Source organism: Malaya genurostris, chromosome 1, assembly GCF_030247185.1.
Source record: "Malaya genurostris strain Urasoe2022 chromosome 1, Malgen_1.1, whole genome shotgun sequence".
In the NCBI taxonomy this organism is placed as follows: Eukaryota; Metazoa; Arthropoda; class Insecta; order Diptera; family Culicidae; genus Malaya; species Malaya genurostris.
The window spans coordinates 156,403,932-156,457,318 of record NC_080570.1 but is presented as its reverse complement, the minus strand read 5'-3'; the positions used below and the strand labels follow the sequence as shown (position 1 = coordinate 156,457,318).

General features: G+C 37.8%; 5 protein-coding genes across 13 annotated transcripts; 1 reads left to right on the top strand and 4 right to left on the bottom strand.

The window, feature by feature from the left end:
• Positions 1-13,015: 13,015 nt before the first annotated feature.
• On the bottom strand, positions 13,016-14,737 carry LOC131426365 (zinc finger protein 600-like). Of its 2 annotated transcripts, none has more exons than XM_058589043.1 (2): positions 14,542-14,737; positions 13,016-14,472 (listed from the first exon to the last, which is right to left on the bottom strand). In XM_058589043.1, the coding sequence occupies exons 1-2, from the start codon at positions 14,619-14,621 to the stop codon at positions 13,026-13,028; spliced, it is 1,527 nt and encodes a 508-aa protein (XP_058445026.1). In that variant the 5' UTR covers positions 14,622-14,737; the 3' UTR covers positions 13,016-13,025. The 2 variants fall into 2 exon arrangements, with proteins under 2 accessions (XP_058445026.1, XP_058445027.1); XM_058589044.1 differs by having other exon boundaries at positions 13,016-14,389; positions 14,542-14,642.
• Positions 14,738-14,871: 134 nt separating this feature from the next.
• Positions 14,872-16,968, bottom strand: LOC131426363 (zinc finger protein 160-like). Its single transcript, XM_058589037.1, has 2 exons — positions 16,810-16,968; positions 14,872-16,679 (listed from the first exon to the last, which is right to left on the bottom strand). The coding sequence occupies exons 1-2, from the start codon at positions 16,893-16,895 to the stop codon at positions 15,053-15,055; spliced, it is 1,713 nt and encodes a 570-aa protein (XP_058445020.1). The 5' UTR covers positions 16,896-16,968; the 3' UTR covers positions 14,872-15,052.
• Positions 16,969-19,659: 2,691 nt separating this feature from the next.
• On the bottom strand, positions 19,660-22,291 carry LOC131426364 (zinc finger protein 665-like). 5 transcript variants are annotated; one of them, XM_058589042.1, is made up of 3 exons: positions 22,155-22,291; positions 22,060-22,087; positions 19,660-22,003 (listed from the first exon to the last, which is right to left on the bottom strand). In XM_058589042.1, exon 3 carries the CDS (start codon positions 21,988-21,990, stop codon positions 20,413-20,415), a length of 1,578 nt encoding a protein of 525 aa, XP_058445025.1. In that variant the 5' UTR covers positions 21,991-22,003; positions 22,060-22,087; positions 22,155-22,291; the 3' UTR covers positions 19,660-20,412. The 5 variants fall into 5 exon arrangements, with proteins under 5 accessions (XP_058445025.1, XP_058445024.1, XP_058445023.1 ...); XM_058589041.1 differs by having other exon boundaries at positions 19,660-21,994; XM_058589040.1 differs by having other exon boundaries at positions 19,660-21,991.
• Positions 22,292-27,995: 5,704 nt separating this feature from the next.
• Positions 27,996-36,474, bottom strand: LOC131426367 (zinc finger protein 239-like). Of its 2 annotated transcripts, none has more exons than XM_058589048.1 (4): positions 36,260-36,474; positions 34,034-36,203; positions 28,260-28,310; positions 27,996-28,026 (listed from the first exon to the last, which is right to left on the bottom strand). In XM_058589048.1, exon 2 carries the CDS (start codon positions 35,892-35,894, stop codon positions 34,956-34,958), a length of 939 nt encoding a protein of 312 aa, XP_058445031.1. In that variant the 5' UTR covers positions 35,895-36,203; positions 36,260-36,474; the 3' UTR covers positions 27,996-28,026; positions 28,260-28,310; positions 34,034-34,955. The 2 variants fall into 2 exon arrangements, with proteins under 2 accessions (XP_058445031.1, XP_058445032.1); XM_058589049.1 differs by having other exon boundaries at positions 36,264-36,474.
• Positions 36,475-41,401: 4,927 nt separating this feature from the next.
• LOC131426366 (gastrula zinc finger protein XlCGF57.1-like) lies at positions 41,402-49,458 on the top strand. Of its 3 annotated transcripts, none has more exons than XM_058589046.1 (4): positions 41,405-41,571; positions 41,650-41,864; positions 47,522-47,763; positions 47,841-49,458. In XM_058589046.1, the coding sequence occupies exons 3-4, from the start codon at positions 47,663-47,665 to the stop codon at positions 49,135-49,137; spliced, it is 1,398 nt and encodes a 465-aa protein (XP_058445029.1). In that variant the 5' UTR covers positions 41,405-41,571; positions 41,650-41,864; positions 47,522-47,662; the 3' UTR covers positions 49,138-49,458. The 3 variants fall into 3 exon arrangements, with proteins under 3 accessions (XP_058445030.1, XP_058445029.1, XP_058445028.1); XM_058589045.1 differs by lacking the exons at positions 41,405-41,571; positions 41,650-41,864 and adding exons at positions 43,437-44,868; positions 44,924-45,202; XM_058589047.1 differs by lacking the exons at positions 47,522-47,763; positions 47,841-49,458 and having other exon boundaries at positions 41,402-41,571; positions 41,650-43,434.
• Positions 49,459-53,387: the final 3,929 nt, after the last annotated feature.

Genomic DNA, 53,387 nt, shown 5'->3' with positions numbered 1-53,387 from the left:
TTGTCATTTTTTTTCTCCGTCCGGCCGGTGTATTCAAAATAATCATCTGTACCGTTTCGCTCTTCAAGCGAGTAATTTACTATTGTCTCTGTTTTAATGCAGAGTGTTTCGTACACGCTTAACACAAACCCCTTATGAACCTTAAGTTACTAACTTAACTGTAACACAACATTGCCGTTACAGAAAAATTTCTCATGAATCGGCGAAAGCTCGAATCATGAGAAATTTATGAGCCAACACCACAAAGAAGTCCCCCGGAGACTATACATCGCATTCTGAACGTGATGCTTAAGACAATCAACGCTCGTAACATGTTCCTGTACGGAACAAGCTTCACAAAACTAAATGACACAAATCCACAAATCTATACAATAACGCCAGCGAATTCTGGCTAATTCGCGATTACCGCCAACTAACTTATGGCTATTAGTCTCCGGGTAAGTCCTTATACAACAAACACGAAAGTCCTGTTGTAACGGCAGAACATTCAATAAACTCTTAACCTATTTTAGTGCTAAATAGGTTTGAATTAACAATGAAGATATAACTAAACAATGTATTTGTGATAGCTTATTGATTTGTAACAAATGGTTCACTGTCGTAGAGGAAAAGGGGTATTTAGTCCCTCGATCGTTATGAGCCCAATGCAAGGGTTTTACCGCGCCCAGAATCGCGTTACTTTTGTACGGATTGTCATAACGACCCCTATTACAACTGTCTACCCGATCCGATTTACGAATTCTGACTGCTCTGGATCTTGCATGACGTCGACACCAATCCAGGAATGGGTAGTTTCTTCCGGTCTCGTGTTTTCGTGAAACTTTGTAGCTGGTGTAACTCATAGCTGTTTAAACGACTGTCAGTTTCTCCCGATCTGACCAAACGGCAGGCCTGTGTAGGCTTTAATACTCTCACGATATCCTTGTGTGCGGTTGTATTTACTCCTTATGAACCAAAATTCGCAGCTTGCTAGAAACATGTGCGCTTTGCTTCGTCCTTTTGCAATTATCGTGGTTCCCGATGTTTGCTCCCATGCAATTCCACCTTGCGCCTGTTAGCTGTGTTGTTGCCATTGTCCTGGTTTGCTCGGACTGCTACTTGGTTATTCCTTTCTCATGATTCGTAACCGATGTGTCTTTCCACAAAACTGCATCCCTCGATACGCGTTTTCTCGTTCCGCCAACGGGTTGCCTGCAAAAGGCTCGTCTCGTGGTACTTGGTTGCGTTTTCTCTCGTTTCGCTAACGGACTGCCTGAAGAAGGCTAGTTTCGTGCTACTTGGTTGCGTTTTCTCTCGTTTCGCTAACGGACTGCCTGCAAAGGCTATTTTCGTCGTACTTGGGTGATTTTTGTGTACGTGGGTTGTCGACATAAATCAAGCTGTTGTTTAGCTTGAATCCGTTTTCTCGCTTAACGGTAACGTGTGGACATCCTCAGTCTTTTCTGGGAGGAAGTCCGATCCCGTCCCTGACGTCTCGACAGCAACTTGCTGCGACTGTCAGTTGTCTTGGGCCTTCCCCGACCAATCTATCCACCCTATGACTCGCTTTCCTCAATCCTATGACTTGAATTGACCAGACTCCTGAGTCTATGTTTCGACCATCCGTTTTCTCCCGTTACGGTAACGGACGGCCTGCTGAAGGCTTTCTGGCTTCTCGAATCACTCTATGCGTTTTTCTCTCGGCTCGCTACCGGCATGCCTGCAAAGGCTCTGCTTCGCTGAATTGACGCAGGTTCCGATGTGCGTTTTTCTCACGGTCCGCTACCGGCGCGCCTGAAAAAAGGCTTTTTTGTTTCAATAATCGTACACTTGGATGCGTTTTCTCACGATACGCTAACGGTAAGCCTGGCGGGGCTTGCATTACTGCAAGTTGTCCTAACAAGGTGGGGAGGTAGTCTAACCGTTGTTGCTCGCCGCACCCTGATGAAGTGTGATTTATCCCGAACACTTGCGGTGTTTTTGGAGCTTCCAAACTCTTTGTTAACAGACTTGGCCTGCATACATAGCTGTATAAATTTCCACTAATCTGCCTTCATGTCCTTCGCGTGATACCTGCCCTTCTTTCCAGTTACTACGTCTTCTAGAATGTATAGGTTCACGCCGAGAATCTCCTTCACTATCGCCGGAACGAATTTTGGATCCAGCTTTCTGTTCACATGATCTGCCTTTGAGGAGAGTCCGAACGTTTTGCGCCACACCAAATCTCCGACTTTGAACGATATCATGCGTGTGCGGAGGTTATAACGTTGTTTTGTCCTTTCGTGGTTGTTCTTGATACGTTGCAGTACGAAGTCCTGCATGCGTTGTATGGTTGATAGTCGCAAATCCTGTGCTACTTTTGGATCGTCTGGAGTATTTAAGCTCTGCTGTGTGTATAGATCTGTGTGCAGTATCAAATCTCTTCCGAAATTGGCGAAGTGTGGACTGATTCCGGTTGCTTCATGCTTTGCACTATTTACCGCGGCCGTGATGGCTGGAAGCTGACTATCCCAATCGCGATGATCTCCTTCCAGTAAGGCTCGAATACAGGTGATTAGCACGCGGTTCACACGTTCTGCATTGTTGACCATGGGACAGTAATATGCTGTCTTCATGTGTGCGATCTTGTGCTTGACAAGAAGAGATTGGAACACCGACGATTCAAACTGTTTCCCATTGTCCGACAAAACTATCCTTGGTCGCGAATACTTTAGAAAGACCTCTTGTTCTAGAAATTGTGACATCTTTGCTGCGTCTGCGGCTTTCATCGGATGTGCGATAACGTACTTTGTAATCCAGTCAACTATGACTAGCATAACTGTGTTTCCTTGTTTTGAACGTGGGAACGGACCGACGAAGTCTATGGAAATTAGTTCCCATGATAGCTTTGCTGGTTTCAGGTTTCCCATTTGGGGCATCATCCTCCTGTTTGGCGCTTTACTTGCCTTGCACGTCTGACAGCTCCGTACGTAGTTGCTTACATCCTCTCGCATTTTCGGCCAGTGAAAATGGACTTGAATCTTCTGCAGCGTACTTCGAAATCCTAGATGCGCTGCGGTGGGGGTATCGTGATATCTTCGCATCAGTTCCTGTCGTTCCTCAACAGGCACCACCTTTTTCCATCGGTGAATTGCGTTGCCGCCTTCGTCTTTGCTCAAACAGTTTTCGTACAGCTCTCCGTTTACGAATCTGAAGTCCGGGAAGCGATTTCCTTTCTTCTGTACGCGTTCTATGAGCTGATTGAGCCAGTCGTCTTTGGATTTTGATCCGGTAAAGTTGACTGATGCGACGATCCGTGAAAGCGCGTCTGGTACAACGTTTATGCTTCCTTTTCTATACTTGATTTCGAAATCGAACGCATTTAACCTTAAGAGCCAACGACTCATGAGTGCCGTGGGGTTTTTCATTGAACGCAAATAGCTAAGTGCTGCGTGATCGCAGAAAACTGTAAATTTTATTCCTTCAACGTATCCTCGGAATTTCTCGATCGCCCGTATGACCGCTAAACATTCTCGCTCCGTGACCGAGTACTTTCGTTCCGATGACGAGAGCTTCTGCGAGAAATAGCAGATTGGATGTTCTTCTCCTTCGATCTCCTGCGTTAGCACTGCTCCGAGCTATTGCGAATGGCTTCGAATAATCCGGCATGGCCAGTACTGGAGCTGATACTAAAGCGGCTTTTAGCTTGAGAAAGGCCTCGTCTGCTTGCGCGTTCCATCGAAACTTGTTCTTCGTCTTTGTGAGTTCCGTTAATGGTACGGCTAGACGTGAAAAATCCGAAATGAAACGTCGGTACCAATTGCACAAACCTAGAAACCGTTGTACCTCTTTTCTGCTTGTTGGGATGGGAAACTTCACGACACTGCTTATTTTCTCTTCGTCGACCTTCCAACCGTTTTCGTTTAGTATGTAGCCTAGGTATGGTATCTCTCGACGACAGAATTTCGATTTCTCTGATGATATTGTCAAGTTTGCCTGACACAGTCGCTTCGCCACTTCTTCCAATAACTGAATGTGTTCCTCAAACGATCTTGAGCAAATAACAATGTCGTCTAAGTAATGGAATACGTACGGCTCCATGTCCGCGAATAAATGCGTCATCAACCGCGCTAACGCTTGACTTGCTGTGCAAAGTCCGAACGGCACAACCTTGAACTGGAAATGTCCTCGAGATGGAACCGTGAACGCTGTTACTGGCCTCGATTTCTCTTCTAAGGGTAACTGCCAGAATGCGTCTTTTAAATCGATCGATGAAATGTATGCACAGCCTCCTAGGTTGTTGATAATCGAGGATATTTGCGGAATCGGATAACCCTCGTTCACCATCACAGAATTCAGATGACGTGCGTCCAAACAAACTCGATATTTTCCCGTTTTCTTTTTCACGGCTACGAGTGGGTTGTTCCATGGGGAGAAGCGCGCTTCTTCGATGACGTCTAATGATAGCATCCTGTCAATCTCGCGGTTTACCTCCTCCAGCACATATGGTGACATTGGGTAATGGCGTTGCTTGCGTGGTGGTGCGTCTCCTACTTCAATACGGTGTTCATACAGTGTTGTTCTTCCCAGTTTTCCTTCCTCTGCCAACGGAAACTTCGCAATTGTTGTTTGAAGACGTCTTTGTTGGTCTCTGCTGAGAGTTTTCCTGGACTCATTCTCTTTCGCTTTCGCTTCATTTGTCTCTGCTTCAATGGTGCAACACGTTGCCTTGATTCCGAATTTGTTCCAAAAGTTCATGCCCAAAATTACGCAATCCGGTATCGTCGGAACTAACAACAATTGGATGGTTTCATTGCGACCGTTGAAAACTATGGGAACACGAATGAAATGTGAGATTTTGTGTTGTGTTCCATCCGCCGTTTTGATGCCACCTTCTACTATTCCTTTGCGCAAATTCAGTTGTTCGGCGATTTCCACGTTTGCTCCTCCTAATAGTGAACAGTTTGCACCACTGTCCAAAAGCGCTGTCATTTCCTTGCCCAGGATATTAATAGTCGCATGTGGGCGGTTGTCTAATCCGGGAATGATTATTGTATTCAAAAGTCCAAAATTGGTGATGTCTGAGGGGTTCTCGACATAATGCGGAGACTCAACACCCTCTATTATAGATTCCCCGCTGTAGCGTTTCCCGCGTCAGTTCGACACGTTATACAGCTTCGCAAGGAGTATCCTTTCCGCCCGCACCTGTAGCAAAAGAGAATTGCTTGAGGTTTCGGACAATCCATGAACCGATGTCCATCTTCGTCGCAGTTCCAACAGATTAATCCATTCCGTTTCTGATCTGGAGCCACTTCTCCGCTTTCTGGTTGCACCTGTCGCTCTCGCCTAATCGACTCGTCTGAAGAGCTTTGTGTGTTTAGATGCTGGTACCTTACCGGCGGTTGATACTGACGATCTTGCTTTTGCAGCTTTTCCTGCGCAAGCCGTGGATGGATTACTGATTGCCTCGCAGCTGGTTGGTTGAGTGACGAACCTTCTGAACTCGATGATGACCTCCACGCCGGTTTCACGCTTCTGTTGAACATGTTCAACTTGATTGCGTTAACTTGCTCCATTAGTTGATCTATTTTCATCTGCCAGTATTCGTCTTCTCCCTCTGTTCCTTCCATTCTATCCTCCACTGATGAATCTTGTGCTCGAGAAGACATTCCTGTTGCGTTATGCTCCATCTCAATGGCATGAACTCTACCATAACGTGATTGAAACTGTGTTGGTGGCGCCGGTTTCGCTACAACCCCAGGTGTCGCGAAGCTTGGTTCTAATAGTGAACTGTGTGGAATTGGCATCCTACGTTGTCTATTGAGAAGCATCCTTGTTTCATCGAAGCTGGTGCAGATTTCTACCATTTCCTGCAACGTATGCGGCCTCGCGGCTGTTACGATCGCCGCATAATCGGCGTTCATATTCTTTTTCACGATGAAAAACTTCTCCTCTTCACTCATCGCCGGTGTCACAAAACGGAACAGTGCTGCGATATCACGATAATACTTGGCGAAAGACTCGTTTTGCCCTTGAAATCGGAAACAGGCTTCTAATCGGAGAATCTGTGCGTAACCGCTTGGTAAAAATTCCTTCCTGATCTCTTGCTTGAACGCCTCCCATGAAACTAATGATCGTTGTGCCATTGCTCGTGCATACCAATCCAATGCGTCTTCCTGCAGAAGATGTTTGATCGACGCCAGCAGTGTATTGTCGTTCATTCCTTCTGATCTGGCAAACGTCTCGACTCTATCCAGAAAAATGTTCAGTGATGTCGTATCTTTTTCACCCCGGAACTTGAATGGCCAGTTGTGTACTGCTTTCAGCATGCGCCTGTCCTCACTTCGTTCGTTGGATGGTCCCGCTTCTCGGCGTAGTAAATGATGCAACAAATCGTCCCGCAATTGGTTGTATTCTTCCCATACGTTACGTGTTCCGGTCGCCGCTCGATTGTTACCTACAGGTGCCGGATTGACATTATCATTCTGCAAGTTTGAATGAGAATTTTCTCCTCTCCTGCTTGTGTTGAAAGAGTCTGGAACCAATGATAGAAATTCCAATGGCGGTGGGGTGTAGTGTGATAGCAGTAAGTTGCTTCGCCTTCCGCTGCCTAATGTTGATTGCTGTCCATCAAATCCCGAGCTTAGTGATGTTTCCCCTCTGCTCTGCCTTGCTGGAGAACTGGTTGCCGGTAATGTAGAGAGTTGCCCACTGCCTCTGCTGTGCTCCTTCTCAACATCTCCTGACGTGGATCTAGCCTCCTGTCCGGGCTCCTTTCCGGTTCTTTCTGGTGCCGGTTGGCGCTTATCTATCGGCACTACACTTGCTACCTCATTCACTGGATCTGTCATTACCTTTTGCACATCATCGAACAACACTTTGACAAACGATACGAGCGATTTGTGCGCGTCCACGAGAAACATCGGTGGTTTTATTATTGCCAATCTGTTTCTGTAATGTAACAGTCGCGACCGTATTTGACAGAGGTTTTGTTTGTCGGAGCTGCGAATGGCTGGCTCAACGACTTTTTGAATTTCATAGATTGCCTCCTGGCAAGCTTCTATGTTGACCGTCGGACTCATTACATGATCCGAGCAGTCATGAATTATATTTTGTTTGCGGTCATCTGCTACCGCCGCCCGCAAACGTTGAACTTTTACTCTATGGGTCATTGCACCCAGATTGACCATGTGTCGTAATGCCATTTCATAGTTGATTTCCTCATCATTCAAATGAGTGAAATCCATTTTGCTTATATATATTAACTATCACGGATCAAAACCAAGGCAGTTAAAATGCTATCACAAATCTTACGTAATCGGTAAACTAACAAATTTTGGCTCAAATACACAAATCAAAAATTTACAAGTGGGATTTTTAGTTGGACGCCAGTGTTAGAAAAACATCTGGTCTGTGTTGAGATGACATTAGTCTCTCAGCCCAAAGCGATAATTACCCACCAATCAATAATCAACGGTTCATATACAAGAGGCAATAGTGAGAAAAAGCGGTGCACTCACCATTTATGTTGTCGTCAGGTTGCCAAAGCTCGCTGCCCTCCTGGCCGTCTTGAATTCCTCCGGGGCGACGCGCGAAACCAGACCGGCGGGGAATTGCACGTTGAACCGGTTGCTCAAACCGAAAACTGTCATATTGCCTGCTCCCCGTATGACAATTGGATTTGGCACCAACTGCACATGAGCCTCTTCCCCTTCCTCCGAAAGAGACTCCACCCGATGGCGAGCATACACACACGCACTCAAACAGTCTAAATGATACTTGACACTATCATTACACTAACAACTTTCAATTTCATTAAAGCTCGCTAAACATTCTTTGGCACTAGTAACGCAACTGTCCTGAGCACTCTGTTGAACCCAACCGAACACATTGCCATCAACTTGTTTGTGGCTTAGCTGACCCGATCTGTGTGAAGCATTTTGCCACAAAGTTGGTCCAGGGTTGGCGTTATTGTTTCTACACTTGACACTGTAATTAGGTGAAAGTACGTTGTCCCGTTCCTGAGAGTCCGATGAATCGTAGTTGCTGATCGGTGTTTCGTGCCTCCTAAATGCTTGCTATTGCGTTCCAAAATGCGACGAATCTCGGCGAACGTGTTGGCATCCCGGAGGCGCCAGTATTTTACGGGGATCAGTTCACCATTTAAACTCCAGCATTTGTTATTTTCGTGGGACTTACCACACAATCGCAGCTGGTTCCGGCGCAAGCATGGTTCCGGATATCTGTGCTGTGAACAGATCTCGGTCGTGGTCGGTTCCAGCGGATATGGAAGTGGGAAAGATGATCTCCGTCCGTTCGGAACTCGCTGTCAGTCGAGTAAGTCAATCCGCAACGCTGCCGGTCGAGTCTCTCCTCGAGGGATTGTTTTAGTTTCACCTTCGCAGTCTTGGTTGATATCCTTTCTCGTGGTCGTCCGGTGTGTGTCTTACAAAAGAACTGACTTGTCATTTTTTTTCTCCGTCCGGCCGGTGTATTCAAAATAATCATCTGTACCGTTTCGCTCTTCAAGCGAGTAATTTACTATTGTCTCTGTTTTAATGCAGAGTGTTTCGTACACGCTTAACACAAACCCCTTATGAACCTTAAGTTACTAACTTAACTGTAACACCCTTTGGTCGTGGGACTATCGAATTCTTATCAGAATTTAATCACGAGAATTATTTTTGTCATTTTTAATGACGACTAAGTAATAGCGGCCCTTACACGAGCATTAAAAATGTCATTTTAAATGATGACTAAGTAATAGCGGCCCTTACACGAGCATTAAAAATGTCATTTTAAATGATGACTAACTAATAGCGGCCCTTACACGAGTCATTAAAAATGTCATTAATAAAAAATAATATCATTTTAATGAACGTGTAATGGTGCACTAATAACGAAATTTCAAACAAATTTGAATTACATCATTAGTTAGTCATAATTTAAAATGACATTTTTAATGCTCGTGTAAGGGCCGCTAATGATGTAATTCAAATTTGTTAGAAATCTCATCATTAGTGTACCATTACACCGACGACACGACCTGCCACTCGTCTATCAAAACTGTATCGTAAATTTAACTACCCCTCAGTAACTGGAAATGTCAAATCGAATACGCTAGTGATTTTTTTTAAACTGGCAGCACAAGTTGATATATTTATTGATTTTGAATAACAGTCACCATAACCTTGGTTACTGCATATCGAAGGCAAGATGAATGTAAACAAAATAAATTTCAGATCGGTTATTATATTACGGAACATTTTAATGAATTTACCTGACTCGAACGGAATGTAAAAATTGAGGAGTATGAGTTATGTCTTTTATAAAGCCAAGTTCAAAATTCAGGTCTTGAATTGGAACCGTTGTGTGAGAAGGAATAAGGACATGGAAATGACCGACAACGAGCTGAGCGAAGCTAGTGCTCTGCGGTACCTGCATAACGTACGGTGAAATGATTTCTTCGTGGAATTCCACTAATAATCCTCGAATAGTGGCCAACAAAGTGAAATACTGTTTCCACTGCTGCGCAATCAACCGACACAAAACAATTTTGACACCGGCATATTACACCGAATCCTACTGCCCAGAAAAGCTAGCAGTTGAAGTGTACGGATGAATCGCTGGAAGCAGATCATTGTCCTCGTTCGTTGGTTTCATCCATAGTTTCGATTAAATTCCGAAAATCGAGTCCATTTAAATGCATTTCTGCTTAATTTGGACAAAGTTTAACACTAATAGAACTATTGCACCGCTTTCAAAACATGTTTATTTGTTTTGGGGTTCCTTGGTAACTAGTCCATAGCAACTTAAACAGTGTTGCTCGAAAAGATTATTTTTATCATTTACAAGGGGTCGCTAGATTTGTGGTAACTGGCGGTGAATCGTTAGCGAACAGTTTTAATGCTGATTTTTCTTCGGAGTGCCTGGTCGTGTCGTCGATTACACGTTCATTAAAATGATATTATTTTTTAGTAATGACATTATTAATAACTCGTGTGAGGGCCGCTTATCAGTATTAATCGAAAAACATTGGAATAAAGATTGACGAATATGGCATTGTTGGAAAACGCTAAAGCAGTTTTCTCCGCTACTGTTCCATGAAAATTCGAGAAAAAAGTAACAGTTTATATAGGAAAATGAACACACTTAGAAAATTTCGCGGAAATCGGTCATTTTGATAAACAGTTGAACCGACGACACGACCTGCCACTCGACTATCAAAACTGTATCGCAAATTTAACTACCCCTCAGTAACTGATAATGTCAAAACGAAATCGTCTGAAAAATATTGAAATTGGCAACACAAGTTGGTAAATTATTGATTTTGAAAAACAGTTACCAGTAGCCTTGGTTACTAAACTTGAGGAATGTAAACAAAAACAAGAGATTCTCATCTAAAACGGAAACACTGAGTACAGCTGGCAGGTATTAAATTTATCCTTTCAGAGAGTTTTGAGTCATTTTTGCTAAAAATTAATTGAAGTTGTATCTTTCTTTTCATAGAACTGAAACAATTTCATCGCAGTCACGGAGAGGAAGGCTAATCAATTCACATTCGTAGCTAACCGTAATCAAATCACATTCGTAACTAGAAAATTGTATTGTGGTACTGAAAGATGGGTACGCCTATAGGGCACTACTGTGTTTGGGGATGGTATATTCCGACGGATTTGGAGAACAATTAGTTCATGTGACTATCGATAAACAATGTTTTCTTGGAAGAAGTTTACTCTTAGGAAAAGAACGTACAAACAGAAATAAATATAAAATAATTTTGAAAACATCATATGTCTTACTATGATAATACCAGAATGAAAAAAATAAAATCAAAGCAAAAATTGTTAGAGTCTACAGGTAAAAAATATATTTTGTAAATAATTCAAGAATATCTCCAAATGTTGTAATAATACTAGCGTCTTCGTGAAACCGAAATCGCTTTTCATTTCAATTTATTCTCAAATTTGTGGATATGTCATTTTTCAATTGCTTCTGTATGTACATCAAATATATATTGAATATTTCAAATATGTTATACTGCTGTATTTGTTTTTGCATGTTCAACATCAGGGGCATTCTCGAAAGCAGCAGAAGAATGTTAACTGCAAATAATAGAAATCTGTTTGATGAATGAATGAAAAAATACTATTTTGAAACATAATAATGATATGTTTACATACAAATAACTTCCATTTTTTCATATCTTAGAAAACACAAAAATAAAATTTAAGCACTCATCACCTTTCTCATAGTTTGCATTGATGATGCACATTAGTTTTTTCTCTCCGGAATTCGGTAAATAAGAGAAAAGAGCACAAAATTTCAATTAGGTGGAATTATTCCACAACTATTTTAAACTGTTTGTTTATTTTTTCTGGGGCTCTTGGTAACTATAATTCATAGCAACTCAAACAGTGTTGCACGAATAGATAGTATTTGTTATTTTCAAGGGGTCGCTATATTTATGGTAACTGGCGGTAAATCGCTCACGAACACTTTTTATTCAGATTTTTCTTCGGAGTGTCTGGTCGTGTCGTCGGTTGAACGGTCGGTAATCAGTTCGGTAGTAAAAATTTTGTTGAACTGTCAAACAACTACCGAGCAGTTCTGTAAATCAAATAGAATCATCTAACGAATGGTTCGGTAATTATTTTCTTTTCATTTTTAATGCAATTCTGTATTTAAATAGATATTTAAGTATAAAAAAACAACACAAGTTACGTTTGTTTTTTCGGATTTGGGTATTTTACACAGAAACTAGTGAAGCAAATTAGATCCAGTGTCTACGGATTTACTGCGCTACAGATCACGAAAAAAGAAAAAAAAATATCAGTAGCAACCGGTAAAAATTGCAACTTAATGTCCCGTTTGATCAGAATTATGACCCAATCCGCACAATCCGTCGAATCTACCAGAAATTACCTTCGAACGATATATGTTGGCAGCAAGTGGACATAGCGATATGAAATTACTTTTCGCCTATTGGCAATTGTCGCAAAACTGAAATGTAGAGGCGCTGCTTGTTCAGAGATGATACTTTCAGCAAAAGCTGTCAAATCGGTAGGCAAATTTCTAATTACTCCACCTTTTCAACGATTTCTTTTGAAAACGGGAAAATTCATTTGAAAAATCATAGTAGAAGTGGAAGAAAAAGTTCTTACTCTGAGGTGGTCATGTTGATCTTAGTTCATTGTGCGAAATCTAACGTTTATTCAGAATAGAGCATTAAACTTGGTTTGTTTCCATTTTTCAAATGCCTGGAAATAACAAATAAAGTATCTAAAATAAATAGTACTCGATCGCTATACATTCTAGTACTCGAGGAATCAACATTACACTGGTTTCTGTTTAAGAAAATGTTGATCGGAAAAAAACCTAACCTTACCACCCGGTGAACGACCGCAACTAGGTTAAACCCGGGTATAAATAAACGATATAAAAAAAAACCTAACCTTACCCAATTTCACACATTTCTGGAGATTTTCCATGTTTAATCGTAGTTTACACTAAAAAAAAGTAGTAGTAATCACTTTGAAATCGATTTTCTTCTACTCCGAGTGTACTTTTATTGCTGATATCTATTTGTACTATTAAATAAACGATAACAATGTTGCAAATCACTACTGCCGATATGAAAATTTCCGTAGAGAATCCTCCTTTTCTTGGTTCCATTTTTCATTGGCAGGTGTCGCTACCGGTAAATCAGCTTTGCGACAATGTGCCAATAGTTTTGAGGAGTTCTGTTTTGAAAACATGTGCACCGGTACCTCAATCCGTTTGGTGAATAAAAACACACTTATTGAACATTTTATTAACTGCTTGACAGTCAGTTTTCACGACAATCAGTATTTACAGAAATTCGCTAATTGGAAGGAAAATTTTACCATACGGGTAGTATTTACTGTATAAGATTGTGAAGTGCTCCTTATAAATAGCACATTTAATTATAGAAATAAAAATAAGATAAATAAATGTGATATTTTATCATGAACTAAACTTTTTACATGAAATTGTATTTATTTTTTGTTCATGCACCAAAATTGCATGATTTGACAATGCTATCATCACAAGGTACGATCAATTGTAGTTCTATGGATGCATTTGTGCGTTTGCAATCTATTCTTCCTAGTATATACTTTGCCGCATATGTCACATTTATGCTGACTATCACCCATGTGTATTGACATGTGTTGATTCAGGTAGGAGCTAGTAGTCAATTTTTTCCCACATATGGTACATTTATACAACTCTCCCGTATGACTATGCATGTGTTTTTCCAAAGCTTCTTCGGTTTTAAAATCTTTGTCACATACAGTGCACCGAAACAGTCTCTCGCTCGAATGAATGCGTTCATGTCGCTTTAACTTTGAAAGTATCCAAAAGCCTTTGCCACACACATCACATTTATGGCGATAATCTCCCGTGTGAACAGTCATGTGTTGGACTAGGCTAGCGTTGGTTGAAAAATCTTTTTCGCATAGTGAACATTTATACGTCTCACCCCTATGAAGACGCTCGTGGTAATCGAGGGCTGCACGATTATGAAATCCTTTTCCACACACATTGCACGTAAGCCGGTAATCACCGGTGTGTACAGTCATATGCTTGGAAAGGGTGAATTTTGTGGCATAATGTTTTCCGCATACAATGCACTGATAAGGCCGTTCACCAGAATGCTTGCGTTCGTGCACTTTTAATTTTGATCGGGTCCTGAATTCTTTTCCGCATACATTGCACTTTTGACTGTCGCCTGTGTGAAAGTACATGTGCTCGTTAAGACTTGTTTCGCTTTGAAAATCTTTGTCACATACGATGCATTTGAATGGATTCAAACTTTCAAGGGTACTTTCTTGACTCTTCTGGATGGAAAGATCACTGGCATCAAAACTGTATGGATGATCTTCCGTGTGAAGAGACATATGTCCATTCAAACCATGTTTAGTTTTGAACTTTATCTCGCATATAGTACAGCCATACAATAGATTGTCATTATGAAGCCGCATGTGTACAATTAAAGAGTTTTTGCGAAAGTAGCGTTTGTTACACACTGTGCACTCATACGGAACCTCACCTGTATGGGTGTATTCGTGGTCCTTCAAGTGTGATCTGATCGTAAATCCTTTACCGCACTGATCACATTTGTACTTGTAACCATCGTGAATCTGCATGTGTTTCGGTAAATTAGAGTTACTGGCAAAGCCTTTCCCACACACAGTGCATTTGTAAGGTCGTTCTCCTGTGTGACAGTGCATGTGTCCAGTAAGAATTCTTCTGCTTCGAAAATCTTTGTCACATACGATGCATTTGAAGAGTTTGTCACTAGTCGGAATGGTATTTCGGCACATCAAATTTCTTCGATCTTTAAATTCTTTGGCACATACATCACGAGTGTACGATTCATCGTAGGTATGATATGGGAAATCGGTTGCTGCAATTGGAGATACAACGGAATTTCCTAATGGCTTCTCACTTTCCAATAAATCGTTTCGTGCATGAGACGAATCCATTTCACTGGAAATGTGAAAGTCGTCAGAAAGCAGAACCACGATACGTTACTTCCAACAACAAAAAACGACTTACCTAGGAGTAATCTCGTCACATGTACTAGATTCGTACGTATTTAGTTTTAAATCGAATTGTCGGCTGATATTTTCCTGCATGTTAACATTTGTTGATTTGTTTGTTGTTTTCTTGATAACGGTGACGGAAGAGTACCACACCGAAGAAAAAGTTCTTTTAGAATTTCATAGGTTGATGAGTTGATGGTCATGGTTATGTGAAAATTATTTATCAGTAAGTGCACTGATAAAAAATGTGGATTGAAATTTAAAAAATGTGGAAACCGATATTATACCATAACATACATTAAAATATATTGTGATATTTCGCAAGCCACCACGAAGCCACCGAAAAACGAAGAAATTTCAATTTTTTTCAATACATTTAATCTTTCATTTTTTTACTTATGCAGTTCAGTCGAATGGTACCTGCCAAAGAGTATTATTTCCGGTACTCATTTCGTTCATGTCCTTTATCACTCGCGTAAATATTAATCTGCTTACTCAACGAACAAAGATTCGCACATTGATCATTAACACGATGATTCTCCCCTATGAAGGCGCATGTGAGTTACGAGATATTCCTGTTGCTTGAAATCTTTGCCACATACAGTGCATCGAACTGGAGTTCCATTTGAATGGACGCGTTTATGCCTTTTAAGATGTGCAGAATTGATGAACACTTTGCCACACAAATCACATTTATGGTCACTTTCACCCGTGTGAATCGTTATGTGTTGTGTTAGATAGTCATTAGATGTAAATTTTTTTCCGCAAAAGCTACAATTATGCATGCTGCCCGTATGAACGCGTTCGTGGTCCAAGAATTTCGAACGATTGTGAAAACCTTTGTTACACACATTACACTTATAACGATAATCTCCGTTGTGAATAAACATGTGGTTGGTTAGGTTAGATTTAGAGGAAAAATCTTTTCCACATACAGTGCATTGGAAAAGCCTCGGCTGGCCTGTATGAATGTATTCGTGGTCTCTCAAGAGCGATTTGATCCGAAATAATTTTCCACACACATTACACTTATGTCCAGAATTACTTTTGTGCTTGTACATATGTTTAGTTAGGTAAGTCCTAAGGGCAAAGCTTTTTCCGCATACAGTGCATTGGTAAGGTAATTCGCCTGTGTGAAGCTTCATGTGCTTGGGAAGGGAAGATTTGGCATAATCTTTTCCGCATATGGAACATTTATGCATCTCGCCCGTATGAATGCGTTCGTGCACTTCCAATTGTGATCTGATCATGAATCCTTTGCCACACATATCACACGCATAACGATAGTTACCTGTGTGGAGGGCCATGTGGCCAGATAGAGTAGAGTTGGTGGCAAAATCTTTTCCGCATACAGTACACCTGTACGAACGGTCATCAGTGTGGGTGTTTTCATGACTTTTCAAACATTCTATGGTTAGGAATTCTTTGCCGCACTTATCACAGGTATGCCTTATATCATCCTTGTGAATAGACATGTGGTTGTTGAGGCTCATTTTGCCGTCGAAAACTTGTTCGCAAAAGACGCACTTCTGTATTTCAGTCTCATGAATCTCTTCGTGCTCGTTTAAGCTTGAGCGATGACGAAATTTTTGACCGCACACTTCACACTTATATCTACCGTCACTTCCGTGAATATACATGTGTTTGGTTAAAATAGTGTTAGATGTAAAACCTTTACCGCATACCGTGCATTCGTAAGGCCGCTCACCTGTATGGGTGTATTCGTGGTTTTTCAAAACTGACATGCACCTGAATTCTTTGCCACATACATCACACTTGTGCTTGTGGCCATTCTTGTGGACATACAGGTGATGGGTAAGGGAAGATTTAGTTGAAAAATCTTTTTGACAGACAGTGCATTTGTACGGTCGCTCACCGGTATGCGTATTCTTGTGGTCTTCTAAAACTGACCTGTACCTGAATTCTTTGCTGCACACATCACACTTGTGCTGTTTGTCACCAGTAGGCCGCTTGTCTTCATGTAATAAGACGTGCCTGCGAAGATTAGCCATTCGGGCGAATTGTTTACCACAATTCTGACATTTGTATTGATTGGGTAAATCGATTGGTGTAATGAAAGCTGTATCTGAGCAATTTACTGTTTCTTCCTTCTTGACTATATCATCCCGCGCAAGGACGGAGTCCGTTTCACTGTAAATAGAAACAATTTTAGAAGCTGAACTTCTTTTTTTTGTTTGTACTTGTCTCTCCAGACTGGCTTAGACCATGGTTGGTCCATCTTGCCAAGCTGAACCTCAACAACAGTTAATATCATACTTACCGTTGAGCATCTTTATTGTAACTATCAGAATCGTTAGCTTCTCGATGTCTGACGATATTTTGTTGAGCACTTTCAGTAGTCTGCATATTGTTATGTTAGTTTTCGTCGACAAATTCAGAATTATATTGGCGAGATGGATAAACAATGATCGTAGCCTAAAATATTATGACAGAACCTGACAACCAGTGATGCCACTTTTCGTTGAAGTCCAACCCAGTGGCAACAAAAAGGCGCTCTAGCCAGGCTATCGTAACCAGAAATGCCATTTATACAGATTTATCTGCATTATACAGATTTAATACAGAGTACAGATTTTATACAGATTTCTCAATTTAATACAGATTTATACAGATCTCACAAAAAGTAAGAAATAAAAAATTAAACTTTTGTCTCAACTATCTTTTAGTGTTTGATTCCAGTGACGAGATAAAAGTCTAACAATCAACGGACAAATCACAAATTATCTGTTGTGAAATCCATATATATTTTATATAATTTGAAACCAATTTGAACTGATATTCAAGGAAGTAATGGCATCATGAAACTTTACTGTCAAACTGAGGGTTGTATGACCCGACTTGACGTTGAATATTGGGCTTTGAAATTTCATGTCAAATTATGAAGTCAACAATTTCAAACTATAGATAAATATATGGATTTACAATTCAATTGTTGTGGATAAAGAAAAATTCTTGTGAGCGCGGAAATGACTGATTGAATCTACCGTCCTACAACCACAATCTATTGGAATAACATCTTTTGGCATCATTTTTTGTAAGAATTTCATTTTATTAGTGAATACAGATTTTTTATACATAGCAATACAGATTTTCTATGAAAATATCTGGCATCTCTGATCGTAACCAACATCTCGGTCCTTTGGGGTTTTCAAAGCTAGCAAGTAACTGAAAGCAAAGCAGCCATCTGACACCGGTATCATCGCGACTTTCAAATTGGCAAAAGTACCTGCACTTGATGTCCCAAAACACTGTCTGCTGTATTTTACACTCAGAAAAATATTATGGTTACAGTTACTATATAGAGGGCCAACTTGACCATGAGCGTATAGTGGTTTTCAGCCGACTATGAAATCAGATGATTTCAACAATAGTCAAGTTCATGTTTACTATGAATGGTATCGGCTCTAGAATAGTAATATTGAACAGTGTATTGTATGAATAACTAATACGATTGAGATGGTTAGCCTAACAATGACCGAATATTTTTTTTACATTGTAGTTTTTGCTATAACCAGAGTCATGGTTTTTTTGACATTTCACTTCCAGTTATTTCGAAACTAAAAGCAGTGGTTGATTCAACAATGCTGAAGATCAGCAAAACATGAGCTAATGTTGAAGTTTGATGAATTTAAATTTTAGAACAAGAAAACAAAATAGTTTCATGGAATTTTATTTTATTTCACATCATATTAAATGATGACATGCCGGGTAAAATGTTGATTAGCAACGTAGACACTGAGGAGCATTGTTTGGTAGCAGCAGTTGATCAAAGACTCTGGTGTCCGGTGGATTTTTTCCTGAAGCAGGAATGAGTAGCATGAAAGAAATTAATAACCAAGTCCAGATGTAAACCTCGATACCCACCTGCGATATATTGTTATTTTTTCCGTCGGATTTGAATTCCGGAAATCGGATGATATTCGTCGTTTTCATCAATCATTGGATGTTGTTTCAACAGCGACCGATAATGAATAATAAATCGTATACGAGACGTTGATTTCACTGGAAAACGTAGCCGTTGAAGGAAAAATTGTTGAAAAATTTAATTTCAATGACGGAAACTAGTAAGGCTACAAACTTTACTCACCTGCAAGACCTACCAAATTACACAAAGTCATCATATAAAATATTTTTTTCATGTCAATCACTGATGTGCACGTACGAAATTTTCTGCTATATTGTAACTTTATGTGACAATAACATAGAACATTCGTTTATTGACAATTTGTATAGTCAGCACAAATGAAATACATAGTCGAATAAAAAACAAAAAATACACGATAATGTGATTACTACATAAATTCTGTTGATATGGACTACATGAATAGTCTTTTCAAACTTCATAATCGTCTATCAAACAATGTATCTATTTATGGTAACATTTTTATACTGTGAACATATTCACATGGTAGCAATAACTATTTTGCTTCTCATATATCAAGGCTCAAGAACAATTTCACCTTACTAGAATTTGTGAGTTTAACTATTTGTTCTTATATTTGAGATGACTACCATTGTCAGTATGACCATGCCAGAAAAGTCATAAATACAAATAGTTTAGTCAAGTCGTAGTCTTTGTTGTCTAGTAATTTATACAATACAGATGGTGAATAGTCATATATCATGCTCTTTGCTACTATTTTAGCGTATAGTTGAAATGACAATGAAAAGCAGGTTGCGGTTACTATGGTTCTTTTCTCAGTGTAGCTAAACCGACAAGTTATTGTGAGAGAGTCGACTCAAAATTCACTAATTTTCGTGCTCTAAACTAGGTAAACCGTAAAACAATTGCATTACTGATTGTTTGTTTACGTTGCAATCAGCTGATTTTGAAGTTCCGATTTTGATCTCATCAAGATGGCGTCGTGACAGGGAGTCGAAGCAAAGTAAACAAAATTAAGAAAAATACAACATCATCGATTGTGAAAGTCAGTATTAAAATTTGGCCGGGTTTTTATATATTTTTTTTTCTTATGAATCGAATACTAACATACAAAAACGAGTAAAAATTTGGTAAAAAAATCGATTATCAATGATTTAGTAACTTTCCGTGGTATGTTTGATTGATATTTATGAAATATTGAATTCGAAAAAGTGAGGTTGGGTACTTTTTTCATATTTGGGAAATTCCTTGTTATGGTTGGATTTTGAGATTAATTGATAAATTATGATGAAAAGTTGTTTTACGCGTCCATTTACTCATGTTTTATCGTCTAAATCAAATCTGTATATGAACTGAAAATTTCAAATTTCATCCGAGATTTTCAAGTGTATAGGACAATTTTAAATCATATGTTTGATGACAACACGTGAATAATCATTTTTTACCCATATTTGTTAGGTTACATGAGTACAACGGAAGCAGAGATACCAGACCTGCAGATTTGTCTCTTTTGTTGTGCAGACTTTTGAAAATCGAATTTTTCGCAGACTTTCGTAAACATTCATTGACTTTTGCAACCCTGCCTGAAGATATTTGAAATTTTTACCTGGCATCTCTGAACAGAAAACATTCACGATCAAGTTCTTCTCATTCCTTCACATTCCGAGATTTTAAACGATGTCCCGAACTGCAGTTCACGTAAACCGATGTATTCACTATAAGGTTAAGTTAAAACTCTTCCGGTTTCCATTACATTGTTTATTGTGATATATTGGAACGTCACAACACATACTTTTTCTACATTTTTTTACCGGAGTTGTACATTTTTATTCTAAAAATATCTTACATGTCTTCTTAAACGTAGTACAAGATTCATCGTAGGCAATTTTTCAGAAATAAAATTGAATTGCTGTTCTGTTGTATCCTAAATGAATTTGCCTATCCTCAAACCAAACTTGCCACAGTATTCTAGGAATATTTTCACAAGTCACATTGAAGCCGACTATCGCCCGTGTGAATGAGCATGTGTCTTACAAGAGTTTGCTTTTGTTTGAAATCTTTGTCACAAATAGAACATTTGAATGGAGTTTCACGTGAATGAATGCGTTCATGTCGCTTTAAGTTATAATGATCAAAAAATCCTTTGCCACACACATCACATTTATGCTGATAGTCACCAGTGTGAATTGACATGTGTTTCGTCAGACAGTAACTAGTAGTTAAATTTTTCCCGCATATCGTACATTTATACAATTTGCCCGTGTGAACGCGCATGTGTCTAGTCAGAGTTTCTTCGTTTTTCAAATCTTTGCCACATACGATGCATCTGCATGATCTCTCACTTGAATGAGTGCGCTGATGCTTCTTCAGGTCTGAAGGTTCACAAAAACCTTTGCCACAGTGATCGCATTTATACCGATACTCACCCGTGTGAATAGACATGTGATTGTTGAAGCTGGAACGATCACGGAAGCCTCTGCCGCACACATCACATGGATACCTAGAATGATTTTCGTGAATAGACATGTGTTGGGACAGGCTGGATTTAGTGATAAAATCTTTTCCGCATACAGTGCAATTGTACGGCCGTTCGCCAGTATGAAGGCGCATATGCTCGGCTAGACATGTTTTCACTCGAAAATCTTTCTCGCATACGGTGCATTTGAAAGGACGCTCACTTGCATGTGTGCATTCGTGCTCCTTCAAATCCGAACGGTCGAAAAAGATTCTGCCACACACATCACACTCATTTTTATGCTCGTCCGTATGTCTACTCATGTGTCCAGTTAGGCCCGGTTTAGATATGAAATTTTTGTCACATATAGTGCATTTATATGATGGTTTGCTCTCATGATGACGCATGTGTACCGTTAAATAGTCCATTCGAGAATATCGCTTGTTGCACACGGTGCATTGATAAGGCCGTTCCCCTGTATGGATGTGCCCATGGTCTTTCAAAAGCAGTTCAGTCTTGAATCCTTTTCCGCACACGTCACACTTATGTATGTACTCTCCCGTGTGTACAGGCATGTGAGTATTCAGGTAAGCTTTAGTGGAAAAACCTTTCCCACATACCGTGCACTGATAAGGCCTCTCACCAGAATGAACATTTTGGTGAGATTTCAAAAGTGATTGGAACATGAATTTCTTGCCGCACACGTCGCACTTATGCCTGAAGCCCGTGTGTCTCGACATATGTTTATTTAGGCTCGAGTTAGTGGAAAAATCTTTTCCACATACCGAACATGGATGAAGCTTTTCACCTGTATGGATGTGTTCGTGATCTTTCAAAAGCGACTTGTACACGAATCCTTTACCGCACACATCACATTTATGCCTGTAATCACCCGTGTGTACTGACTTGTGTCGGATAAGGCCAGAGCAATTGGCAAATTTTTGTCCGCATACTAAGCATATGTAAAGTCGTTCGCCTGTCTGATTGTGCCCGGAATGAGAATGATTTGAAAAATCCGTGGTTTGAGTGGAAGAAGGTACTGGACTACTTGACGTTTCCTCCTTTATGGGTGTCGTGTCAGTGCGTTCATGATCAGATGTCATTCTACTGAAAATACTAGAGCTAGAACTGACGAAATTTCAGTAAGTATGACAGTAAACATTTTTTCTTACCTTCGTATACTATAACTGATTTTGTGTTCTTCAAAATAGATTCATTGTCACAGGTTATAGATTGTATTCGAATTAATGAAAAATCTCAGACTTACACACATGTGTTGATGAATATCAATTCCCTTATTGTTCAATATGCTGGACCACATCAATGTAGTACCCGTTCATTTTTTACGGCAACCTTCTGGTTGGGGTTACATCGATTGAGATTAAGTTGGTTATTGAAACCGCCACTGCCAATTAATTTTAGTTCAGTGTCCAGCTCACAAAACTACCATTGATATCCTGGCTATACCGTTTCACCGGAAGTATAGTATCGACTGCACACGCTCGAATGTTAGTGCAATCCTAATTTAACTACGTGTGGTACCAGTTGCAAAAATAAAGCAAATAAACGGTATAAATTATACTTGGTATGTTTAGAGATGATTGTTTATTTTTATTACCACAGATTTCAAGATTCTTTCCCAAAACACAGCATTTCAGTTGACAACTTCAGCTTGAAATATAAGAATGTAGATCGATTAATCGAGTAATCGATTAATAACCTACACTCAAAAAAATCGATACAATAAAACTACGTGAAAAGTCTTTTCGATTTTGAAAACTCCATATTTGCTGAAGTTTACATGAGCTGCGAACAATCATTGGGCCATAAATGAATGTGAAATGAAACGCCCTAAGTCAAAATGACCTTCACAGAAATCAGATTATAAGAACTGAAATGTATTCACCAGTAGTATTTATACATGGTCGATAAGATTTGTCAACCGTCAGTGTTGGCAACTGTTAACTAAATCTGTACATATAAAGCTTAGGAATAAACTCACTTCGTTTTAGTAACCTGAATAGTGTACACGCGTTTTTGATACTCCGAAAACCTGAAAAGATAAGAAAGTAAAAATTAATAAAAAGTTCTAAAATCTAAAGTGGAAAGTTACAAAAGTGGCGACGAGGCATATATTTTTTTTCGTAACTGAACGGAAGAAGTTAAAAGGATCCAAGATTTCCACGACAACAGAAGCTGGGTGTAATTTCGGAAAATTAGACACCACATGGTTTCGGACCTGCAGCCATCAAGGAAATCTATTGTTAGGAAAGATTTGAGTCGGCGTCCTTTTTCGGATAGACAGCCATTGTAAGTCGGATTGGCCTTTGTATTTTCGGTCGACGGTGTGTCGATAAGCCATTGGAAGTTTAGAAAGCTCGATATTTTTGTGACGATAAATAAAGTGATTAATTACGGGTGAGACTGAAAATTTTAAAATTGTTGATACAAGAAGGCTGGCAAAGGCCGGACGAGGACTGCGGTAAGTCACTTTAAGCTATTATATAAAAGTGAAAAGAATTGACGAGATATTTGGTGTTTTTTTTATTTTTTCTTGTTTATTCTTGTCTCTCCTTAATGGATTATACATTGCTATTGGATTATTGTGCTCCTTGATTGATTGGTGGAAAATTTATGATTGTTTTTATTTATTCACTGATTTCGTCAATTGTGTGCTGTTTCGATATATATTTTAAATTTTTTTGATATTGAATCAATTATATAGAAGAATACTTTTTGAGTGAAAAACAATTGTTTTTAAAATGAGTTTGGCTTCATCTATAGAGCCATACCGTAAAGGTACCTCCTTCGGGGATTGGGCCGAGCGGTTATCTTTTACGTTCGAAGCCAATGAGGTGGCTGAAGCAAAACAAAAATCACATTTTATGAACTTATGTGGGACTTTTGTTTATGCTCAATTGAAAATGTTGTATACGAAAGATGCTCTTATAGCAGCAACTTATGCTGATATAATTAGCAAGTTAAAGCAGAAGCTAGACAAAACTGAGCCTGACTTGGTTCAACGCTTTCGGTTTAGTCATCGTGTACAGCAGCCGGATGAATCAGCCGAGGACTTCGTACAAGCAGTAAAACTGCAGGCGGAGTTCTGTGGTTTCGGAGAATTTAAAAACTTAGCGATTCAAGATAGAATCCTAGCCGGTCTGCGCGATGAAAACCTCAAGCAGTTATTGTTAAACGAAGAAAAATTAACGGTTGAGTCGATGGATAGATTCATCACAACATGGTGTATGGCGAAGGATAATGCCCGCACTATGAAAGTTAACAGTTTCTTTCCGGATTTTGGAACAGTTTCCTCTCACAGTTCATATGGACCACCGGAGAACATCAATTTAATCAGAAGACCAATTCATGAGCGGTTAGGTGACAAGGGTTACAAATATAAACAAAATTTTAAAGCACATCACGATAGTAAACCCACCACTAGTAAACAGTACACGAAACAGACATATAGATACAATAACAGAAATGATTACAATAATAGAAATACTAACAACAGATACAATAATCACTACAATAACAGACATAATCAATACAATAACGATCATTTGGACAAAAAATTTAAACGAAATTATACAGAAATGATATGCGATCACTGTGGGGTAAAGGGTCACATAAAAAGAAAATGCTTCAAGCTAAAAAATCTTAGGAGAGACACAGTAAGATTTGTGGACACAGCAAGACCAGGTACAAATGCGGAAAAAGAACTGACGACACTAATGAGCAAGATGGAGACAAATAAAACAAGAGACACGGACAGCGAAGAAGAATGGGCCGAATGGAACCCAGGTGATTTACAATGCATGCATGTTGAGTCTATTTATAAAATAAGTAAACCTTGTTTAATTGATGTGTCGATTGACAATATTATGATCCAAATGGAAGTTGACTGTGGGTCAACGGTAACTGTTATGGGAATAAATCATTTTAAAAGTCTCTTTAACAAATCCTTAAAGAAAAGCGACAAACAGTTGCTAGTTGTAAATGGTTCTAAACTTGAAATTGAAGGGGAAGCAAAGGTTTCGGTCGCATTGAATAGTGTTGAACATATTTTGAGCTTAATAATACTAAACACAAATTATAAATTCAAGCCTTTATTCGGTAGAAATTGGATAGACATATTTTTTCCAAGATGGAGAGAAACCTTTTTAAGTAGAAATATTATGTATGGGAATGTAAACAACACAATAATTTCGAAAAGTGAAAATTTTAAAGATGAGATCAAATCCAAATTTTCAGAAGTATTCAAAAATGATTTTTCTACTCCCATCAAGGGATTTGAGGCAGATTTGATTTTGAAACGGGAAATCCCAATTTTTAAAAAAGCTTACGACGTACCCTTTAGACTAAGGGAAAAAGTTTTAATATATTTGGATAAGTTGGAGAAAGAGAATGTAATAACGCCGGTAAAGACTAGCGAATGGGCATCACCTGTGATAGTAGTTATAAAGAAAGATGACCAAATTAGACTAGTAATTGATTGCAAAGTTTCGGTAAACAAAGTTTTAATACCGAATACTTATCCCTTACCTTCTGCTAATGATTTATTTGCTAAATTGGCAAATTGCAAGGTTTTTTGTTCACTTGACTTGCAAGGCGCATATACACAGCTAGCCTTGACAGAACGATCTAAGAAATTCATGGTGATAAATACTATTAAAGGTTTGTTTACTTACAACTGGTTACCACAGGGTGCTTCTTCTAGCGCCTCAATATTTCAACAAGTTATGGATCAAATACTGAATGGTATTACTGGAGTATATTGCTATCTAGACGACGTACTGATTGCGGGTGAAAACCTGAACGATTGTCGTAATAAACTGTATTTAGTTTTGGATAGGCTTGCGAAGGCAAATATAAAAGTAAATCTAGAAAAATGCAAATTCTTTGTTTCTCAATTAAATTATTTAGGACACATAATAAGCGAAAAAGGGTTACTACCTAGTCCAGAAAAAATATCTACTATTCAAAGAGCAAAAGTGCCAAAGAATGAGAATGAGTTGAAATCCTTTTTAGGATTAATCAACTATTATAATAAATTTGTTTCTCATATGTCTTCCAAATTGTTTTATCTTTACAATTTGTTGAGAAAAGATGTAAAATTCGTTTGGGATAAAAATTGCGAAAAAGCATTCCAAGATAGTAAGCAATCTTTGATATCAGCGAACATTCTAGAGTTTTATGATCCCAGGAAAGAAATTGTGGTCGTGACCGATGCCTCAGGCTATGGTCTTGGAGGTGTTATGGCACATGTAATAGATGGCATAGAAAAGCCAATTTGTTTTACTTCTTTTACGTTAAATGACGCGCAAAAGCGATACCCAATTCTTCATTTAGAGGCTTTGGCTTTAGTTTGTACAATAAAAAAGTTCCACAAATACCTTTATGGTCAAAAGTTCATAGCTTACACTGATCACAAGCCATTGATAGGAATATTCGGCAAAGAAGGCAAAAATTCAATATTTGTAACAAGACTTCAAAGATATATTCTTGAATTATCAATTTATGACTTCGAAATCCAGTACAGGCCTTCTGCAAAAATGGGTAATGCGGATTTCTGTTCGCGATTCCCATTAGAGCAGTCGGTTCCCGTAGATTTAGATCAAAATTTTATAAGAAGCATAAATTTTAGCAATGAATTCCCAATTGACTTTGTTATTATTGCCAAAGAGTCAAATGACGACATTTTCTTAAAACAGATTATGACTTATATGCGTGATGGTTGGCCGAAAAAGTTGGACAAACGCTTTTTAGACGTTTATGCCAATCAGAATGATTTGGAGATAATTGACGGATGCGTATTGTATCAAAATAGAGTGGTGATTCCACATAAAATGAAAAGCGGGATACTTAAACTTTTACATGCCAATCACGCGGGAATGGTTAAAATGAAACAGTTGGCAAGAAAACAAGTGTACTGGTTTGGGATAAATAAAGATATTGAAAATTATGTTACAACATGCGAAGTTTGTAGTAGCATGGTAGTAGTGCCAAAAACAAAGGTTTTGTCTCATTGGACACCTACTATAAGACCTTTTAGTCGAATTCATATCGATTTTTTTCATTTTTCTCACCACACTTTTTTATTGATTGTTGATTCATTCTCAAAGTGGTTGGAGGTAGAATTGATGAGGAAAGGCACGGATTGTGCTAAGGTGGTGAAGAAATTGGTAGCTTACTTTGCTAGATTTGGCTTACCAGATGTTCTGGTTTGTGACGGGGGTCCTCCATTCAATTCTTATTCATTTACCAACTTTTTAGAAAGGCAAGGAATTAAGGTGTTGAAAAGTCCACCATATAACCCTTCAAGTAACGGCCAGGCCGAGAGACTTGTTAGGACTACAAAAGAAGTTTTAAAAAAGTTTTTATTAGAGCCGGAATTGGCCAATGTTGATTTGGAGGATCAGATTAATTTATTTTTAATAAATTATAGAAATTATAATGTGACAAATGAAGGGCGATTTCCCACAGAATATATATTTAATTACAAACCAATAACTATGCTAGACTTATTAAATCCTAAAAATAATTATAAAAAACACATATCTATTCCTGAAACCCTGAATGATGATAGATTGGAAAATTTTCCAAAACTAATCAATAAGAAGTCATGTCCGAATGATGACTTAAGTGATCTGATGGAGGGTGATACCGTTTGGTATAAAAACTACCATCATCACTTGCCAAACAGATGGGTAAAAACAACCTTCTTAAAACAATTTTCGTTGAATACATTCCAGGTACTTCTTGGAAACGTGGCCCTCATGGCACATCGAAATCAGATTAGGCGTTGTAAGGATCGGGACCCAGAAGCAATGCCGAACGTTCTGATGGGCCCTAGTACAGTTGTTGACAAATTGGATGGATTGGAGCAGGAAGAGAATTATAGCGGAGCTGGAAGCGGCTTAGATGATGGTTTGTTCCGGGGATTCCCAGAGCACACACTGGCAAAGGCTGGTCGAAAAAGAAAAGCCTCAACGGCGAACTTGCCGGGGGGATGTCCAAGACGTTCGAAGAGAACAAGAAAAAAAATTGAAAATCCAGATTATTCGTATAATTAATTATATTTTCAAAAATGCTAAAATTATTCATATAGTTGAATTCCGGATGAATAGTCCTATCTGAAAAGAAAAAGAATTAGATTAAAAACTTACGATATAGTTGAATTATTAAAATGAGTTGAAAAAATATTGTAAATATGTCAAGTTAATGAATAATTATCTTTCTTCTGAAGAGGGAAGAGCTGAAATGTATTCACCAGTAGTATTTATACATAGTCGATAAGATTTGTCAACCGTCAGTGTTGGCAACTGTTAACTAAATCTGTACATATAAAGCTTAGGAATAAACTCACTTCGTTTTAGTAACCTGAATAGTGTACACGCGTTTTTGATACTCCGAAAACCTGAAAAGATAAGAAAGTAAAAATTAATAAAAAGTTCTAAAATCTAAAGTGGAAAGTTACAAAAAGAACAATATCGGAATATGGAGGTAAATGGTTTTGTTTCATTCAAATGTAGTGTTCAATCGACGACACGACCTGCCACTCGTCTATTAAAACTGTATCGTAAATTTAACTACCCCTCATTAACTTCTCGGTTAATTTTTCAAAAGGGCGTATAAGCAAGTGACAGTTTCTCTTTAATCACTCTCTCTTTCGATTATTGTGATGTGATTAAAAAGATTTTCTTTGATATCACTATTCTGTTTGAAAGTCGAAAGTTTCGGGTATCATTTCATGCAAAGAGTTGAGTAATAAACGTGGAAACCGCTTGGTAATTAACAGAAGAGAAAGTAAACAAAGAGAAACTGTCACTTGTTCATACGCCCTTCTGAAAAATTAACCGAGACTTGTAATGTCAAAACTAAAATCCCATGAAAATGTCTAAAACTAGTAACCTAGATTGGTAAATTGTTTATTTTTGGACAATAGTTACTACAGCCTTGGTTACGTTTTCTTTTCAATTGAAAAATGAAAATAAAGCAAAGCAATTATGTGAGTAGAGCAATAGAAGAAAGAATACATAATTAAAAATAACCTTTTTATAAGAAAAAGGCCAAAGGTAAATCACAGACTAACAGACATGACAGTATGAGTAAATTCTTATAAAAATAACTTTTCGTGATGCACTAGTTCCACCTATATTGTACTGCGCGAACTATTTACTATCGGTACACCCCTTGTGTTATGTAGAAGTGTTTTTACTAGTTAGTTTCCCTTCGTTTGTTAACACCGACCAGCTGCTTGCAGGGATGCCTGATTTCACCAAAATATTTTAAAATGAATCGTCACAATAAATTATTGGATTACGTTGATAATATATTTAACTTTTTCGCGATGTTGGAAGGTAATCATTTATTTGACTCAACGTTGTTCATCTAGACTATTTTTTATTGTGTTGGTAGTAAATATTATAACAAAACGGGTTCGATTTTGTATCGCGTTGGAGGATGAGAAGTAAGACAAATTATGTATATAGTTTTGGCAATATGTATTAAATCTGTATCCCGCATGAAATTCGCATCGACGTATACAAATCAATACATTACAGGTAATTCTGTATGAATGGCAACTCTGTTGGTAAATGAAAAAATAAACACAGTCTAGATGACAGACAAGATGTTTTTGATAGGGTAACGTGGCGCCATCATGACACATGTGAGTACTGTCCCAAATAAAGGAATATTCGAAATGACCGTTAAAATGATTGAAGAATCTTATTTGAGTGTCCTGTCTGTTAGTCTGTGGGTAAATCTTATAATTTGTTCTTATATCGAAATGATTATTTTGTTTTATTAGCCTACGGTCAACCTGAAACCTACTCAAGAAAGTGGACCGAATTGCCAAGCTGCTTATTACTGAGACTTAATTTCTGTAAGGACCATGGACATTTCTGATGAATTTCAATTCATCTACCATCGCGGTAGTCGAGTCAAGAATATAGTGATTTTCACTGTCGGCTAGAAAAGATTGCGATGCGATAAGATCGCGACAAAATTCCGCAAAGATAGCGAAACTGTCATTCGCATCGATTCAACCTCTTCGAGACCACAAGCCAGAAAAAAATATTTTTTAAATTGACCGTTACAATGACTAAATTTTTATTTATTATTAAGAAAACTTCAGTCATAATGAATTCTTATTGATAATGCGTATGTGGCAGATTACGGTTACAACTTGCACGGATTTTTAGGCGTATGCTATTTATTTGACATAATGTACGATTCAGACGATCCACCTCCTTCCGTCACCGTCACCGGAACGTCAGCTTCCGTCTAAATTAGTTTAACACTTTCTTTATCGGAACGTTCACACGCTCCGTCCGTCAAGACGTTCCGTGACGGTGACGTTACGTGTGAATGGCTTCATAAGAATGCATGTAATTAATGTTGACGGAGATTGACTGTGCAAAAGAAGACGGAACGTCTGAATCATACATAATGGTTATTTTGTGCTTAGTATGTTCCCTTTTCATTCATATTTTGTATTCATCGACGCCTTGGTTTTCAAAACCTCGTGCTTTATTCGATTGTGCTATTTGTCTACTCTAAAAAGTTGGTCGTCTTTGACAGATATACATTTGTTGATGCTTTCGATGAATAATGAAATAACAACTGTCGCTAAGGAATTTTACCAGTTGAAAATGCAATTGGCCTCAATCCAACAGTCGATTAATTTTTCTTTTGGCCTAATGCTAGTTAATTTCAATACAACAGACAGCGAAGGGGTTAAAACAACTGTCCAATTTTCTGGCAGTGATGCCAAGTGAAACTTTAGGCGTCTGCGTATTAGAAATGGTCCTATGCGACCTCAATAGTTAGAAGTATGACGAAAAAACCAAACGAAAACAAAAGTCATTAAAATGGACGATTGTTTATAAAAATTTCGAAAATCTGCAAAAAACTCGGCTTAATTGCAAAGTCTGCTAACAAACGAAATTGCAAATTTACATACCAATCTGCAAACCTGGCATAAGTGGCTCTGACGCTCATTATTTCGCTATCCTGCGACGATTCCGTCGCATTCTATGTCCAGCTGAAAACCACTATATCATATCTACGGTTCTACCGCCGAGTGCAAACGAGGACGTGCCATCGTTTTACAAAATGATGTAGTGTGTATTTTACCGGATCAGATTTTATCATCTGAAAATTATAAATCATAAACAATGTGAAATAGTTTTGTTTTATTGCGAAGGGATTAAATTTAAGAGTATTATTGCCATTCAAATCATACTTCTAGTCCAAAAATCCAATTTAAATTAAAACTCAGATCCAACCCCAAGTGGTTTACCTTCTAGCGCAAATGCTATTAGAAACAGTTTTCATACGACAAGCAAGTTAACCGACGAAAAACCTGTTATAATCCACCTAGTGGTGTAATGATGCCTTTCTCATATCAATCATACTATCATATATAATACTGTGGTATTCTTCAAAATAATTTTCTTCGATTCTTAAAAGAAGAACCGAAATCGGTTTGTTTGACCGTCTACTGATAAAATAAATCAATTGGAAAACATTTGAGGTCGATTTAGAAATATTTTTAAGGTTTTTCCCCATTTTCAGTGATGGTATACAATTTTTAACCCACTTTACCCTATATTTCCGGATCCGGAAGTCGGATCCGCATGAAATTCAAGAATTACGTATGGGACCACAGGACGTGTTTTCGACTATTTCTGGCCGATGCAGGTTTGGTCATTTAGGGGTTAGCCAAATTTTGTGCTGGCACATAACCGTTTTCATTATTTTTTACGTTCCGTCTTTGACTCATCAGTGCAGAGCAGTTTAAATTGAACTGCTAAGTGCTAAACTCGGCAGTTGAATTTGAACCGCTAAGCAGACGTAAAGTTTCTGCTACTTACAGAACACTTTTTGTTTTGCAAAATGACCAAACCTGCATCGGCCAGAAATAGTCGAAAACACGTTCTCGTTCGGCACGTCAGAAAAGACATTGCACTCTATCGCAAAACAAAAAGTGTTCTGTAAGTAGCAGAAACTTTACGTCTGCTTAGCGGTTCAAATTCAACTGCCGAGTTTAGCACTTAGCAGTTCAATTTGAACTGCTCTGCACTGATGAGTCAAAGACGAAACGTAAAAAATAATAAAAACGGTTATGTGCCCTAGCACAAAATTTGGCTAACCCCTAAATGAAGAAATTGTTATTTAAAAAGAATCTTAGACTAATTATTGTAAATTAATTTTTTATTTATTATCGAATTCATTTTGTGCGCATTTGAACCTAATATGCATTGCCACACTAAATTTGATTCAAATATAGTTTTATTTGATTAAATTTTCAATAGTTTTGTTTCATTCAAACAATTGTTTGAAGTTGAACAAAAGACTTAATATATTAGAATCTAATGTACACTATTTCTCTGCGTGAACAACAGCAATCTAACTTTGAACAGACCCTGTCAGCTTGGAGCGAAGTCAATCTTCAGTTCAGCAACGCCATCGCACGGCATCACATTCAACATATCATGTCAATTGTATGGGTGCGCAACCCTGCTATTTTGGCGCGCACGAATTTGACATTTTTCTCCCCTACTTCTATGTATAAGATTCGATGCGGGCTCGCCTGGGGGCGACATGCTCGCAAAAAAGGATGTTGCCAATGATTTGTTCGGGAAATGTGAGAGCTGGATATCTTGTTAATATGATGTCTTTGCTTTGAACCATCAGTTCTAGTACAGACCTGAGTTGTAACGAATAATGTTTGATATCATTTCTGTATAAAATGTTCATTACGACCTAAGTAACAGAAGTAAACAAACCGAGATTTTTATTGCATTTTGTTAGGAATATTCTAATACACGCACTACCCGAACACCGTTTCTCGATTCACTAAAAAATCTGTCAACACATTTGACGTATGTCGAAATCAATGAAAATAATCATTAATGCTATTTTCGTCATTTGGCAATCTTTTGACCAATGTACCAAAGCATAAACAAAAGTGTATGCGCGGACTTACGACAAAATAGTTTCCACGAAAAAGCAGATCTAGTGTGATATTATGAAAGTGAGACTAACTGTAGTGTTGGAGATATTTAATGGGATCGAGTTGCTATTAAACTTGTTGAAAAATACGCTGATTAATTTGGAAAGAAACTGATTTGTTTCCAATCGTAGAAACCGTTATGAATCCTTCGTCAAACAAAAACGAAAATTATCAAAACACACTAAAAACGAGTCGACTGTCATTTTTTTCCACTTGACATGCAAAACTAGCTCTTACTAGTGTTTTCGAGCAAAACTGGCTTTCACACAAGTGCGAGTAACAAAGCGACGAATAAACAGTGAGACTTTCGCAAAATGACGGAACTAACAGAAGCAAAACGACTTATGTGTCAAGTCAACCAGGAAAAAACGACCTATCATACTGTCCAATGTACATGATCAAATTACAAAACGACGTAAGTGTCGTTTTTTCATAAAAGTTATCTTTGTAGTTGAAAATTGTGAATAAATCACTATGATACGCTGCACGCATACAAATTGGACGAATTAGTGAAGAGATGAAGGTGTTTCAATTACTCATTATTAAATAGGATTTCAAATTGTGCGATTATTTTTCAACATCGCTTTTCTCGGTTCGGTTTTGAAAATTTTATGCAGATTTGTTATTTGGTTTGTTTGTTATTCGCTGATGTAGTATCATCGTGCTTGTTTAAGTCCGTATGAACTATTCGACGGACACATATACATTCGAACGAATGCGAACAAGTCATTCTTGTTTTCACTCGAGTGTGTACGAACGCGATTCCTGTGCAAAGGAAGGATCGGCATCACAGGTAGTATTTTAGGAAGATTCCAAGCATAAAAAACGTGACGAATGCTATATGATAAAATTATATTCGATTATTGAATAAACGAGTAATTAGAGAAATCCGACATCCCTATCTGCGGGCGAAGCTGATAATAAATGTTGCCAGATTCATTAGAAAAACTACACGAAGAACAAATAGTAATCAAGGATTGATTTTGTTTTTTGCGTTTCTCATATACACACTTAATTTTAATTTCCGAATAAATTTCTTGAATTCAGTTTCGGTTTCTGAATCCTGGTCCAGGATTTTTGGTTCTGTTGTAGATAAATGAATGATAGCAAGTACTCACCAGTTGTGAATATTGGATAAATTTCGCTAATCGGTCCTCTTCACAACCATTGAAATATTCTCAAAGGATCTTCCAAGCTTTTCCTCCACTTTCTAAAAATAACTAAAACGAACGATAATCTAACAATTAACTAATATGGACGTTAATTCAAGCAAGAAATTAAGCTTAACATGTGATCGTGTCGTCATTTTCCCTTCCTGTGAACTGTGGGTGCTGTTAGGAATAGAACTTTTGCGCAAATATCATTTAAGGGAGAACAATGCGTGAATAAAGGCTTTTGTGACGCATTTTTTCTTGATAGGGTGCAGTGTTAGGTACTTTCAATACATGAAAACTGATTTTACCATCCTTTCCAAACTTCAATTAGATGAAAAATAGAACAAATAAATTAAATTAAATGAGAAAAAAAATGCCGAATACAATTCTTAATTTTTTTACCGGAAATTTTCAAAAAATGAACTTGAATGAATACTTTTTAAAATTATTAAAATTTGAAAAAATAACAACACCGACGAATATTCAAGCAAAACAATGCTTACGGATTGGTTAAAAAGGTGTCAGCTACCAGTATCAAATCCTAAGAAAAACAAATACTGCGGCCAAAAAAAAAAGCTTGCACTAAATCTTATCCTGTTGACTTTTGGTATAACATGACTCAAATTGATAAACTTTTTACTTCAATTGACGAACACAGGATAAAACAGACTTTTATATAGACTTTCTATATTTTATTATATTAAAATAATATAGAAAATATTACATGCTATTTGAGACCTAGCTTACGTTAACCCAAAGAAAAACTTTCTAAACCGGTACAGTCGAATGGTTTCTCGCTATGAGTCTATTTGTATATCCAGAAAGAGTATAAATCTATAACTCCTAGTGTAATCCTTTTCCTCGCACATCACATTTATGCCGTTAGTCACCCGGTGTGTATGGACATGTGCTGATTTAGGCAATTAGGCGAAGTAAAACCTTTTTCACTAATTGAACTTTTATATACCTCACACTTGCGCCAGCGGGTGTGCTTGGTGAGAGCACCCACGTTTTTAAATTCTTTGTTACACACTGTGCATTTGAGCGATCTCTCGCTTGCATGTGTCAGCTCGTGCCTCTTCATGTTGGCAAATTCATTGTAGCCTTTGTTGCACACAGCACATCGGTGCCGGTATTTACCCCTGTGAATAGGCGAGTGTTGAGCTAGGCGGTAATTCGTATCGAAGCTTTTCTTGCATATAGTGCATTCAAAAAATCGCTCGCCCATATGAACACGCATGTGTCGTGAAAGAACTAATTTCTGCTTGAAACCTTTGTCACACAAGTTGCATTTGAAGGGACGCTCATCTGTATGAATGCGTGCGTGTTCTCTTAAAATTGAATGGTTATAAAAGTTTTTGCCACACACATCACACTTATATTTGAGATCGCCTGTATGTCTGCTTATGTGTCTATCAAGACAACGTTGACTGGTAAAATCTTGTTCGCATTGCGTGCATTTGAACGGACGCTCACCTGTGTGAATACGTTCGTGAATTTTCAAAAGTTTAGCTGCAGTGAATCCTTTGCCACATACATCACATTCATACCGATAATCACCTGTATGAACGGACATGTGATGAGATAGCCAGGACTTAGTTGAAAACTCTTTTCCGCAATCGGTGCATTTATGCTTTTTGCCCGTATGAATGTGCATGTGCCTGGTAAGAGTCGACTGGACTTTAAAATCTCTACCACATACAATGCATCTGAACGGTTTCTCACATAAATGAACGCGTTCGTGAATCTTCAATTTCGTAGGTTTTTTGAAACCTTTGTCACATACAGCACATCTATGTGGATAGTCATTCATGAGATTGGACATGTTGAGGAATTAGACTAAAACAATCATCAAAATATTTTGTGAGTGCAGTCGATCCCGTTCGTTATATCCTTTTCAGCTCTGAATCGTTTTTCGCACACTTCTTGTTTGTACGGTTTGACACCAGTACTGGGCAATCATATGCTATATTAAACGGCATTTATAGCTATCGATACTACATAACCGATGATCACTATGCTTTTTTGGAGGAAGACGACTTGTAGGCGATTGCTAGAGTAAACGATGTTGCTTTGGCGCAATTTGATGGCCTTCTTTGGTATAACTTTCCTTCCATGATCAGATTTTATCTAACTGCAAATATGAAAAGCTTCAGACTTGACTAACTGATATCAACATAAACAATTTACCGACTTTGGCTGTGCGACATGATGAGGTTTTTTTGTACTGGCAAACAATCTTTAATCTTACTATTTAACTGTAAATACAACTACATCAGTATTTGTTTAGTTATATAAAGTTCTAATTCTAAGGTTTTCACACTTTTTCCCTTATTAATTAGGTTTGATTGATTCAAAATAGTAAATACCGATCACAAGACAAGACAGCTCACGTTACGATTTCGGAGCCAAGCCTGGGAGCCACTTTGACGTTTTTGGTGTTGTTATCAGAGATGCCAGATATTTTCATAGAAAATCTGTATTCATTGTATAAAAAATCTGTATTCACTAATAAAATGAAATTCTTGCAACAAAATGATGATAAAAGATGTTATTCTAATAGGTTGTGGTTGTAAGATGGTAGATTCAATCAGTCAATTCAACGACGAAGTTTCATAGTTTTTTTATCCACAATTGAATTGCAATTCCATATATTTATCTAGTTTGAAATTGATGACTTTATAATTTGACATGGAATTGCAACGCACAATATGCAACGTCAAGTCGGTTCATACAACTCTAAGTTTGACAGTAAAGTCACAGACTAACAGACATGACAGTATGAGTAAATTCTAATAAAAATTATTTTTCGTGATGCACTAGTTCCACCTATATTGTACTGCGCGAACTATTTACTATCTGTACACCCCTTGTGTTATGTAAAAGTTATTTTACTAGTTGGTTTCCCCTCGTTTGTCAACACCGATCAGCTGCTTGCAGGGATGCCTGATTTCATCAAAATATTTGAAAATGAATCGTCACAATGATTTATTGGATTACGTTGATAATATATTTAACTTTTTCTTGATGTTGGAGGGTAACCATTTATTCGACTCAAATTTGTTCATCTAGACTATTTTGTATTGTGTTGGTAGTTTTCACCCGAAATTAAGTGGCGGCAGACCAGAAGCAAGTAAATATTGTAACAAAACGGGTTCGATTTTTTATTGAGTTGGAGGATGAGAAGTAGGCGCAATTATGTATATAGTTTAGGCAATATCAAAGATAAACTCAAGATAGAGTAGTCTGCGATTTCTTACACACTTAAATTTTTTAGCTGAGTCTCGGCAAAAAAATGCCGAGATTCGCACAGCCGAGTAATCAGCAATCATCTCGGCAAAAATAAAATTACTGAGCGTCTCGGCACCATCAAATTTGACAAACGTCAAATATTGCCGAAATCGTCAGCATAAGATTTACTGTTTGCTCAGTGAAACGTTCACTGAATATTCGGCAATCCAATAAAACGAAAAAATGAAAAAATAAATTACCGAATCATCAGTAATTGAAAATCTAGTCAATTAATTTTGTTTGTAATTTCTCAACATTATAAACACGCCATTCAGGATCAAAAATTCATTTTATTAACACTTAAAGGAGGCTTACAAATTTGTTGTCAGTAGTGCTTAAAGCCTCTACCTGAAAACATGTAGCATAGAAAAAGCGGCGTTTTAAGATGCGGCCACCTTGAGTCGAGCTGGAAATATGAAAATAAAAATATATATTGATTTTTGGCTTACAAAAATGTTCAATATTTAATGATGCATATACGGTATTGTTAAAAAAATAAACTTACTTTGATCTATTGAATTATTCCATGCATTGGGTTATTTTTTCGCATATCCCCCAAAATTTTGTCTCGAGGACTTCTTGAGACCCGTGTTGGGTGTTTTTCCCTTATAATCGCGAGTGCTCTGATAAAGTCGCTTTTTATAAAGCGAAACATGTCACTATATTTATTCAATATTTTTACTTGCAAGTGGTTCCACGGTTCTTCGAAGATTATCCATTTTTTCACTGCGAAGCGAAAATGTAACGCGGCAATAAATGACAGCTGTCGTGCTGAATCTCGGCAACAGCTAGCGCATATTCCGAAATCTCGGCAAACGTCTCTGCTGATGTCGGCATATCTGTTGTTTACTGATAAATTCAGCAAGCAAGTATGCCAAATTTCGGCAAAGTGAAGCATTTTACCGAAATATCAGTGAATGCATTTAACGAAGTTCAGAAACATGCGTATGGATTCCTGAGCAATCAGCAAATTTACGTGTTGCTGATCAGTTTCGGCATTTTATTATGCCGAGCTCAAGAAATGGTTTTAAGTGTGTAGGTATCATTTGAATAGGACCCCTCGATGAGCTCGGTTCACTGTCAATTTGAGTATTTTGAAGCAAAACAACAAGTGTCTGATCACTAGATGCGTCGTAACTATGACAATGATTGTTTATGTTTGGAAAAATATCAAGTTACAGTATGAACGATATTGAGAAATTTCGCTTTATATCAGTGATTCTTAGAATAAGAAAGTGAAAACTACTTAGAACCATTGTCTAGAATTTATTTAGTTTGTTATAGCCTCATCCCATGAAGCATCAGTTGTGGCAAGAAATCATTATATGCTGAATGTAAACATATGTGTGCTTCCTTTCTAACTTGTATTGTTTCCATGGCATTTTGTCGGAACTAGTCGACGCTTGTTAACGGAGGGTCAATAAAATTACATTATTACTGAACCAACTGGTTCACGATTACTGACCCAACATTTTTCAATGAAACGTATGGAACATTGTAACACAGACTAACAGACAGGACACTCAAATTAGATTCTTCAATCATTTTAACGGTCATTTCGAATATTCCTTTATTTGGGACAGTACTCACATGTGTCATGATGGCGCCACGTTACTCTATCAAAAACATCCTGTCTGTCATCTAGACTTTGTTTATTTTTTTCATTTACCAACAGAGTTGCCATTCATACAGAATTACCTGTAATGTATTGATTTGTATACGTCCATGCGAATTTCATGCAGGATACAGATTTAATACATATTGCCAAAACTATACACATAATTGTGCCTACTTCTCATCCTCCAACGCAATATTAAATCGAACCCGTTTTGTTACAATATTTACTTGCTTCTGGTCTGCCGCCACTTAATTTCGGGTGAAAACTACCAACACAATAAAAATAGTCTAGATGAACAACGTTGAGTCAAATAAATGGTTACCTTCCAACATCGCGAAAAAGTTAAATATATTATCAACATTATCCAATAATTTATTGTGACGATTCATTTTCAAATATTTTGATGAAATCAGGCATCCCTGCAAGCAGCTGATCGGTGTTGACAAACGAGGGGAAACCAACTAGTAAAAAAAACTTGTACATAACACAAGGGGTGTACAGATAGTAAATAGTTCGCGCAGTACAATATAGGTGGAACTAGTGCATAACGAAAAATTATTTTTATAAGAATTTACTCATACTGTCATGTCTGTTAGTCTGTGATTGTAATCTTCAGTTTATCTTTGGCAATATGTATTAAATCTGTATCCTGCATGAAATTCGCATGGACGTATACAAATCAATACATTACAGGTAATTCTGTATGAATGGCAACTCTGTAGGTAAATGAAAAAAATAAAGACAGTTTAGATGACAGACATGATGTTTTTGATAGGGTAACGTGGCGCCATCATGACACATGTGAGTACTGTCCCAAATAATGGAATATTCGAAATGACCGTTAAAATGATTGAAGAATCAAATTTGAGTGTCCTGTCTGTTAGTCTGTGGTAAAGTTCCATGATGCCATTACTTATGCCTTAAATAAAGTGTCTCTGAGCGTATCTTTTTCCAAAAAAAAATCATCTTCTCTGTTAGTTTTTCATTAATTTGGCTTCTTCAATATAGGTTTTCACTCAGTCATTGAAAAAAATTGAATATCAGTTCAAATTGGTTTCAAATCATAATATAAATGGATTTCATAGATTTTCATATTAATTTGTGATTTGTCCATTGATTAATAGACTTTTATATCGTCCCTGGATCAAATACTAAAAGATATCTCAGACAGAAAAGTTAAATTTGTTCTTTCTTACTTTTTGTGACATCTGTATAAATATGTATAAAATTTAGAAAATCTGTATAAAATCTGTAGGGTAACAGAGGTATTTTGGCCCACTTTAGGATTGATTTTATTTTGGCCCACTTTGTACAAATATCCACCAAATGTTGTGATATCTTTGAAAAACCCTTCCGCAATAGGTAATTTAATATGATAGGCATCAAATTGATGCAACATGGGTTACTTAACATGGATAAAATCGATAAAGTTTGTTAGGTGGGCCAAAATATATGAAGTGGCCAAAATACCTCTGTTACCCTACTCTGTATTGAATCTGTATGCGTATGTAAAAATCTGTATAATACAGATAAATCTGTATAAATGGCATCTCTGGTTGTTATACTGTTTTCTTTACCACAGGGTTCTCTCATCGCATTTTGCAGTGTTTGCAGCAAGATTTGTGAAATTACCAAAGGAAATTTAAACTCAAATTAAACTAAGTTCAAACAAACTTGAACTGATATTCAAGAAAGTTATGGTATCTTGAAACTTTATTGTAAGAGCAAATTCAGCAGCTGCAAGATTCATATGGGTGGTCTAAAATATAACTAAATCTGAAACAAACGTATCCCCAGCAAGCCGTTTCAGTTTTTTTTTATTCGAACAGTTTTACTGTCAAATTTAAAACTGATATACGCTGCCGGTCTATTTTTTCTATATTTGAAACACAGATAAAACGCTACTGGGGCTGCCAGTTTATTTTGTTATAATTATTCAGATTTAAATTTCAAAACTGGTATAAGTATGGTAAATTTCAAAACTGGTATAAATAGGGTAACAGAGGTATTTTGGCCACTTCATATATTTTGGCCCACCTAACAAACTTTATCGATTTTATCGGATTTTATCCATGTTAAGTAATCCATGTTGCATCAATTTGATGCCTATCATATTAAATTACCTATTGCGGAAGGGTTTTTCAAAGATATCACAACATTTGGTGGATATTTGTACAAAGTGGGCCAAAATAAAATCAATCCTAAAGTGGGCCAAAATACCTCTGTTACCCTATGCATCTAGAACTAGAACTCTCCTGAACATGCCCTAAGACTAAGAATTGTATGACTTGACAAGACATTTCACATTGGGCGTTGGAATTCCATGTTAATTTATTTCATTAGTGAATACACATAAATACAGATTTTTTATACAAAGCAATACAGATTTTCTATGAAAATATCTGGCATCTCTGCTACTCACACAAAAAATAAGAAGAAGAGGCATTAACATCCCGAGTCAAATGAAAGCTAATACAACAAGCAAAAATAACATGCAGAATACTGAATATTTCAAGGAAAATATCAACACAAAATGTCAACTATCTGATGTAGAACAAGACGACTTTGGGAACTGTGATAGAATTACTGAAAGGTTGGTGCTGTTATCTGCTCTAGATAAACATAACGAGTTTTGTGATTTTTGAATTGCTAAAGATTTTCGTATTTTCAGAGAGAAAAATACACAGGAATCATCAACTAATTCTGAAACATCTTCAAAGGAATACGAATGTGAAATTTGTGGTGAACATTTCGCGCGGAAAAACTATCTCAGAAGGCACATGTTATCTCAACATATGGCTATTCATAAAGAACACAAGTGCCCCACATGCAGCAAAGATTTCACCTCAAACCGTGGCCTAATGGAACACATCAGTACTCACACTGGTAATTATCGATTCAAGTGCGACGTGTGCGGTAAAGGCTTTACCCGAGGTGTGAATTTGCAAAAACACGAGCGCATTCATACGGGAGAGCGACTGTTCAGTTGTAATATATGTGACAAAGGTTTTCATACCGAGAAGAATCTTGCCGAACATTTGCGTGTTCATACTGGAGAGCGCCCATTTAAGTGTACCTTTTGCGGAAAGGATTTTATCACTAACACTACGCTTAATAATCACATGCCAGTACACACTGATGAATATAGGCATAGGTGTGATGTTTGTGGCAAAGGATTCACGATAAAAACTCATTTAAAACTGCACAAACACATCCATACAGGTGAACGACCGTATAACTGCACTGTGTGCGGGAAAAATTTCTCCTGTAAATTTGGCCTCACTTCACACATGTCTGTTCACATGAACACATATCAATACAAGTGTGAAGTATGTGGTAAGGGGTTTCGTATTCGTTCAAACTTGAAGAGACATGAACGCGTGCATACCGTAAAGTTTAAAACGAATGAATGGCCATACAACTGCAGCGTTTGTGATAAAGGCTTTCGGGAAAACAAAAATCTTGCACTGCACATGCTTCTTCACACCGGTGAGCGGCCTCATCAGTGCACCATGTGTAACAGAGGGTTTACAAGAAAATACAGTCTAACCGCACACATGCGCCGCCATACGAGTGATCCATCCTATATATGTACCATATGCGAAAAAGGCTTTTACACTGAATTTGCATTAAGTAGACATATGGTTATCCACACCGGGGACTATTGTTATAAGTGTGATGTGTGTGGCCAAGGATTCATGATCGAACTTGATTTGAAAACGCACAAACACATACATACAGGTGAATGGCCTTTCAAATGCACCGTATGTGAAGGTGGTTTTGCCACAAAACGATCTCTTGCTAGACACATGTCCATTCACACAGGACTTTCTCGATATGACTGTGCTGTGGCAAAGGGTTCCAAGAATGTTCTGACATGAAAAGGCATAAACTAATTATTAGCAGTGAGATACTGTTAAAATGCATCATATGTGGCAAAGGTTTTCGGTTCGAAGAAGCTCTTGCGAGGCACATGCGCCAACACATAAGCGAGCGACTGTATAAATGAAGAGTCTAGTGAACAGTCAAACTTGAAGCAGCACGAACCCAACCATACAGACAGCCCCGGCGAAGCACTTTATTGTTAGAACCTGTTTTAATAACAAGCGTTTTTGCTGAGCAGTTGTTAACAAAATGTGTGAGAGGTTCTCTTTGTCATATAAACCCCATAAAGCACATTGACATTGTATAAAATTATAAAATATATGGATAAAAGGTAAGCGGTTGGCTGGAATAAAAACAAAACCTTATTGGTCAATATTCAGAATGGAGTTTTACTCTGAACTAAGCCAGAAAATTCTAGCGTAGTGGTCTTATTAGCTTATAACCAAACAAACTCTATATGGCTGAACCGATCGAACTTCGATTCACGAAAATAGCTTATTGTTCTATTGAATACGGTTAAATTTCGGAGGTGAAAGCGTTCCGTGAAGTTGACTTAGCGAGTCAATTAGCATCACAATTAGCTCCTTTCCATTGCCATTACTTGCCGTTAATGGTCTCCTGATATAACGTGTGAATCGTACTTTAGCCGAATAACATATGATGTTTGTTTTCATCACGAAATTTCACTTGAACAAACGTATCTCCTGCAAGGCGTTTAAGTTGTATTTATTTTAACAGTCTACTGTCAAACTTATAACTGGTATACGCTGTCATTCGATTTTTTGAAGTCTTGAAACACGAGTAAAACGCTGCTGGAGCTGCCTGTTTTTCTTGTTATAATTTCCTGATTTCAATTTTAAAACTGACATAAATTATGCATCTAGAACAGGGGTTCCCAAAGTGGTCGATATAGACCCCTTGGGGTCGATATCATTTTTGTGGGGGTCGACGTAAACGAAAACTGACTATAGGGGTCGACGAGGTCTAGGTTGTGTTTATTTGACCATCCGCAGAAATTGGTAAGTATTTTACATCAATATTAAAAAGTAAGAAATCGAATTTTCAAAGGAATTTGTTGATGGGGGTCTGAAGCCTAAGTTAATTTTAGTAAAGGGGTCCATGACTCAAAATAGTTTGGGAACCCCTGATCTAGAACAAGAACACTGCTAAATCTCGGTTAATTTTTCAAAAGGGCGTATAAGCAAGTGACAGTTTTTCTTTGATTACTTTCTCTTTTGATTTATTTATTTATTTAGGTATAATCAACAGACACAATATGGTCCTAAAGATAATTCCTAGTAATATATAAAAAATTTCCAAGTATCCTACTGCGTGATAGATTTAAGTCAAATCCTGATGAAACGCGGTTGAATGATCTCTGCAAGCCAATAATAGCATTGCTAGCACCGTAGTTTGTTCGTCGTAAAGGAAGTCGAAGAAATGCACTGTTGCGAAGAGCCCGGGGTCGGTGCGGAGCAAAGCAGGGCAGTCAACCCTGTCGGTCAAAACATCTGCTATCAATAAAGCACGTGCAACATCTCGACGAACTTATAGTGTATCGAGACCGATTAATATCCCGCGACTTTCGTAGCTTGGTAGTTGGTGAGAATTGTTCCACGGTCTTCTATTAATTACCAACCGGTTTCCACGTTTATCACTCAACTCTTTGCATGAAATGATACCCGAAACTGTCACTTGCTTATACGCCCTAATGAAAAGTCAACCAAGAAATATGCCCTAAGTGTTTCTTATGGATTTCAATAGCTTTTTTACGTCGGTGTATGCCAGTATAAATTTGACAGAAGACCTGTTCGAATAAATAAAACTAGAACGGCTTGCTGGAACTATCCTGGGTCTGTTTCAGTTTTCTAAAGCGAAAGCGACATAATTAAATACAGAAAATAAACAATATAACAAGATTTTCCAAGAAAAATATCGACGCAAAATGCGAAACAACTGGTATAAAACAAAACGACTTCGGGAGCTGTGACAGAATTACTGAAAGGTTTGTGCTGTTAACTGCTTTAGCTTCATTTTGCTAAAGATATTCGTATTTTCAGTCAGAAGAAATTGTGCCCTGCACAGGAACCAGAAACTAATTCTGAAACATCTTCAAAGGCATTCGAATTTCAGATTTGTAGTAAACAATTCGTCAACAAAGACAATCTCAACAGGCACATGTTAATGCATGCGATTTAGTGGCAGTGCAAGTTTTAGGGATAATCAAAACGCTCTATCTCAACATATGTCGACTATTCATGAAAAGCACAAATGTCTCATATGCAGCAAACATTTCACCTCAAACCGTGGCCTAATGGAACACATGAGTACTCACACTGGTAACTATCGATTCAAGTGCGACGTGTGCAATAAAGGCTTTAACCGAGGTGTGAGCCTAAAAAATCACGAGCGAATTCATACGGGAGAGCGACTGTTCAATTGTAATATATGTGACAAAGGTTTTCATACCGAGAAGAATTTAGCCGAACATTTGCGTGTTCATACTGGAGAGCGCCCATTTAAGTGCACCTTTTGCGAGAATGATTTTTTCACTAACACTGCCCTTGCCAATCACATGCCAGTACACACTGACGAATATAGACATAGGTGTGATGTTTGTGGCAAAGGATTCATGAGAATGTCTCATTTAAAATTGCACAAGCACAACCATACAGGTGAACGGCCGTATAACTGCACTGTGTGCGAGAAAAAGTTCTCCAACAAATTTGCCCTCACTTCACACATGTCTGTTCACATGGACACATATAAATATAAGTGCGAAGTATGTGGCAAGGGATTTAACATTTGTTCAAACTTCTACAGGCATAAACGCGTTCATACCGTAAAGTTTGATACAATTATACGGCCATTCAAATGCACCGTTTGTGATAAAGGTTTTCGAGAAAACCAAAGACTTGTCCTACACATGCTTGTTCACACAGGCGAGCGGCCTCATAAGTGCACTATGTGTAACAAAGGGTTTACACAAAAATACCGCTTAACGGCACACATGCACCGCCATACGAGTGAACCATCCTATAAATGTACCATATGCGAAAAAGGCTTTTACACTGAGTTTTCTTTAAGTAGACATATGGTTTACCACACCGAGGATTATTGTTATAATTGTGATGTATGCGGCAAAGGATTCATGATCGAAACTGATTTGAAAAATCACAAACAAATACATACAGGTGAATGGCCATTCAAATGCACCGTATGTGAAAAAGGTTTTGTCTTGAAACAATCTCTTACTAGACACATGGCCATTCACACAGGACTTTATCGATATAATTGTGGTGTGTGCGGCAAAGGGTTTCAAGGCATCACTAACATGAAAAGGCATGAACTAGTTCATACCAGTGAGAAACCGTTAAAATGCATCATATGTGGCAAAGGCTTTCGGTTCGATGTCGCTCTTGCGAGACACATGCGCCAACACATATGAATGTTCTATATGCAATCAAGAATTTACAACTTAACAAAACACATGTCCAATCACACGGATCGACTTCATCATGAATCTGTTGCCTGCGACGAAGAGTCTAGTGAACTGTCGAACTTGAAGCAGCACGGACACAACCATACCGACAGCCTTAGCGAACCACCTTATTGTTTTTTTCCATTTGTGTTTGTATAATATGATGTGTGTAAAAGGTGATAGCAAAGCATGTAGGTAGAACCTTAATGGATTCATTCGACTCAGTGAGCTTTCGTTTGTAACGTGTGTGAGGTTTTCTTTGCCATTTAAACCTCATAAACCAGCGTAGTATAAACTAAAGTTCGAATGATGTCGGATAAATATTTCGAATAATAAAGAACCGCTGCGTATTCCGAGTCGTTTCATTATACTTTATCATTATATCAATAAACATTATATCAGCTATGTTTCAAATGAGGGCGAAACTAACATTGACAGCAAATGGTGAGATGATTGATATTTCCAGTGATGAAAATTTCGGAAACCACTTAAAATGACGAAAATTTCGCCCTTCCTTTCCAGAAATTGAACTATCGCCTCCCTTTCAGCAGACCGTTCAATTTTGTTGGTCTTTGAGCGCTTGTTGAACGACATATTGTACGAAATATTCGTTCATTTGCTGGAACGGTTTGTTGTTTTTTCTCTTGCGAAAATAGTGTGAAAATTAAGTGTTACCTTTACATAGAAAGAAAAATTGTTGTTATTCTACGTGAAGTAGAAGTATTGTGCAGGTATGTAGTGTTAGTTTAAACAAATAAGTGGAAAAAAACTTCAAAAATTCTGCAGTAAAACTAGTCCAACGGGGCTCCAACTCCTCATGTTAAAAATGGCTCAACAATGGACCTCTGTCTGCCGGGTTTGTTGAGCGAAAAAAATGACATTCGGTTCAACGGTCTGTTTCAAAATCGGCAAACGAAGGTCCCGTGTTGGCCTCCCGTTGAACGATTGATTGGACTTTCATTGGACCAATTATCCAACGTATTGGACCAATGAAGGACCACCATTGAACGTTTTTTTCTAAGTGGGTAGCTTTTGCGTCCGTGTAGCTTTCCTAACAGCGTTGCCAATTTTCCAGTTTTACAGATTTAGTGTTCAATAATCAGAATCTTTTTCAGATTTTACAGACTTCACAAGGTTTTGTCAGATCTCAACAGTTCTTTTCGCTTTTGCCTTCTAGACGGTAGGTGGTGAGACCTTATTTTTACTCACTGAAAATGAAGCCCGGTCAAAATTTCCTTGTACTACCAATACAATAACATGGCAACTCTGTTCCCGAGTCAAATGAAAGCTAACAAAAACAAAAACAAGCAAAAATAACATGCAGAATACTGAATATTCCAAGGAAAATATCAACACAAAATGCGAACCATCTGATGTAGAACAAGACGACTTTGCGAACTGTGATAGAATTACGGAAAGGTTGGTGCTGATGTTTGCTCTAGTTAAACATCACGAATTTTGCAGCTTCATTCTACTAAAGATTTTCGTATTTTTAGTGAAAGGAAAGCACCGGAATCAGCAACTAGTTCTGAAACATCTTCAAAGGAACACGAATGTGAGATTTGTGGTAAACAATTCGACAGGAAATACTATCTCAAGTGGCACAGGTTATCACATATACGCAAGCGACTATACACATGTGATGTATGCGGTAAACAATATAGTGGCAGTACAGATCTCAGAAATCATAAAAATGGTCATGCAGGTGAACGACCCTATAAATGTCCCATATGCGATAGAGACTATGCCTTTAAAAGTTCTCTATCTCGACATATGTCTTTTCACGAAGAACACAAATGCCCCACATGCAGCAAAGATTTCACCTCAAACCGTGGCCTAATGGAACACATGAGAACTCACACGGGTAACTATCGATTCAAGTGCGATGTTTGCGGTAAAGGCTTTACCCGAGGTTCTAGTTTAAAAATCCACGAGCACCTTCATACGGGAGAGCGACTGTTCAGTTGCAGTATATGTGACAAAGGTTTCAATTCTGAAAAGATTCTTGCCGAACATTTGCGTGTTCATACAGGAGAACGTCCATTCAAGTGCAGCTTTTGTGGAGATGATTTTGTTTCTAACAGTGCCCTTGCAAATCACATGCCAGTACACACTGATGAATATAGACATAGGTGTGATGTTTGTGGCAAAGGATTCATGAAAAAATTTGCTTTGAAAATACACAAACACATACATACTGGTGAACGGCCGTATAACTGCACTGTGTGCGAGAAAAATTTCTCCTGTAATTTTAGCCTCACTGCACACATGTCTGTTCACATGAACACGTATAAATATAAGTGTGAAGTATGTGGCAAGGGGTTTCGTGTTCGTTCAAACTTGAAGACGCATGAACGTGTTCATAATGTAAAGTCATTCAACTGCAGCGTTTGTAATAAGGATTTTCGAGAAAACAAAAATCTTGCCGTTCATATGCTTCTTCATACAGGTGAGCGGCCTCATCAGTGCACCATATGTAACAAAAGTTTTTTAAGAAAATACCATTTAACCGCACACATGCGCCGTCATACGAGTGAACCATCCTGTAAATGTAGCATATGCGAAAAAGGCTTTTACAGTGAATATGCTCTAAGTAGACATATGACTATCCACACCGGGGACTATTGTTATAAGTGTGATGTATGCGGCAAAGGATTTTTGATGAAATCAGATTTGAAAATGCACACATACAAACATACAGGTGAACGGCCATTCAAATGCACAGTATGTGAAAATGATTTTGCCACAAAACGATCTCTTGCTAAACACATGTCCACTCACACAGGACTATAACTGTGCTGTGTGTGGCAAATGTTTTGACATGTAAAGGCATGAGCTAATTCAAAGCAGTGAGAAACCGTTAAAATACATAGGCGGTCAAGATTCTACAACTGATGATGCTCTAGCCAAGCACACGTCCAATCACACGATGAACTTCATCAAGAATTTGATGTTTGCGGCGAAAAGTCTAGTGAACGGTCAAACTTGAAGCAGCACGAGCCCAACCATACCGACAGCCCGGGCGAACCACCCACGAAACACAAGACAAAGTTGTTCGAATTATGTCGGATAAAAATATTTGTTTCGAAAAATAAAGAACCCCTTCCTAATCCACGCAGTTTTTTTTACCTTCTCTTTATTTTGGCACAGATCTAGTCGTTAAATATATCTCGATGAACAGGTCCATGTGCTGGGGGTTTAAATTATAAGGCACTGGTATGATTTCGAGCCCCGACAGGGAAGGATTCTTAGTGTTAGTATAGGATCGTAGGATGTTCACTTACATGCTGTGACCGAAATTGTTTAAAAATACCATTCGCAAACATGGTTTATGTAACTGATTAAAAAATAATATACTTTTTAGCTTAAATTTCATGCACAAAAGTTGCACGAGCGCAGGATTTCGCTTATTTCGTTTAGTTGGTGTAATCGAAATAGAGCATGCCAATCGACTGGAATGAAAACAAAACCCTTATTAGTCAATATTCAGAATGAAATTTCCATTGAATTTGTTGTAAATGTTGAAAATGGAACAGTTTTCTTAAAACAAGCCAGAAAATTATTCTAGCTTGCTGGTTTTTCCCCCATACTCAAATTTTGACGCATATCGTACGATTAGATTTTGTTTGGTGTCTATACAAAGAAGTTGGAAAATTTTCGTGTGGCGATTTTTATAATGGATGAACATTTAGAACAACGTGCGTGCATCAAATTTTGTATTGCAAATGGATTTAAGTGTTCCGAAACGTTGAAAATGTTAGAAAAGGCCTTTGGTGAATCGTGTCTAGGAAAAACACAGGCATACGAGTGGTATAAACGCTTCAAAGGTGGTCGTACAAGCTTGGATCATTATGAGATCCCTGGCCGCCCAACAACATCTGTTACTGAAGAAAACATTGAATCGGCGAAGCAAATCGTGTTGCAAAATCGTTCTGTATCGATTAAAGATTGCTGTGTTGTTGGGCATCTCTTACACTCAAATAAAAATTCACGTTCGATTTACTTGAAAAATCACGTAAAATGGTTTCAAATGTCAAATTGAATATTTTACGTGACGATAATGAATGTTATACGAACATCCCCTGAAACGAATAGAGCCATCACATAAGGTTAACGTGAATTGACCCCACGTCAAACAATCTACGTGAATTTCTGTCGATTTTGAAAATGGCGAACAGTGGCCCTCACAGTGTAAGCAGTCTAAATATTTGCGAGAAATGTCGATTTTGAAAATGGCGAACTGTGGCCCTCACAGTGTAAGCAGTCTAAATATTTGCGAGAAATGTTATTTAATTACAATTTTTACCACATCGACCGGACCATTCCAGTATGAAAGTTTCCATGTGTTCGACTGGACCGATCGCCTGCGTGAGTCCGGAAGTGTGCCCGCTCCTGCCGAATGCTTCAAACAGGCCGTTGGTGCACCGAAAAACGAGTTCAGAATCGGTATGAAGCTAGAGACACTGGACCCATGTAATGCTACCTTAACCTGCATCGGTTGTGTTGTGGAAGTTCTCGGATCTCGACTTCGGCTTCGGTTGGATGGCAGTGACAACAAAAACGATTTTTGGCTGTTTGTCGATTCCAGCTCCCACGACGTTATCACTTGCTTATTTTTAGTCATTGCAATTCCATGGCAATTTTCTGAAATAAATGTTTTATTTTTCATAGTTTTTCATTTTATAGATTTTTATAAAAATCTGAAATATCTCCCTTTGGACTTCAACGAATATAAAAAATATTAATTCTCTGGTATCTAAATTTGATATGAACTGATAGATAAATGTGATATTAACAGTACATTACATTTTACGTATGAAACACGTAACTCTTACTGGATTATGCATTAAACAGTTTTTAAATGCCAGCCCAATAAAACCTACGTGAAAAGTAGGGTGGAAAATATTCACATAACTTTTCACGTAACTATAACATGATTATTATTTTGAGTGTGTGGATCAGCCGAACACATTTTAACTGATGTTTTGGGTTTGAAATGCGTCGCTTCTCGGCTGGTGCCAAAAAAGCTGAATTTCATTCAAAAACAGCGTCGTGTTGATGTGGCCAAAGAGATTATTTCCAACGCAGATAGTGACCCCACATTCATCGAATGCATCATAACTGGTGATGAGGTGTGGATCTATGAATATGACTTCGAAACCTCACAACAATCGACCGAATGGCGCTTCGAAGGCGAGCCGTTCTAAATATTCATCCATAATAAAAATTGCCACACGAAAATTTTTCAACTTCTTTGTATAGACGCCAAACTAAAACTAATCGTACGATATGCGTCAAAATTTGACAGAATGTGTATAAAAGTGTTGCCAACGTTGAGAGAATAAAAGTTTACCGATTGGACAAGCGCTGAAATTTTAAAATGAAAATTCCGGTTCTGTTTTGATCATAGGGTATTCAAATGGTATTGGCACATTGTGATAATAATGAAAATAATAATGTTCCGTGTTAGAACCACTTATCACAACGCATTTAATACAACGCGCTCGTTTTAAAGTTCTTTTTGATATTCTTTCAATAGAACGGCGTCGCCTGAGTGCTATCGCCTTCTGCGTGAGCAGCAGAATGAGAGGGTGCTAATTGGGTCATATGTTATAAGTCCTTCAAAATGCGAAAATGATTGAAAATCCTATAGAAAGATTAACTATTTCGGTTTAACGTCCTATTGCGACGTACGCACACGCAGAAATACTTGAAATAGAGAGCATACGCGAGCAGCATTCTAGAAAGAATCGCTGCAAGAGGTTCAAACTGTCTAGGTTAGGAATTAGTATATAAGGCCCAAAATTTGTGAATAAAGTTAGAAGTTTTCGGAAAGTCAAATCGTCTAGATGTTTAATGCCGAAATTTCTTATCTCTATGTCAAAGGTTTTTTCACTAAGACAATCGGCAATCATCCTAATTAGAAGCATAGGTCTCCGAACAGAAGAGAAAACTTACCTATTTTCGAGATTTAAGGCTGTGCTTGGAGTTAAAAAGATTGCTTTCAAATAATTTTCCATCACAGAAGCATAGGCTCTCACAAGAGCAGCAGCAATTAGCCTCGTTCTTGCAAACGTATTTTCCCAGTTGAGAGCTAGGATGCTCGAAAGAAATCATGGTCTCTGAACACATCATCTGGATCTCGTTTTCGTTTCCTTCGCACGGAAACACACACACTATTTTTTTTTCTCAAAGAGCATATGAAAAATGTTTTATATAGATGCGTTCCTATAGGAAAAATTGCGCTCAAGGCAAAATTGATTCGCCGCTCCCATCGTTGGTTTAGAGAAAAAGCAAATGGTTCCTTAAATCCATATCTGGAAGGATTTTTCATATTGCAATATAAGGGCATATTCAGGAGTGTTAGAGCAAATTCAGCAGCTGCAAGATTCATATGGGTGGTCTATAATGTAAATGAAACTGAAACAAATTTTTCTGGCCCGAAGAGGCGAATGACTTTAAGGTTAAAACCTCTATAATCGAATCAAAAAAATTTAAAACTGACATAAATTATGCATCTATAAGGGCATATTCAGTAGTGTTTTAGTTCTAGATGCATAATTTATGTCAGTTTTAAAATTTAAATCTAAAAATTATAACAAAATAAACTGGCAGCCCTAGCAGCGTTTTATTTGTGTTTCAAATATAGAAAAATTAGAACGGCAATGTATACCAGTTTTAAATTTGACAGTAGAACAGGTCGAAAAAATAAAACTAAAACGGCTTGCTGAGAATACGTTTGTTTCAGTTATAGTATGTTCACATTAGCGCTGATATCAAGTGATATACGGATATACTTGATATCCGATGATATCATGTGCGATATCATTTGATATCCCATACAATTTGATTTCAACGCGTATTATCATTTTGGCATGATATCCGGGATATCATGTACGATATCATGTCGAGTTGTCAAAAATCGCAACTAGCAACACGGATAATGGCATTGAACGCATTCATTTATGAGCGTCACTTCGAGAGTGACAATAAACAATCATTAAAATTTCGAATTTTTCAACGAATACTGGCGTTCGGAGACC

Bases quoted from the DNA above. Each gene is read 5' to 3' on its own strand.
- LOC131426365 (XM_058589043.1), bottom strand. From the start codon at position 14,621: ATGCAGGAAAATATCAGCCGACAATTCGATTTAAAACTAAATACGTAC. The intron at 14,473-14,541 runs GTAAGTCGTTTT...TCACATTTCCAG, and splicing joins TGTGACGAGATTACTCCTAG to TGAAATGGATTCGTCTCATG.
- LOC131426363 (XM_058589037.1), bottom strand. From the start codon at position 16,895: ATGCAGACTACTGAAAGTGCTCAACAAAATATCGTCAGACATCGAGAA. The intron at 16,680-16,809 runs GTAAGTATGATA...TTCTATTTACAG, and splicing joins TACAATAAAGATGCTCAACG to TGAAACGGACTCCGTCCTTG.
- LOC131426364 (XM_058589042.1), bottom strand. From the start codon at position 21,990: ATGACATCTGATCATGAACGCACTGACACGACACCCATAAAGGAGGAA.
- LOC131426367 (XM_058589048.1), bottom strand. From the start codon at position 35,894: ATGTCCAATCTCATGAATGACTATCCACATAGATGTGCTGTATGTGAC.
- LOC131426366 (XM_058589046.1), top strand. From the start codon at position 47,663: ATGCAGAATACTGAATATTCCAAGGAAAATATCAACACAAAATGCGAA. The intron at 47,764-47,840 runs GTTGGTGCTGAT...TCGTATTTTTAG, and splicing joins TGTGATAGAATTACGGAAAG to TGAAAGGAAAGCACCGGAAT.